This window comes from Anomaloglossus baeobatrachus, chromosome 4 (assembly GCF_048569485.1).
Source record: "Anomaloglossus baeobatrachus isolate aAnoBae1 chromosome 4, aAnoBae1.hap1, whole genome shotgun sequence".
Taxonomy (NCBI): domain Eukaryota; kingdom Metazoa; phylum Chordata; class Amphibia; order Anura; family Aromobatidae; genus Anomaloglossus; species Anomaloglossus baeobatrachus.
Genome location: NC_134356.1, coordinates 143,082,947 through 143,155,035, shown reverse-complemented (window position 1 = coordinate 143,155,035; position 72,089 = coordinate 143,082,947).

The following is a 72,089-nucleotide window of genomic DNA, read 5'->3' as shown; positions in this document are numbered from 1 at the left end:
GTTGGGTATTGTAATATGGGGGGACCCTACACCAATTTTTTTAATTTTTTTATTTATTTATTTTTTACCACGATTGATGCACATAGCGTCTGTGATTGGAAGCAGTCAGCTGACATGCTGCCACTCAGGGTGGGGGTGTATCTGGATGTAACCAATTGCAGACACCTGTGGGTGGTGAAAGCAATGCAAAACCATTTTAAATCACCAGATTCTGGTCTCCATAGACTTATCATCAAGGGAACCGACATTTGGCCAGATATCCAGGATTAATTCTGGGTTGGAAGTGGATTTTTTTTAATCCGGCTAGCTTCACCTGTCCCAGTTATCTGCAAGTCCGCCCATAACTATATAATACTTATTAAATACTTTATTATAATACTTATAATACACTTATACTACTTCCAGACAAATCATTCTTTTCCAGATTTCTGATTTTGCAGTCTGTTCAACTTTTAAAGTCATTTGTTTATGATCTACTGTAGCTCTACATTCAAAATCATATTAGATTTTTTAAAATTTCTCCTTTCGTAAATACACAATTTCTACTATACTTCTCCTTCATTATCATATACCTAACTTATGCCTAAATTCTTGGCTGTCCTTCAGAATTAGAACTATTGCTATATCCAGCATTACACTGATTTAATACCTCTCTCAAATTTAAAAGATAGACTTGACACATCCCATAGATTTGCCATACATAACTGATATGAAGATACCTCATTATGTTTGATTTATTGTATTTTATTGCAATTTTGCGGCGACCCCCTAAAATTTTATTCTGATATTTTGATTTTTTTTAAGCCATTTGTAAATTGGACTCACTTATTTTATATTTTGAATGATCAGACATTCTTGAGTGCAGTGGTAACAAAAATGTGTATTTTTTAATTAATTTATTTTTAATGAGGCAAAAGGGGGGGTTGATTTGAACGTTTGTTTTTTTTAATTTTTTTTTCATATTTTTATTAAACGGGCAGGCATTCATTGTAGGATCATAATGACAGACACGGGGGTCTCCAGCAGATCCATGGTTCTCATGGCAACCCATTGGCATGTCTGGGGCATGCTAATGGGTAGGGGAAATTACGCACTTCCTACCTTTGCATGTTAAATGCCGATGTCAGAGATTGACAACTGGATTTTACTTGTTAACAGCCATGAATGGATCAGAAATATTAAAGGCTCATGATAGCTAATTATATCAGCTTATGTGAATGGAAAGATGCAGGCTCGCATGCTGATCCTGCATCAAAGACAGGGCACAACTTTTGATAAACATATATGTCAACAGTTGTGAAGGGGTTAAACTTTTGCATTGTTCCTGAGCTGCCACATGTGATGATGTGACCTTCAGCTATTTATATCCTGTGATAATCCATTCAAATCACAAGGTACATAAATATCCTGTCTGTGGTATGAAGGGAGTGTAGCTTGTCAGTCAAGCACAGTCCAAACTGCTGGAGGTGGGAAGCAGTCACGACCTCTTATGTGTGCTGATTGCTAATCTCATAGTGGTGTGGCCTGTGATACTTGGCAGGTAGTGAGTGACTGAAGATATGTAAAAGGAGGTGGAGTGTAGTGGTAGTGCAATTATTCTGGTCAACTAATGACTTTAGCCAGAATGGATGAGGAATTCTAAATTAATAATTATTTAATTCATTATATGTCTCATTGCAAACTATAGTGCACTATGCATGAGTGGTGCCAGCAACAGCACTTGTACACAATTCTTGAATACAGGAGAGCTTCTGGATAGATACTAAGTAAAATGAGGGAAGTGACAGTATATGCAGGAAATAATTCAGTTTGATTTTGTATAAAAGTCTCAGGATGATGCTATGCGAGTTTAGTGGTCACAGAGGGTAGAAGTGAGGGAGCTGTGGGACAGCAACAGGTCTAGCAGAGAAGCCAAAATGCACCACCTCCTGGGAAATGTAGTCTAGAGGTGCAATGCGAGGGCTGGCGGAAATTCTGAATGTAAACCATAACAGACTATAAAGATCGTTGTAGGGGCAGAAAGAGAACTAATGAGGGAAAAAGTAACAGAATTTCAGAACTTCATTATATTATTAGCATCAAGATCATTTTATTTTATTTTTTTTGTCCCTGAAAAGCTACCTTATTAACAACTTCACGACCGGCCGATTTTTCGCTTTCCGTTTTTTTTTTCGCCATTCTTTTTCTGAGAGACGTAACTTTTTTTATTTTTCAGTCAATATGGTCATGTGAGGGCTCATTTTTTTGCGGAACGAGCTGTACTTTTAAAGAAACCATCAGTTTTACCATATAGTGTACTGGAAAACGGCAAAAAAAGCCAAATGCAGAAAAATTGCAAAAAAAGTGCGATAGCACTATGGTTTTTGAGATATTTTATTAACTGTGTTCACTATATGGTAAAACTGATATGTGGGTGTGATGCCTCAGGTCAGTGCGAGTTCGTAGACACTAAACATGTATAGGTTTACTTTTATATAAGGGGTTAAAAAAATCGGAAGTTTGTCCGAAAAAAGTGGCGCACGTTTTACGCCATATTCCGTGACCCGTAGCGTTCTAATTTTTCGGGATCTATGGCTCAGTGATGGCTTATTTTTTGCGTCTCGAGCTGACGTTTTTAACGGTACCATATTTGCGCAGATGCAATGTTTTGATCACCTCTTATTGCATTTTGCGCAAAAGTTGTGGCAACAAAAAAACGTCGTTTTGGCGTTTGGAATTTTTTTGCCACTACGCTGTATACTGATCAGATTAATTCATTTTATATTTTGATAGATCGGCCGTTTCTGAACGTGGCAATACCAAATATGTGTATATTTTTTATTTTTTGAACCCTTTAATTTTCAATGGGGCAAATGGGGGGTGATTTGAACTTTTAGGTTTTTTTTTCATTTTTTAAACCTTTTTTTTTACTTTTTTTTTTATTTTACTAGTCCACCTAGTGGACTATTGCAATCAGCAATCCTATCGCTCTACAGTATCTGCTGATCACAGCTACAAGGCTGTAAACAGCAGATACGCTCTCTTTCTCTCTTGCTGTGCCGCTGGCACAGCGAAAGTGAAAGCAAGTCAGGTGTAGTACAGGAGTCATCACATGACCCTGTGCTACCATAACAATGATCGGAAGTCACGTGATCGCGTCACGTGACTTCCGGTATCGGGCGGTAAGTAAAACTTTACCGCGATCGTGCTTATAATGGCGCTGTCACATATTGACAGCAACATATAAGGGGTTAAACGGCACGAGCAGATAACAATTCTGTTTGTGCCTAGCAGGCACACATCTCAGCTGTGAAAATCAGCTGAGATGTGTGCCGATCGCAGCATGATGCTGCCGGCAGACCGCGGGCAGTAACGTTATGACCGCAAGGACGTAATTTTACAGCCCGCAGTCGTTAAGGGGTTAAGCAAGTGAATTTTAAGGAAGATATTTAATATTTAGCAAGCACTGAATTGCCTGCAGATGGGTTAGGGTCTGAGTCCTGTGAGCTTAATAGTCATTGTTTGTTCTTGAATCTATACTACTCTCTGTGTGCACTCTAAAACAGGAACTAAGTGCTCTTCTCCTTTTGTGTGCACTGTTCAGCAGTCTACTATCTGATTATGGGGGTCTCAGGACCCATACTATTACTGATCTTCAGGCATTTAATGTACCTGCCAAGCACACACAACATTGTTGGTTATAAATGACTTAGTGACCAAAGGTAGAACTGGAGGAGGAAGGTTGAACTAGATGGACCTAGGTCTTTTTTCAACCTAAGCAACTATGTAACTATGTAACTGTCGCGGGCGGGGAGGAGGGTGTCAGCACACTACGCTCACCCCTTCTGCTCGGATCCAGCGGCTGCTGCTCAGTGGTGGCTCGAGCGGTGGGCCGGATCCCGGGGGTTTCTCGAGCGGCACTCCTCGCCCGTGAGTGAAAGGGGATTGTTGGGTGTGGGAATTGTTTATTGTCCGTGACGCCACCCACGGTTGTGGTGATTTCACCACCGCTGCTCTATACGGGGCTCCCGGGGATGGTGATGCGGAACAGCCAGGTGTTGTGTTGCCCCTCCGTGGGTAGGGGTTGGTGATCCCAGGGCCCGGTGATGGTTTGGGAGATGCAGGGCCTGGTGGGTGCAGGGACGCGGGGGCAGCTCTGTGCCTTGCGGCACTGTGGTACTCACTCAGCCAGTAAACACGACACAGTTCTCGGTAAACAAACGGCTGGTTGGACGGGTCCCTCGGACGGTCCACGGTGCTGCGGTTCCCTGCAGTTAGCGGTGACGGTCTCTTCCCTGCACCTTTGAAATGTCTGTTTGGTAGCGATGGGTTCCCACCGGTTACCCGCTCCTCGACTACAATCTGTGCCAGAGGAGCTCCACACTTTGCCCGCAGGCGCCGGCCCTGGGAAACTGGTGCCTTGGCGGTGGCGGTGTTTCCCCGTTGTGGTTGGACCTTTGCCGTCAATCAGGACTTGCTTGTTGGGGGATCTACGTCCCCTTCACTAACGGATTCGGCAAATTATGGCGACTCCTAGCCTTGCCGGGGTCCGAGAGGCCCCTGCCCTGGTGCTGACTGCCCTTTGTATACTGCTCCAAACCCCCGGGCACACAGCCTCCGTGGTCCTTCCAGCAACCTCCAGACAGTCCCACTGCAGACCTTCACCACCGTCTGCTGACCTTGCTGACTCCGTCTGGGCACACAGCCACAGACCAACTTCAGGCTTTCTGTCACTTCCACTGATGTTTCACTTCACTCTAGCTCCCTCCTGAGCTACACTCTGTTTACCTCCTACTCCTTCCTCCTCCACTTAACTCCTCACCCTAGCTCTTCCCTGAGCTTTCTGCCTGGTTTTCTCCCGCCTCCAGAGCTGTGAACTCCTCGGTGGGCGGAGCCAACCGCCTGGCCCACCCCCTGGTGTGAATCATCAGCCTCTGGAGGAAGGCAACAAGGATTTGTGGGTTAGCTGGTGTACCTGCAGGGAATGTGGGGTGCGTGTGGTGTTGTGACCTGTGTCCCCTGGCTTGCCCAGGGCGACACATAACTATGTAACTAAATATGGAAAAAACGTCCGGAAAGTTTAAATTTAACTAGACTTTTATGCAACCAAGTACCCTTTGGGTTGATTTAGGTATAAGGCATAAAAGGGAGCTATCATGTCTAACATATCTACATATAACATCATATGTTTTTATTATTTACTCATATTTACTCACTCGTATATAAAGCTGATTTCACTCCTCTTTTATTAGCAGCTTAATACATATCACTCACGCTCATGTGGTTGCTTTGAAAGCTAAATATCTTCATATCTCATATTCGTGAATTATACTGATTGGACTATTAAACCAGAGGTCAATAAAGACCTGTAAGTACAGAATTTGATTCTATGCGTCTTTACAATTACATACAGCATTACTGATAGATTTGAATAGCTGACATGAAGGGTCCCTAAGAATGACGTCAATATATAACATTATTTCATATTCCTAGTGACTGCAAGATATAAATTATTAATATTTAATTTGCTGATGCCCAAACATAGCTTTGGAATATACATTATTGAAAGGTACTGAATAATATAATAATATATAATTGATATTACAAAGATTGTGGATGTCAAATATAAATGGATATATAATAAGTAACACAAGTTACTGAATGATCCTTGCTATTGAAAGATTACTAGAGTTGAGCGCGGTTCGCGGTTCGAGGTTCTCCAGTTCGCGGCTCGAGTGATTTTGGGGGCTGTTCTAGATCGAACTAGAACTCGAGCTTTTTGCTAAAGCTCGATAGTTCTAGATACGTTCGAGAACGGTTCTAGCAGCAAAAAGACAAGCTAATTACTAGCTGGCTTTCCGCTGTAATAGTGTAAGTCACTCTGTGACTCACACTATTATGAAATTTCAGTGTATAGTGTGCGGGAAAAGCGCATTCAGATCATTGCTGTATGGATAATGGCGATCGCCATTTTTTTTTTCTCCTTGTCTTCCTTCCCTAAGCGCGCGCGTGTTGTGGGGCGGGCCAGCATGTCAGCCAATCCCAGACACACACACAGCTAAGTGGACTTTTAGCCAGAGAAGCAACGGCATGTGTAATAGGATGTCCATGACACATGTCCCTGCATTATAAAAACGAGCATCTGCCCGTCCGGACGCCATTATCTCTTCTGCGTCTGGATGTCAGTCATCGCTGGCGTAGCTCCTGTCTCCGATACTGCTGTGTACGCTCTATACACAGCGCTATACAGAATAGGGATAGAAGTTTCTATTAGTTCTTTTAAGGGCTAATACCGGCAGGGTCAGAGCCATAGGTGACAGTCAGGGCCGTGAAAACAGATTTTAACAGCTACACAAGATGACAGCGTCTGTGTAGCTAAGGTCAGGGATTTCCTCGCTGCATTTCCCCATAAGGAGGGATAGAAAGGGAGGCTTCCTTTCCTGTACCCAGACCCACAACCCTGCCACTGTACCCTCCTGCCCTTTGCACACTCAAACTCATTGTTACTAAGCCATTATACTAGCAAACACTGAGGAAACTTAGTGGCATCCTAAACGTGGCTGTTGGACTTCTGTATTGTCCCACTAGTGCAAAGATATTTGCAGCACGTCTGCCTGCATTGCACACTCAAACTCATTGTTACTAAGCCATTATACTAGCAAACACTGAGGAAACTTAGTGGCATCCTAAAAGTGGCTGTTGGACTTCCATTAGTGCCCCACTGGTGCCAAGCTATTTCTAGCACCTCTGCATGACACCCTCCTGCTCTGTTTTTAATAAGCTATAATGATAGCAAAAATGCTGTCATTTAGTGGCATACAAGAAGTGGCTGTTGTACTCCATTAGTGCCTCACTGGTGCAAATCTATGTGCAACACCTCTGCATGACACCCTCCTGCTCTGTTTTTAATAAGCTATAATGATAGCAAAAAATGCTGCCATTTAGTGGCTTACAAGAAGTGGCTGTTGTACTCCATTAGTGCCCCACTGGTGCAAATCTATGTGCAGCACCTCTGCATGACACCCTCCTGCTCTGTTTTCAATAAGCTATAATGATAGCAAAAAATGCTGCCATTTAGTGGCATACAAGAAGTGGCTGTTGTACTCCATTAGTGCCCCACTGGTGCAAATCTATGTGCAGCACCTCTGCATGACACCCTCCTGCTCTGTTTTCAATAAGCTATAATGATAGCAAAAAATGCTGCCATTTAGTGGCATACAAGAAGTGGCTGTTGTACTCCATTAGTGCCCCACTGGTGCAAATCTATGTGCAGCACCTCTGCATGACACCCTCCTGCTCTGTTTTTAATAGGCTATAATGATAGCAAAAAGTGCTGCCATTTAGTGGCATACAAGAACTGGCTGTTGTACTCCATTAGTGCCCCACTGGTGCAAATCTATGTGCAGCACCTCTGCATGACACCCTCCTGCTCTGTTTTTAATAAGCTATAATCATATATATATAACATATCCTATTATGCAACCTGTTTGTGCTCCCTGATATATGTGGGTCTCACCTCATGTGAGCTACGCGTATGAGTCAGTGAGCACGTTAGGTATATTGCCGCAGGCGGCTCAATGGAGAATTTCACCCTGCTGAAGACGCTTCCCCACCATTTCAGGGTGCATCATAGATGCAACCCTTAATCCCTGATGGATCGCGGCATTGACGTGATCCATGGTGGTGTTCGGGGAGGGCAATCTACACAAGACTCTCGCACAACGGGAGTCGAGGTGGATTGTTTCCTTGAATTCCCTAGTCCTACTCTCCCTTTTTATAAGGTTTACATTTCTCTTCTTTTCCACCTTTTTTGCAATTGCACATACAGATATACATGTATGCACATGCATGTTCATGGGTGTATTTTTGCAATTACAGGTGTTTCTCTCTGTGATTGTTGTTTTTTCGCAATGGTGATGTCTCTTGATGGTAAATTACCAGGGTGGTTTCCAATTATATCTTGGGACTTGCGTTATATGTATTATTTTTAATTTGTTTGTTGTATGTAGTTTTAATCTTCTTTCTATTCTTTTTTTGTCCATTTTTTACATATGTGAATTATTATTACATCCTGTACTGGACAGACGTTTGCAATGTACCCAATATCTTCTATCATGATTCTACGTTCAAGTGCCTATTTTATCTGATGATTGTAATGAAGCATTCCCCTAATTGACATATCTAGTGATTATATGTATAGGTTTTTCTTATGTGGGACTGCTCAGTAACTCTATGGGATTCAATTGTTTACACTGACTGTCTGTTCTTGCGGCTGTGCGCGTCTTCCGGTCAGCCGACAGCCGAGCAGTGGTGTGTGATGGCGCGCATTTGGGTACACATGCGCAGGAGCCATGGTGATGCGTCCTATTCTCCCGCAAATGCGTCGTTTAGGGGCGGTGCGCCTGGTCTCCCCCACTTCTCGGGCTCAGTTTCCATCGCATGCACTGTAGCCAACTGCAATTAGAAACGATCTAATTCACTTGTGTAGGCTCAATACAAGTAGCTGGTATTACACATACTCTACAAGTTGGGGGCACAGCCCTCCTGATACTGAGGCTGAACAACTACTTGCTTCTCACTTTTGCTGTCTATTTAATCTGGGACCCAGCTGACCACTTTACCATTCATATTGAAGTTTTGACATGTTACAAGTCAGGTACAGAATATGTTTTTAACTTTAGTAGGTTAGGGACTGTAAAACCAAAAGAAAAAAACACTCCTAAAATAATTATTTTATTAATATTAGTATTAAAATCATTCTGTATAAAAGCTAAATTGCTTCTAGTATCTGAATTATATAGATCAGTCACGTAAGGTGAGTGTGGAAGGTAGAGACGACTGAAGGGGTGAGTGATGGTAGTCTCTTAGCTATAGGTAAGTCAACTAGATAGTTGTAGTTTAGAGGTAGTCATCCTATAATTAGGGAGTAGGGGGTTATCTTTCCCTCCCTTATTTCCTACCTACCAGCGGAGGTGCACCATGAAGTTTTGGGTACCCCCCGCTCCTCGTCGTCTCCCCCTGATCTCTCCCTGCAACCTAACAGTTGCCAAGGAGGCACCCACCACCAAAAAGAGATAGTTAGTGCCAGTTATCACAGGTCAGGTATATTTGTTTTACTTGGATTGCCATAAATATGACAGCCAAAGAGAACTGCACATGAAAATAGGTCTGCACAGTCATATACAATGTTACTAAATACGTATAATCACAAAGTCTAAAGAGAGAAAATAAAATATCTATCTAGATAAGGTGCTACGTACTTTCGTGAACACACAACCCTCCTTTATAAGGGATACATCGGACCTACTCAGGAAATTGGACGGGATACATGTTGACAATGACACCATCCTTACATCTATTGATGTTGAACAGCTGTATAGCTGCATACCACACGATAATAGCATCCAAGCGGTAAGATACTACCTTGAGACTAGAGGGGTACAATACAAATAACATAATTGTTTTGTACTAGAGCTCCTTACCTTTATACTCACTCATAACTATTTCATCTTCCACAACAAATTCTACCACCAGCTCAGGGGTACAGCGATGGGGAGCCCATGTGCTCCCACGTACGCTAACATGTACCTGGGCTGGTGGGAGGATGTTGTGGTATTTGGGGATGAGATTGGGGTCGTTACATAGATGACATTCTTGTCCTGTGGAAAGGGGGAGCAAAATCATTTCTGGACTTTGTGGCATACTTATATGACAACAATCTTGGACTTAAATTTACATGTGAAGTGGGGGGTGACAGGTTGCCATTTTTGGATATTCTCCTGATAAAAAATAATGATGGCACCCTAGATACAACAATATATCGGAAACTGACAGCGACAAACAGCTTGTTAAGATGGGAGAGCTACCACCCTGTGACCTTGCGGAGGGGTATTCCTAAGGGGCAGTTTCTCCGTCTTAGGAGAAACTGTTCCTCCCTCTATGATTTCCAACAGAAGTCAAGGAGTCTCAGGGATAACTTTAGAAATAGGGGATATCCTGAACCTATTATTAAGACAGCCTTTGAGTCTGCGCGTGACCAAAGAAGGGCAACATTGTTGACAAATAAACCCGGACCTGAACAAGAACAGATCACCAGACTGATTGGGTCATATGATGACCAAAATACTAAGATCATGCACATCTTGAGATGGCACTGGGGAATACTGAGATCTGACCCAGATATAAGTGAACATATTACCCCCTATCCTAGCATTACCTATAGGAGGGGGAAGACAATAAAAGACTATGTGGTACATAGCCATTTCATGCCAAAAAAATCATCAGGAACTTGGCTTGATAGGAAGCCCTGCAGCACTTTTAGATGTGGCTCCTGCAAATTCTGCCCCTACATAGACCAGAGTAAAACATTTATGAATCTTAGTTCTGGAAGAATTTTTTACATCAGAGACTTTATAAACTGTCGGACTGAAGGTCTGGTGTATAGGCGCACATGTACATGTCCACTTAGCTACATTGGGAAAACAAGACGTCAATTACGTGTACGCATAGGTGAACATCTAGGCGACATTACTCATAAACGCGACACACCTATAGCCAGACACGTCAATATGTGCCATCAGGGAAACCCTGGATGTATACGCTTCAAGGGAATTGAGGTGGTTCCAATTCCAATAAGGAAAGGGAACTGGGATAATAAAATCCTCCAGAGGGAAGCACGATGGATATTCCTACTGGACACTGTCAATCCAAGAGGGCTTAATGAGGTTTTAAGTTATGCTAGCTTTATCTAGTTTTTCTCCAGCCTTAGATTGCTATACCTGAGAGGGATTCCTTTAAAAAGTGTAGCCAGTAATTTAAATGATTGTATTTGTTGCTGACAGAGCATTTGCTCTGGTTGAGATGGATCACTGTGCTCTGTTATAGTCACATTAGCTCTTTATAGAGACAGTCTGCTCTGGATAAAACGGTATAACCATGAATAGAGGGGAGGCCTCTCGTCAGCATACTAAACTATAAACTTTGAATGATGTCTAGGGAGTATTTGCCCTTCATATGTGCTGATATTGTAAGCTCAGCCTTTTTAATATTCCTAATCCCTCCCCCCCTACTTGACAGACTTGGCACATTTGTGCCTAAACTGGTTGTTCCTATGCTAAAGATCATGCATGCACAGTAGGGTGGTTCACTGCCACCTATGCCTCACTTCACCTAGTGGTACTAAGGTGGTGGATGGCGGATGTCTGTACTGGGTCTATCTAATAGATCCGAATACTGGGTCTATACGGCGCAGGTGCGCTCTGAAAATTGAATGTGGCATGGCTACCCCTGGAAGAATGAACGCATTTGCGTTCTGTAAACTCTTTTTCCTATAACCATGTTACGTCAGTGGCGCATGCGCAGTGGGACCGGCACCTTGGAAATGAATTGCAGTGTCCCAGCGTCACGATATATGATGTCGCCGCGCATGCGCAGATGTGCTGGTACGTCGGGACTGAAACAAGTCCGGCCCAGCACTTCCTTGCAAAATAGAGGAGGAGTTAAAAATCACGTCCCGGGCATGGTAACTGCGCATGAGCGGCGGTGTCATCATGGCACAATGATGTATTTCCGGCGCAGCGTCACTTACTGACGCACTGTTTTTAGCGGGAAATACCGGTATATTTAAAAGACTGAGCCTGCCATGGGAGGCTGTACCTCGCACATATAGACGGCACTGCGGGTATTTACATAACCTGTAGCCGCATGGAAGATGACTTGCCCTGCACCATAGGCCACTGCTGTCGCTCTGATAAAAAATTACAAGTTTATTAGAACGCCTAAGGTATGTGAACCTTATCTGTCCGGATTCTAACAGCTGTCCTTGCTGAGAATGTGCACTGGTTGTGGATATCACACTGTATTTTGACTTCAAAACTATATTTATATTTAGAGGAAAAACTTTTGGATTAGATATGAAACCTTTGAATTCCCCTGCTGAACCCCTAAGTGAACCTAAATAGGGGGGAAACGTGTCGGGATATGTCATTGGATGGTCCCAGCAGATAAGTCATCCCTGCTGGGGTTCTTTATTTTATTTTCTCTCTTTAGACTTTGTGATTATACGTATTTAGTAACATTGTATATGACTGTGCAGACCTATTTTCATGTGCAGTTCTCTTTGGCTGTCATATTTATGGCAATCCAAGTAAAACAAATATACCTGACCTGTGATAACTGGCACTAACTATCTCTTTTTGGTGGTGGGTGCCTCCTTGGCAACTGTTAGGTTGCAGGGAGAGATCAGGGGGAGACGACGAGGAGCGGAGGGTACCCAAAACTTCATGGTGCACCTCCGCTGCTAGGTAGGAAATAAGGGAGGGAAAGATAACCCCCTACTCCCTAATTATAGGACGACTACCTCTAAACTACAACTATCTAGTTGACTTACCTATAGCTAAGAGACTACCATCACTCACCCCTTCAGTCGTCTCTACCTTCCACACTCACCTTACGTCACTGATCTATATAATTCAGATACTAGAAGCGATTTAGCTTTTATACAGAATGATTTTAATACTAATATTAATAAAATAATTATTTTAGGAGTGTTTTTTTCTTTTGGTTTTTCTTTTATAATACTCCTGTCTACTTAAATTGGTTATAAATAGGTTAGGGACTGTCTCAGATGGGTACACCGTGACGAGGTGAGACAGCTTCTTACCTTTTTGCAAAAATGTATATACTAAGTACCCTGTTATTAAGCACTTGCAATTTATTTATTTATAGTCAGGGTATTTTTCCTACAATTTTTCTCCTTTTTTTTTTCCACATACTCTACACCCCCTGGAAAAAGGTCCTAGCGAAACGGACGTTGGGGCCACCACCCGTTACCCCACCTAACTTATTTCAGTCCCTAAAAGATAATAGGTTTCTTTTGTATGATGTGTGTGCCTGACACACTCTTTTCCCATATTGACCTTAATGGTCAGCTCAGCTATCTACTTCCACCGTGCCTGTATTTCTATCATATGGCCTTATAATTACATATAGCTGAGTGCAAACACGCATATCATCTCCACTTTTCTCCGGTTAGCCCCTGTTGGGTGCAGATTTTAAATACCTCAGATAGACTCTATTGAGTGCTTTCTGCCCACATTGGGATATATATTCTTCATTATACCTGTATTGTGTACCTTATATGTATAGTGACTGTAACAATTGTTTACACTGCCCCCTATGGGGGATTTTTTCACCATTAATCTTGGTTTTGGAGCTATTTATCTAGTATAATTTCCTCTTTTTATAATCTGGGGCAAATATATATTGTATAAATCCTCATGATATCACAATGGTATACAATTGATTAGATTTATGCTAATTCACATTATATAGGTTTATTCTGTGGTAGGGGATTATATTTTACATGTACTGTGTTTCTATCTTTTACCTCCTCATTTAGTCCACACCTCTGGTGATCCTTTCACTTTTGTAATTTTTTTAATTCTGTTTTTACAATTGTGTATTTATCTACATTAATAAAATGTAGATAAATGTAGCTTTGCTTAGTTACCTGATATTTACCCTGGTTACAAGTGTACGCTGCTTACACAGAGTCGGTGCTTGTTGGTCTCCCACAGTCAAACACGCCGATGCGTGTTGCACAGCTGGAGATTAATGAGCAAAAAATGAACCAGAACAGTGTGTAACAATCAGCGATTTCACAGCAGGGGTCAGTTGCTGCTTAGTGTCATACAAAGCGACATCACTGATGAGGTCACTGGTACGTCACAAAACCTGTGACTCAGCAGCGATCTCGCTAGTGATCTCGCTACAGGAGAAGTACCCATAAGTCTGGTTCAGAAGACTGCTGACTTGACACATGTCCAGAAGGCATTCATTGACAGACTCCACAAGGAGGGTATGCCACAAAATGTCATTGCTAAAGAAACTGGCTGTTCACAGAGTGCTGTATCCAAGCATATTAATGGAAAGTTGAGTGAAAGAAAAAAGTGTGGTAGAAAAAGGTGCACAATCAATGAGATAACCACAGCCTTGATAGGATTGTTAAGAAAAGACCATTCAAAAATTTGGGGGAGATTCACAAGGAATGGACTGTTGCTGGAGTCAGTGCTTCAAGAGCCACCACACACAGACGTATCCAGGACATGGGCTATAAGTGTCGCATTCCTTGTGTCAAGTCACTCATGACCAATAGACAATTCCAGAAGCGACTTACCTGGGCCAAGGAGAAAAAGAACTGAACTGTTGCTCAATGGTCCAAGGTGATGTTTTTAGATGAAAATAAGTTTTGAATTTCATTTGATAATCAGGGTCCCAGAGTCTGGAGGAAGAGTGGAGAGGCACACAATCCAAGCTGCTTGAGGTCTATCGTGAAGGTTCCACAATCAGTGATGGTTTGGGGAGCCATGTTATCTGTTGGTGTAGGTCCACTGTGTTTTAGCAAGACCAAAGTCAGCGCAGCCATCTACCAGGAAATTTTAGTGTACTTCATGCCTCCCTTTGTCGACAAGCTTTTTGGAGATGGAAATTTCATTTTCCAGCAGGATTTGACACCTTTCCACACTGCCAAAAGTACCAATACCTGTTTAATAACAAAAGTATCACTGTGCTTGATTGGCCAGCAAACTCTCCTGACCTAAACCCCATAGAGAATCAATGAAGTATTCTCTCAAGAGGAAGATGAGAGACACCAGACCTATCAAAGCAACGTGGGCTTCCATAGCACCTCAGCAATGCTACAGGCTGTTTGCCTACATACCACGCCATATTAATGCAGTAAGTCATGCAAAAGCAGCCCTGACCAAGTATTGAGTGCATTTACTGTTAGTGATGGGCGATCCCCTGATAGTCGGGATCAGGGAGACTCGCCCAATCATTTTGTAAAGATCTGGATTGGGATTGGGATACCACGATCTTGCATCGGATCATTGATTTTGGACTTTACATTTATGGGATAGGGCAGGGGGCTGTAAAATAAAGAATATAGTTAATAATAAACATTGTCAGTATACTTACAGGTCGTACGATGCGTACTGCAGACTCTATCTCCCGCCACTTCTACTTCTGAGTCCAATTATTGCTGTGCCATTCCTGTAACCACCGCTGACTAAAAGGCGTCATAGCCATGTGACCAGTCAGTTGTGAATTTTGTATTACCTCGTTGGTTACGGACTGGTCACATGGCTATGACATCATGCAAGGTCCTGCAGTGCCAGTAGATAGGGATGGGTGAGCATGCCCGCCGGTACTCAGTGATAGCCCAGCATCTCAGTACTCGAGATACTTGGTGAGTGCCGAGTACCAGTGAGATGCTCGAGCACATGCTTGGCTCCCCCTCCCTGCATGTTGGTGCTCTTTACAGAGTCAGCCCACATGCAGGGATTGGCTGCCACACACTGTAATACCACAGCCAGTGAATAGTGGCGCCGGGAATCAGGTGATCGGAGATCACCGTTGCTATAGTAACTCGCTCGTTAGGTTGCTATAGAAATGGTGGCAGCGGTGACATCACCGCTTACCAACCTGCAGTCTCTGCTCACTCATTGAGTAATTAGACAGCACGGGAAGCAGAAGCATCTTTCTCCCCCCCCCCGTGCTTTTTGATATAGCAGAGCTAGATCGGTGACAGGAGACAGAAGACCAGGAGCGTGGAGGGCTGTGAGGGGGAGTAGTAAAGATGGAGTCCCTAAGTGTGTCTGTGTATTTATTTCTAATAAAGTATTTTTTCTCTGTGTGGTGTCTTTTTTTAACCCTTTCTTGGAGATTCTTAATTGCCAGGTCAAACTTGGCCTGACATTAAGAAACTCAGGATTAATACCAGTTGTTAAAGCAAAGCTGGCATTAACCCTTTATTACCCAGCAAGCGACCCGTCACCAGGGCCATTGGAAGAGTTGGATACAGCGCCATGAGATGGTAAAGGTAAAGCCAGGCAGATGGGAGTGGCAGCCCCTAGCCATCTGCTTTATGTGCGCTGAGAGTCAAAAATACAGTGGAGTGCTACGTCATTTTTTTAAGTTATTTTTATACAACTATATATTGTGTAAAGTATATAAATATATATATATATATATATATACAGCTCTGGCAAAAATGAAGAGACCACAGCAAAATTTTCAGTTTTTCTGATTTTTCTCTTTGTACGTATATTTTTGAGTGAAATGTAGATTGTTCTTTTATTCTATAAACTACTGACAACACGTCTCCGAATTCCCATGTAAAAAAATTTGTATTTATTTTCTGAAATACTAGTTGATAGAATTAAAGAGCAATTTACATTTTACTCAAAAAGATACCTATAATGAGAAAACTCAGAAAAACAGAACATTTTGCAGTGGTCTCTTAATTTTTTGCCAGAGCTGTATATATATATATATATATATATATATATATGCAAAACTATTCGGCCCCATTGCATTTTTCAACCTTTTCACGCATTTCAGGCTTCAAATATAAAGATACAAATTTTAAATTTTCTGGTGAAGAATGAACATCAAGTGGGACACAATTGTGAAGGTGAATAATATTTATTGCTTATTTTAAATTTTTGTAAAAAATAAAAAAAACTGAAAAGTGAGGCGTGCAATATTGTTCGGCCCCTTTAAGTTAATACTTTGTAGTGCCACCTTTTGTTGTGATTACAGCTGCAAGTCGCTTGGGGTATCTTTCTCTATCAGTTTTGCACATTGAGAGACAGAAATTCTTGCCCATTCTTCCATTGCAAATAACTTGAGCTGAGTGAGGTTAGATGGAGAGCGTTTGTGAACAGCAGTTTTCAGCTCTTTTTCACAGATTCTCGATTGGATTCAGGTCTAGACTTTGACTTGGCCATTCTAACTCCTGGATACGTTTATTTGTGAACCATTCCATTGTAGATTTTGCTTTATGTTTTGGATCATTGTCTTGTTGAAAGACAAATCCCCATCTCAGTCTCAGGTCTTTTGCAGACTCTAAAAGGTTTTCTTCAAGAATGGTCCTGAATTTGGCTCCATCCGTCTTCCCATCAATTTTAACCATCTTCCCTGTCCCTGCTGAAGAAAAGCAGGCCCAAACCATGATGCTGTCACCACCATGTTTGACAGTGGGGATGGTGTGTTCAGGGTGATGAGCTGTGTTACTTTTATGCAAAACATATCATTTGGGAATCTGCCCAGAAAGTTACATTTTGGTTTCATCTGACCAGAGCACCTTCTTCCACATGTTTGGTGTGTCTCCCAGGTGGCCTGTGGCAAATTTTAAACAACACTACTTTTTATGGATATCTTTGAGAAATGGCTGTCTTTTTGCCACTCTTCCATAAAGGCCAGATTTTTCCAGTGTACGACTATTTGTTGTCCTATGGACAGACTCTCCCACCTCAGCTGTAGATCTCTGCAGTTCATCCAGAGTGATCATGGGCCTCTTGGCTGCATCTCTGATCAGTCTTCTCCTTTGTTTGACATGACATTTTTGAGAGACGGCCGGGTCATGGTAGATTTGCAGTGGTATGATACTCCTTCCATTTCAATATGATCGCTTGCACAGTGCTTCTTGGGATGTTTAAAGTTTTGGAACTCTTTTTGCAACCAAATCAGGATTTGAACTTCTCCACAACAGTATCATGGACCTGCCTGTTGTGTTCCTTGGTCTTCATAATGCTCTCTGTTCTTTATATAGAACACTGAGACTATCACAGAACAGGTGCATTTATACGGAGACTTCATTACACACAGGTGGATTATATTTATCATCATCAGTCATTTAGGACAACATTGGATCATAAAGAGGTCCTCAAAGAACTTCTGGAGTGAGTTTGCTGCACTGAAAGTAAAGGGGCCGAATAATATTGCACTCCCCAATTTTCAGTTTTTTAGTTTTTACAAAAATTGTTTAAAAGAACAGAGAGTCCTCAGTGGTTTATACCTTTTAATGGCTAACTGAAAAGATGGTAATAATTGCAAGCTTTCGAGACTACTCAGGTCTCTTCATCAGGTATGGTATAACACAAAATCTGAAGAGACACATATTTATACACAACAGGACTTAGAATAGTGCAGTAAAAAAAAAAAAAGAACAAACAAGTTATATGAAACAGAACTATCACTATGGCAGGGGGGCAAACTGTTGTGGCCATAAATACTGCTGCAGTTCAGTGTGAAAGTTTTATTGTCCTCTGATAAGGGTCTGGCCCGGGCTGTGACACGCTCGGATGGTCAGAGGAGCACATCTTTTAACTGATGTAAAAAGACATGAATCCATGAGACACATTCATTCCTTCTCTGAATGTGTCAAAGGTTATCATAAGTTTGTACTCCCATAGTCTCCTATCTCTGGGACTTGAAGTTTCCTTTCAATACCAGCAATTTCATGTCCATGATGCTGTGATCTGAGTTACAAAAATGTTTGGCCACAGGTAGATCCATCCTTTTTTCTCTAATTGTGTGGCGGTGAGAATTCATCCTTGTCCTGAGCTGTTGTCCGGTCTCCCCTACATACAGACCCCCAGTTGGACATTTGGTATATATAATTAAGTACACCACATTGGTTGTAGTGCAGCTGAAGGTACCTGGGATATTGTAGTCCTGATGTGATCTGGGAATCTTTATCTTGTCCGTTTTCAATATTAATGGACAGGTCTTACATTTTTTCTGGTTGCAGGGAAATGTTCCCGTTGGTGTTGGAGAGGACAGGGAGCTTCTGACAATGATGCTTCTTAGATTTGGGGGCTGTCTGAAACACAAAAGTGGGGGGTCTGGAAAAATAGATTTTAACCGGGCATCTTTTTGCAGTAATGGTTGTAGTTTCCGTGCAGCTCCTCTAAACACCTCCAGATGTGGATTGTAGGTGACTACAAGAGGGACCCGGTTGTTTTCTTCTTTAGTTTTATAATGTAGAAGATGGTTTCTTGATATTCTGGTGGCTCTTATAATCTGGTTTTCAATTGTTCTTGGGTGGTAGCCTTGATTCAGAAAGGTTTTTCTGAGGCCCTCAAGGTGATTGTCTCTATCTGTACTGTTGGAACATATCCAATTGTACCTGATAGCCTGGCTGTATACAATAGAGTTTTTTATGTGTTTTGGATGAAAACTGTCCCATTTCAGGTATGTTGGACGGTCAATTGGCTTCTTGTACAGGGATGTCTGTATTTCATTGTTCCGTAGTTTAATGATGGTGTCCAAGAAGTTGATTTCCGTGCAGGAGTAGTTGAGTGTTAGGTTGATCGTGGGACGAAACTGATTAAATTGTTCATGGCAGGTCTTCAGCTGCTGCTCAGACTCTGTCCAGATAATTAAAATATCATCAATGTAACGGTAGTAGGCTAGAGGCCTGATAGGACAAAAGGATAAAAAGTCACTCTCAAGCTTGGCCATGAAAAGATTTGCATATTGTGGTGCCATTTTGCTTCCCATTGCAGTCCCAGTCTCCTGTAGATATATGTCTTTGTCAAATGCAAAGTAATTATGGGTGAGGATGAATTTTGTAAGCTTCACCACAGAATTGGCATCAGTTCCTGTATTTTCCAGGAAAAGTTTGCAAGCATTTAATCCATCCTGGTGTGGAATATTCGAGTACAAGAATTCCACATCCATGGTAGCAAGGATGGTTCCCTCTGGAAGAGGACCTATTGCTGATAGTTTTTTCAATAGGTCAGTAGTGTCCTGGATGTTAGCTGGTTGTATCTTAGTATATTATTGTATATTAGTTTTTACAAGAATTTAAAATAAGCAATATTTATTGTTCACCTTCAAAATTGTGTCCCACTTGTTGTTGATTCTTCACTATAAAATTCAATTTATTTATCTTTAAGTTTGAAGCCTGAAAGGTGGGAGAAGGTTGAAAAATTGAAGGGGACTGAATACTTTGGCAAGGCACTGTATATATACTGCACACAATATACACTACAGTTCAAAAGTTTGGGGTCACCCAGACAATTTTGACTTTTCCGTGAAAAATCATATTTTTATTTATCAAATGAGTTGCATAATCAATAGAAAAGATAATCCAGACATTGACTAGGTTAGAAATAATGATTTTTACTTGAAATAATAATTTTTTCCTTCAAACTTTTGCTTTCGTCACAAATTGCTCCCTTTGCAGCAATTACAGCTTTGCAGACCTTTGACATTCTAGCTGTTAATTTGATGAGGTAATTGGAGATATTTCACCCCATGCTTCCAGAAGCCCCTCCCACAAGTTGGATTGGCTTGGCACTTTTTGGGTACCATATGGTCAAGCTGCTACCACAACAGCTCAATAGGATTGAGATCTGGTGACCGGGCTGGCCACTCCATTACATATAGAATACCAGCTGCCTGCTTCTTCCCTAAATAGTTAATTCATAATTTGTAGGTGTGCTTTGGGTCATTGTCCTGTTGTAGGATGAAATTGCCCCCAATAAAGCGCTGTCCACAGGGCATGGCATGGCATTGCAAAATGGAGTGATAGCCTTGCTTATTCAAAATCCCTTTTACATTGTACAAATCTCCCACTTTACCAGCACCAAAGCAACCCCAGACCATCATATTACCTCTACCATGCTTGACAGATGGCTTCAGGCACTCTTCCAGAATCTTTTCAGTAGTTGTGCATCTCATAAATGTTCTTCTGTGTGATCCAAACACGTCAAACTTTGATTCGTCTGTCCATAACACTTTTTTCCAATTTTCTTCTGTCCAATATCTGTGTTCTTTTCCTTTTATTATCCAGTCTCAGATATGGCTATTTCTTTGCCACTCTGCCCTAAGGCCAGCACTCGGAGTCGCCTCTTCACTGTAGATGTTGACACTGGCATTTTGCGGGTACTATTTAAAGAAGCTGCCTGTTGAGGACCTATGAGGCATTGATTTCCCAAACCAGAGACTGTAATATACTTGTCTTGTTGCTCAGTTGTGCAGTGGGGCCTCCCACTTCTCTTTCTACTCTGGTTTGAGCCTGTTTCTGCTCTCCTCTGAAGGGAGCAGTACACACTGTTATAGAAAATTTTCAGTTTCTTGGCAATTTCTCACATGGAATATCCTTCATTTCTAAGAACAAGAATAGACTGTCGAGTTTCACATGAAAGTTCTCTTTTTCTGGCCATTTTGAGAGTTTAATGGAACCAACAAATGTAATGCTCCAGATTCTCAACTAGCTCAAAGGAATGTCCATTTTATAGCTTCTCTAATCAGCAAAACTGTTTTCAGCTGTGATAACATACTTGCACAAAGGTTTTCAAGGAATTTCTAAAAATCCATTAGCCTTCTAACACAGTTAGCAAACACAATGTACAATTAGAACACTGGAGTGGTGGTTGTTGGAAATGGGCCTCTATACACCTATGTAGATATTGCATTCAAAACCCAGATGTTTATAGCTAGAATAGTCACTTATCACATTAACAATGTATAGAGTGTATATCTGTTTAATTGAATGTTAGCTTCATTGAAAAAAAATGTGCTTTTCTTTCATAAATAAGTAAATAGCTAAGTGACCCTAATCTTTTGAACTGTAGTGAATGTAAGTCTGCAAGGGCAGGGCCCTCTTCCCTCTGTACTAGTCTGTCTACTGTAACCTGTATATGTGTTCTGTATGTAACCCCCTTCTCATGTACAGCACCATGGAATCAATGGTGCTCTATAAATAAATAATAATAATAATAATAATAGTGTATAGTTGTATAAAAATAAATAAATAATTTAAAAAAATGACGTAGCACTCCGTGGTATTTTTGATTCTCAGTGCAGATGTAATGGATAGCTACAGGCTGCCACACCCACCCCCAGCTGCATGGCTTTACCTGATTGGCGATCAAAATACAGGGAAGCCCATTATTTTTTTTTAATTATTTAAAATAATAATAATAAAAAAAAAATGCATGGACTCCCACCGTAATTTGATTGCCTGTCAGGTAAAGCCAGGCAGCTGGGGGCTGGGATTCTCCACAGCCCGCAGCCTCCCCTGGAAATAGCGCATTGTTTCTTAGCTCCATTTCAAGGCGCTTTACCTTGCTCCTCCAGCGGCCCTGGTGCTGGGTGGCAAGCTGGGTAATAAAGGGGTAATACCAGATTTGTATTTTCAGATGGTACCAATCTCGAAATTCATGGTGTCATGCCAAATTAGACATAGCCAGCATGAATTCCTAGTAAACAGTAAAAACAAAACACAACACAGAGAATTTTTTTTTTATTAGAACTAAAACAAAAAAAAAAATTAGAGACTCCATTTTTATTATAAAAACAATCCTTAGTCCGACGTAATTTACAGGTACAGCAATGTCAACTCTGCTTCATCACTCTGTACAGACACAGTCTATACACAGTGAGAAGCAGAGAGCATTGTCAGCTCTGCTACATCGCTATGTACAGAGGAAAAAGCAGGCTGACAGTGAGGGCATAATTGCACTTGCGTCTCGCATTGCATCACCCCGCACCTGATGCTCTCCGGCCAGGAGCGCATCAGCTGCATGGAAATACAGTACATGCAGATGACCCGCTCCTGTCGGGAGATTGTGCGCCATGATCCGATGCGACAGTCGCACAGTGACAATGAAAGTTCAGTTACCAGGACCTTTGATGACATCATAGTCATGTGACCAGTCTGTAGCCAATGAAGTAATATAACATTCACACTTGACTGGTCACATGGCTATGACGTCACGGAAGGTCCCTTTAGTCAGCAGTGATTACCGGGGGGCACAGCAATGATTGAATGGATGCCGAAGCAGTAGCGTCCGAGAGTCAGAGTCTGCAGGATGCATTGCGGGACCTGTAGGTATGACCATAATGTTTTTATTAATGTGCGCTTTTTTAAAGCCCCTGGACTTGATCTGGATCCAATCTATAACACAAGCTTCCCAGGAAAGCTCATGATCGGGATCGTGTACATGACCACTATGTTACTATACATACTTTTCAGTAAGCCAATATTTCTTAGTTTAAATAAGTTTTTCAGTTGGTCTTATAAAATATTCTAATTTTCTGTGATAATGACTATGGAATTTTTATGGCAGTATGCCATAATCATCAACATTAACAGAAACAAACACTTGAAATAGATTACTCTGTAATGACTCTGTATAATATATGTGTTTCCCTATTTGTATTGAATTACTGAAATAAATTAACTTTTTGATGATATTCTAATTTATTGAGATGCACCTGTATACAAGTGTGGTCATGAACATTTATATATTAAGCAATATATTCACTGCAATACCACTTTTATCACTTATTTAATCTTATACAGAGAACGCCTAATTCAATATTTGAATTGTACCACCTGTCCATTAAAAATGCTAATTACAAGGCACCTTTTGGATGTTACCCATTCTAGAAACTGTGACATCTCTGCTATTTACTTCCACTGTGCTTTAGTATATCTTGGTCAATCCCCTTTTGTGCAATGTATTGAAAAGGTTAATACACCTTTGTGGTAAGTCAAACATAAACGTATGATTCTCAATAGATTATTGGATATTCTCTCTTATATAACACATAGAAAGCAAATTTTACATTACATTATTAGTTGCATGTTTTTTCTATAGTCTTGATTCTTTGTTTTTAATTTATCTCTACATTGTATTTTATCTTTTGTCATTATTTGTATTGTGCTTATATGCATCCGTGATGGAATTATTCATGACATTGTTTCAACACTATTATCACTGTACGTTTTATGCTATTAAGAAGAATCATAAGTAGGGATTGGCAAACTGTCAGATTCCCGGGATTGGCGGGATTGGTGCAACGTAGTTTAAAAAAAAACAAAAAAAAAACAGTTTGGGTCCAGAATTGATTCCAGATATTTGGCCAGACTTCACGATTGCCCTGGTGCAGTGACAATCAGAGTAATAAGTGGTAAATCACAACACACAGCTGCCACTAAGCCCTAGATTTGTAATGGGAGGTGTCTATGAGAACTACTAACCTGTAAGTGAAAAGCAATAAACACAAACACCTACAAAAATCCTTAATTTGAAATAAAATACACACACACCTTCTTTCACCCTTTTATTTACCCTCAAAACACCCAGGTCCAACGTAATCCACTTGAGATCCCATGATGATTCCAGCTCTGCTACATTTTTAGTGACAGTAAGCAGGCATAGAACATGACTGCCCACTGTGGGCTTCAGGCAAAGAATTACTGAGCTACAGCAATGAGCGGTGACATTACTCAGGTTAGTTGTGGTCCCAGCTGGAGGTTCCTGCGGTTGTCCACCTGTGACTGCAGGTAAGGTGACCTCATTGAACTGAGTGACCTTACCTCAGGGTAAGTCACTGGGCTCACAGACCTGCATTCATTTCCTGACAGAAAAAAAATTGATTTTTGTCTACAACATTTTCTTGCTCCCGCGCTAAACCTCCTAGCAAAATAAATTCATGAAAACACCATGCGATTTTGATGTAAGAGTGATGCATTTTTTTGCCAGGAGGTGTAGATTGGGTACAGGAATATGGTATAAAAATTTCAGGACCAAAGTAACCAAAAAATACACAAAAATGGTTTTAACACTGATTTGGCTTGGTTTTCTGCCAGGATGTGCAAATTTGGGTAGAAATGTGGTGCAGACATTTCCGGACCACATTTGCACCTTATGGCAGAAAACCACACCAAAACAGCGTCAAAAACATTTTCTTTTGCGTTTTTTGGGCCAAAAAATGTAAATTTGGTGCTGAATCTTTTACACAATATTCATTCACTCAATCTACACCTCTTTACAAAAAATGCATAAAAACCACAAGCAATATAATGCAGCTGGGATGCGATATTTTTTTTTGCCAGGAGGTGTACATTGGTTGGAGGAATATGGTGTAAAATTTTCAACACCAAATCTGCATCTCTTGGTAAAAAAAACACCGTTTTCTACAGGAAGATGCAGGTCTGTAAACACAGTGACATTATCTCAGGCTACCTGCGGGATGTCACCATTCACCACGTTGCTCAGACATTCTCTGCCTGAAGCTCACAGCGGGTGGTCATGTTCTATGACTGCCCGCTGTTACTTCAGATGTAGCAGACTTGGAATTGTCCTGGGTGTTTTGGGGGTTAAAAAAAGGAATGAAAGAGGGTTTTTTTGTATTTTATTTCAATTAAGGGATTTATTGGTATTTGTGTTTATTTCTTTTCACTTATAGATAAGTAATGGGGATCCCATAGATGACTCCCCTTACTAATCAAGAGGAAACAGCTACTTGTGTATAATTTTTCTGTTTTGTTTTGTTTTTTTATACCATTTACCATGCTGTAAAAGTGATGACAGTTTTATTTTTTGGGTCAGTACGATTACAGTTATACCACATTTATATTATTTTTTTGTGTTGCCTTTGTGTACCACAAAAACTATTTTATTGAAAATAAAAACAGTTTTTGTATTTCTGTATTCTGAGAGCTTTAGGTTTTTTATTTTTTCACTGATGGAGCTGTAATGCAGCTTGTTTTTTGCGGGACAAGATGCTGTTTTCACCTGTACAATTTTTATTTATATATGACTTTTTGATCGTATTTTATTACACTTTTTTGTTACCTGTATGATGAAAAGAGTTTTTGAAACTTGTTGTATTTATTATTTTTACAGTGTTCACTGAAGAGATTATCTAGTGTGACAATTTTATAGAACAGATTGCTGCGGACGTAGCAATGCCTAATATGTGTACTTTTTTTGTTTATTTTTTTAAAACAAATATAACTATTGGAATAATTAACTTTTGTTCTTTATTTTGTGATTCTTTTTTCAATATTTATACATTTTTTTTTACTTTTTAATTCGTTTTTTTTATCGGACATTACCATTCAGTACTTGGATAGCAGTTGCAATGTTCTCCAGGCATGATCACTCACTCTCTCCACAGTTAGGTGACCCGGAGGACGTCATGACGACTTCAGGTCACCATAACTATGATCTTTTTCTCCAAATATATATATATAAAAAAACTGACCCCGACATTCAACAAGTGTGAATAGGTGGTAGCTGAAAACACATTAGAACTACAAAACACCTACAGCTGCACACTAAAATGCTAACAATGAATAAGGGAACTCTGGTATTGCATTACTGCTATATAAATATTTTATAAAAAGAGATATTTAGCTTATGTATGGGCCAATGCATTTGAGCCCGATCACCATGGCAAGGTATATCTCTATTTACCAGGAACCTAATTTGAAATGCCACTATCTGTGTTAAAAACCTCACTCCATGTCTGGGCAGGTAGACTCCAGTTATAAAGGGGAATGAACACAACCTCGTTACAGGGTGAAATGCTCAATTAGAAACAGATGCACTACAAATATATCAAAAAGACTTAACCGTACATCCAACAGGTGTGAACAGGTGCTAGCTGAAAACATATAACTACAAAACACCCACAGCTTTCTTTAAAAAACAAGCAACATTTTAGCCAATGCAGGGCTTTTTTCAAGCCAATAAAAGGATATAGATCCCAAACAGTCTATATACATTGAACATAAGGCTTTAATTTCCAGTAACCCAGATCCCACACAGTACATCATAGGTAAACTCATTACATCATGTTACAGAACACTAAAGTCTGTCCCGGCTGGGCACTAACTAATTAAACTTATCTCTAACTATTTGCACCGCTGTGTGGCTGTGTTCACCCATCTCAGGGCACATCATTGCCTTAATGTCGTCTTACTTCCTCTGATGGTGTCTTCTGGAGGCATAGGCACCTCCACACACTGTCCCCACTCAGTGCACATACCTTCTCTCTCTCCTGTGCTTTTGATGTTGGCGTAGCTTCCTCCAGGCTGGGAGCCTGAAGCATGGGTGTGCACTCTGCAAAAACCCTGTGGGCGACGTCTCCCACAACCAAAACCAGAGAGATACACAGTTTCTGAAAATAAAAATGTCCCTTGTAATGTATTGTAATTTCAACAAATCAGAGCATATCTCCCATATTGTAACATGTTATGCAAGTGAGGGGAACGGCTACAGAGCTCAGATGAAAGACCAAGTAGGCCCATGTGTGCTCAACCTGCTGTTCCAATTTGTGTAAGGCCTGCCCCAAAAATTACCCCTGGGGGCTTTGACTGCCACATCTGCAACCAGGTAGACGTACAGCTTCTCAAAATAAAAAAGTAGAATATGACCTTTTCAGCTTATTCTACATTTATCAAATCAGAGTATTTCTCCTATCAAAATATCTAGACACTAACTCTGCGGAGCGTATTATGAAATTGAAGGGAACTGCTACAAGTATCAGGTGAAGGACCAACCAGGCCCAGTGTGCCAAATCCACAGTTCAAATATGTTTAAGGGCTGCCCCCAAATGTTACCCTAGTGGGTCTCTGATCAAGAATGGAAGAGACAGTGAGAAGAACCTCATAAAATATTTTGTCACCATTGGGAAGGATTGGCACTCCTGGAGTGGTAGAGCCAATGCACTTATGTGCAAGGGTGGAAAAAAAAATGTACCCCTAGGGGTATAAATTTATAATTCATGAGCATGAATTTATCATAAAAAAAGTAGAAGTAGGATATGAGAAAATTACCAAAAACATGACTTGGAAGCGATGCACGTCAATACAACTTACAAAATTGAAATTTTTGTGTGACTTCAGGTTTCCTTGGTGTCATCTGGTTTGCAGATAAGATCGGGGGAAATCCAGGGCTGGTTCAATTTTAAACACCAACATTTCAGCCTATGTGCTGAGTAAGGAGGTGGCCAGTGGGAATCATGTGATTCTTGTATGAGAATTATGCTGGAAGGAATTTGATCCAGTAACTATGGTGCTCGTTGATGAAGTACTGCAGGAAGTTAATCCGGGTCTGGTTCACTCATTTTATTTGGCCATTGGACTACTGACAGTAGGCTGACGAGATGTCCAAGGTGACATCTAATAACTTGCAGGTGGTCCTCCAGAACTGGGATGTAAACTGGAGAACTCTGTCAGACGTGATGTGGAGCAGGAGACCGTGGAGCCGAAAGATGTGCTGGATTAACTGCTCTGCGAGCAGAGGTGCAGAGGGCAATCCAGTTAGCAGCATAAAATGGGCCATTTTAGAAAACCTGTGTACCACCACCAAGATGGCGGTAAAACCAGAGGACTTCGACCAGTCGGTGATAAAGTCCATCCCAATATGCTGACAAGGGGCATATGGCACTGGAAAAGGAAGCACTTGCACCGCAGAAAGTTTCTTCTGAGTTTTGTTATGATCACATTAGGGACAGGCCGAAAAAAAACTCCAGGGCAACTTGTCACAATGTTGGCCTCCGGTAATGCTGAAAGATCAACTGCAGAGGCTTCTGTCCAGCATGACCAGGCAGTTTGGAGGAATAACCCCACTGAAGAACTTGCTTCCTTTCTGCTGCAGGAACGAATGTCTTACCGGGAGAAACTTGTGACACGTATATAGGAACCACTGTCACCATCCTGGAGGGCTCAATAATGTATTGAGGCTCCTCCTCATGATCGGACAACAGACAAGACCGTGACAGCCCATTGGCCTAGATGCTCTTCTCAGCCAGGTGGAGATGCAGAACTAGGTCAAAGTAGATGAAAAACAGCGACCATTGGGCTTAGCTCAGATTCAACCTCTGAACTAACTGGAGATAGGCAAGGTTTTTGTGGTCAGTGAAGGTGATGACTGGATGCACCACTCTCTCCAAAAGGTATCACCTCTCCTCCAAACCTAATTTGATCACCAGCAATTCTCAGCCGCCAATCGAGTAGTTGCATTCAGCCGCAAAGAAGGCCCTGGAACAGAATCCGCAAGTTACAGTCTTACCCATAGCCGACTTCTGCGTGAGGAGCACCCTAGCACCAGAGTATGAAGCATTTCCTTCCAGAATAAACTAATTGCTAGTCTCCGACGTCTTTTGCTTGTGGGTCCATACTTTTAGATTAATCTTTTTGCAGGACAAGGTCAAGATGGGAAGAACTAGGGATGTGAAGAACTGTCTATAATAATTGGCGAAACTGAGGAACCACTGGATCGCTTTCAGACCTTCGGGACGAGGCTCTTTCATTACCGCTGACAGCTTGTCTGGATCCATCCTTAGATCGTTATCTGAGATAATGTAGCTTAGGAAAGGCCGAAATGACTGCTCTTTTAGTCTCTGTAGCACCTGACAAACATTCCTCCTGTGTGTAAGTGTGACGCCCTGGCAAAGCCAGGTTGTCACAGAAAGAGTTAATCCTCCTTGGTAACCTGATCCCACGCCAGTGCAGCAGGACAAACCACCTCCCCCAGTGTGAGAGCAAAACAGAGCAGGAGGGGAGTGGCTGGAGCAGAGTGTGTGGAGAGAGGGAGAGGAGAGGAGCCCGGAGTTGTAGCTCCTGGGCTGCTACAGAAGCGTGCTCCAAAAGGGCCGGGACAGGCTGTTAGTGAGGAAGGGGCCAGAGGTAGCCGGGGCAGGGTAGCGGCCCGCCGGTACCAAGGGTGACCCGGATCACTGCAGGGGAGTGGACTCCCCGTTCCCGGCTGAGGAGAAAGAGAGAGTGGAGAAAGAGGCACCTGGCTGCAGGGAAAGAACAGGGGCTGCTGCACCGTGTGTGGGACACTAACACCCTCCGTACCGAAGGATGCGGACTCCGGCAGTTTCTGGTTAATTCCTGACTCTGTGTGAATTTTCTTGCAAAGTGAACTATGAGTAACAACATCCCCGGTCCAACCGGACGCACAGCTCTCAGACCGTCCCCATCTTCTCCCTGCACCACCTCACCAACACCCTACCCGTGAAGGGAAATCACCACCTTGCTGCCCACCACCATCCCCGGGATCCATTAACCGGCAGCGGCGGTGCTCCGTTACCTCACCGCACACCACGGGTGGCGTCACGGACAATCTCCCTTACCTAATCCCCTTCTTACTGAGGAGTCTGGGATCACAGACCGGGTCACGCCACCGTGATACCCACAGAAGTGACCCCGTGGCCCGGATCTGAGTACCCCTTGTCCCCGGGCGACACATAAGCAGGTCTTGTGAGAACATGAGAATGTCGTCCAGGTATACCACCACACATGTGTAGAGCAGATCTCAGAAAATATCGTTGACAAATTCCGGGAAGACTGCCGGGGCATTACTAAGCCCGAATGGCATTCACCAATACTCATAGTGGCCGTCACAGATCTTGAAGGTCGTCTTGCATTCATCGCCTGACCATATCTGGACCAAATTGTATGCACCACGAATATCAAGCTTGGAGAAAATCCTGGAACCTCGGAGTCGGTTGAAAAATTCTGGTATAAGTGATAGCAGGTATTTGTTCTTGACCATAATTTGATTAAGACCATTTTTCTTGACAAAGAAGAAACCAGCTCAGTCTGATGTGGATGACTTTTAAATGAAACCTCTTACCAGATTCTCCTTTATGTACTCGAACATAGCTTAGGACTCAGCCTGAGACAGAAGATAAACATAACCGCGGGTAGTAGTAGACCCATGAATTAGGTCAACAGGGCAGTTGTACACTCTGTGTGGCAGCAAAGTCTCAGCCTCTTTCTCAAAGACGTCCTGGTAGACTTAGTAGGCAGACCCAGGGGATTAGAGGGTCTAAAAGATGGCCAAGCAGGTTGCAAAACACAAGACAGCTTTTGTGACAGGAGTGACCCCCCTGAGCAGTTCCTAAAATCTCCAGTCCAGAACTGCTTCATGCAAGATTCCCGGTAAAATGTGGAAGGCAATTTTCTCTGTATGCAGCATTCCCACCTGTATGACAAGTTCCTCAGTGACGAACTGGATGGGCTCGGTCAGAGACTTTCTATTCACCGACAGCACTGTAATGAGAGTTTGCAGCTAACAAACAGAAAGCTGGTAATGACAGCCTGCTGTATTAAATTCCCATTAGCACGAGAGTCCAGAAAGGTTTTTACGGAGAAGCAGGAATTGCCACTGGTAATACACAGTCATATATAGAAATAAGGAGGAATTCCTCTCACCTAGGGTAGCCACTCCTATTGACCCTATTCAGGGCGGTTTCCCAGCCTCCTTTGACAGAAACAGTGCATAGGCTCTATGATTGTGACTTGCTGAATGCACTTCATCTACCTCCATGTGGTCAGAGGAAGCTATGGAAGCTGTCCGAAGTGGCATGATGTGCCCCTGGAATGAAGGAGCCACACACAACTACCTTGTCTCCCAGATAAACTCTCGATTGTTCTTGGAATCAAACATTTATGCAGATAGCCAGTGATATTAGGTCGTCCAGAGAATATGGCATATCTCGAGCCACCAGTTCTTCATTTATTCTTCCAGACAAACCTACCCAAAATGTAGCCACGTGTGCTTCATTCTGCCAGCCCATTTCAGAGGAAAGGGTGCAGAACTGGACAGCATATTGGCCTATGGTAAGAATCCCTTGGCAGAGTCTGATCAGTGAGGATGTGGTTAAAGAGACCCAACCCGGCTCATCTAACACCTTGCAGAAGTTCCCCAGAAAGACCTGTAAGTTGGAGGAAACTGGATAGTCTCTCTCTCATAACTAGAGTTGAGCGATATTCGATTCGAACGGTTTGCCAATTTCAAATTAGAGTGATTTTGACCAGTGTTCGAGTCGTTCAACGAACTTGAACGATTTGCCTCAAGTTCGGCAGTTCGAGTTACGTTCGATAACGGTTCGATCACCAAAAAGCGTAGCTAGTTACTATCTGGCTTTTCACTGTAATACTGTGAGTCACTGTGAATCATGATATTATCAAAATTCAGCATATAGTGTGCGGAAGGGAACAGAGTTTAGATCAGTGCTGCTGCTGAGTGCTGAAAGAATGGCGATTGCCATTTTTTTTTTCCTAACCGCGCGTACAGTGGGGCGGGCCAGGCTGTCATCCAATCACAGACACACACACAGCAAAGTGGATTTTTGCCAAACAAACAAGGGCATGTGTCAATGGCTGTGCATGTCACATGTCTTTTCCCTATAAGACCCGGCCATTTTCCCCGTCGCCGCCATTATCTCTCTGCTGCGGGGTGGTGACCATCACCGCTCCCCCTCCCACTGCTGCTGCTGCTGTGTGCGCTATAGACATACAGTGCAATCTACACATCGCTTTAGGGATTAGGGACTACTTGTAATTTCAGCCCATTTCAGGGCTACATTACAGCCATTCATAGCCATTTTTGCTAGGCAGGCCAGTGCCAACGCTGTGCAGGGGTTTATATCACAGCGTCTGGCTAAATCAGGTCAGGCAATTCCTTGGGGCATTGTTTCATTGGCAGGGATAGAAAGTTAGGCTTACTTTGCTGACAAGCTAGCTACGGCACTTGTACATTCTACACACCTCTCCATTTTTGCTTTGCAATTTTAATTGCAAAAAGTGCTGCCACTTTTAGGGGTATAGTAAAATTTTCTGGGATACTAACTTAGGGTTCTTCTGCTGTCAAGCAAGGTACACCAACTGTGCATTCTACACACCTGTCCATTTTTGCTACGCAATTTTAATTGCAAGAAGTGCTGCCACTTTTAGGGGCATACTAAAATTGTCAGGGATACTAACATAGGGTTCCTGTTATGATCCGGAACCATGGAAGACCACCCTAAATCATTGGTAAAAGATGACATGAGCATTGGCAACTAATCTGGCCACCATCCCCTTACTAACCATCAACACTAGAAGTAGCCGAGGGGTGAACTAACATCCTGTGCACCGCGAACCCAGCCGGAGAACTAGCTATCCTAAAGGAAGGAAAGATGAATAACTCTTTGCCTCAGAAAATAGATAAAGAATAGCAAGCCCCCCACATTCAAAGACTGCAGTGATATAGGAAAACTCAATACACAAATAGATGATAGGATTAGCAAAAGGTGAGGCCCTACTGACTAAATATGACAGGATAGGAAAGGGACTGATGGTGGCCAGAGAAAAACCCTGCAAAAATCCAAAAACCTGATAGTACAAAAAGCCCTCAGATCGCTAGATCTGAACTCCGTCCTATACCAGGAGCTCTTGTCATACCAATGAACAGAAAGCAGGAACCATTACAAATTCAAGAAGCAACAAATACATGGACTAATAGGAGCAATACTCCAAACATAGCTGCAGGGAGCTTCCAATTATTGATCCAATCATTGATCCAATGATTCCCTGATGTATGACTGAATGGCATCATGTTCGGGCACAGACAAGTTGAAAATCCGCCCCTTGGAAAATTTACAACCCAGCACCAGCTCAATGGCACAGTCACAGTCCCGGTGTGGGGGCAGAGAATCAGATTCCTGGTCATTAAATACATCACGGAAATCAGACAAGAAGGCCGGAACATCAACTGCCTGAGCAGACGTGGACGACACAGAAAGGTCCTGATGCACACCTTGACAGCCCCAACTAGCTACCGACAAGTATCTCCAGTCAAGAACTGGATTATGGGTCTGCAACCACGGAAATCCCAGTACAAAGGTATCCTGTAGATTATGCAATACTAAAAATTTACAAGTTCCCTGATGCGCTGGTGCAACTCTCATAGCCACCTGGGTCCAAAATTGGGGCTTATTTTCAGCCAAAGGGGTAGCATCAATGCCCCTTAAAGGAATAGGAGTTTGCAAAGGAACCATGGGGAAACCACAATCCCTAACAAACACAAAATCTATCAAATTGACCGCTGCCCCTGAGTCCACAAAGGCCAGTGCAGAAAATGAAGACAATGAGCAAATCAATGTGACAGACAAAATAAACTTTGGTTGCAAAGAACCCACAGTAACAGAAGTAGCCAATCTCCTTTCATGTTTAGGGTAGACAGAGATATTATGAGAAGCGTCTCCACAATAGAAGCACAGTCTATTCTTCCGTCTGAACCCCTGCCGACTAGCATTAGAAGAAACCCTATCACACTCCATAGGCTCCAAAGGCTGTTCCACAGGTACAAAACCAGCAGGTATTTTCCTGCGCTCACGTAACCGCCTATCAATCTGTATGGCTAAGGTCATAGAGGCATCAAGACCAGAAGGGACGGGACGGAGCATCCCACCATTACATCCTTCAAAGTATCAGCAATATCCTTCCGAAAAAGAGCCACAAGCGCGTCATCATTCCATTTGGTAAGGACCGCCCACTTTCGAAATTTCTGACAAAAAGTTTCTGCAGAATCCAGACCCTGAGTTAAGGACAACAAGGCCTTTTCTGCTTGGTCCGTAATATTGGGTTCGTCATATAATAAACCCAAGCCCTGAAAAAAGGAGTCCACATCTCTGAGAATTGGATCATCAGACGCCAAAGAGAAGGCCCAGTCCTGAGGGTCACTACGCAGCAGGGAGATGACAATCTTGACCTGCTGTATGGGATTCCCTGAGGACTTAGGGCGCAGGTCAAAAAATAATTAACAATTATTTTTGAAGCTCAAAAATCTCGACCTATCTCCTGAAAAAAATTCAGGAACGGGAATCTTAGGCTCTGCAAGGGAGTCTGTGCAAGATAAGACTCTATACGATGAATCTTAGCATCAAGATGAGGAACACGCTCACCCAATTCATCCATGCTAGAAAAAATAAATCTTCCACAGAATCCAAAGAGAAAGAGGAAAAACACCAAAAAAAAAATCTTTCAGCAGACTTTTTTTTTTCCCCTTCTTAAGAGTACCCTTTAAATTTGTTGGCCGGATGTACTGTTATGATCTGGAACCATGGAAGACCAACATAAATCATTGGTAAAAGGTGACAAGAGCATTGGCAATTAATCTGGCCGCCATCCCCTTACTAACTATCAACACTAGAAGTAGCCGAGGGGTGAACTCACATCCTGTGCACTGCGAACCCAGCCAGAGAACTAGCTATCCTAAAGGAAGGAAAGATGAATAACTCTCTGCCTCAGAAAATAGATAAAGAATAGCAAGCCCCCCACATTCAAAAACTGCTGTGATATAGGAAAACACAGTACACAGATAGATGATAGGATTAGCAAAAGGTGAGGCCCTACTGACTAAATAGGACAGGATAAGAAAGGGACTGATGGTGGCCAGAGAAAAACCCTGCAAAAATCCAAAAACCTGATAGTACAAAAAGCCCTCAGATCGCTAGATCTGAACTCCATCCTTTACGAGACGCTCTTGTCATATCAATGAACAGTAAGCAGGAACCATTACAAATTCAAGAAGCAACAAACACATGGACTTTTAGGAGCAATACTCCAAATATAGCTGCAGGGAGCTTCCCAGCCAAGCAACCGAGAGGGAAGATCCCTGCATGCAAATAAACTGACAAGAACCGCAGCAAATGACAAACTCAGATAAGTGCAAAAAGAACCAAACAGCAAATAAAGAGCCAATCACTTATCTGGGGGAGATGTGGTCTGGAGCAGGATGAAGCAGGCTTGTGAACAAAGAACAACTGACATCCGGCATAGCCTGCCAGCAGACCAGGGCTTAAATAGGCAGAGAGTTAGCAAAGGAAACGCCCATTGCTCAATACACCTGGTCTCTGTCCAAACCATTCCTGGCCACAAGAGGGAGCCTGACAGCAGCAAAAGCATAACTGACATTCACAACAGGTTCCTCTGCTGTTAAGCAAGGTACACCAACTGTGCATTCTACCCACCTGTCCATTTTTTTTACGCAATTTTAATTGCAAAAAGTGCTGCCACTTTTAGGGGCATACTATAATTGTCTGGGATACTAACTTAGGGTTCCTCTGCTGTCAAGCAAGGTACACCAACTGTGTATTCTGCACACCTGTCCATTTTTGCTACGCAATTTTAATTGTAGGAAGTGCTGCCACTTTTAGGGGCATACTAAAATTGTCTGGGATACTAACTTAGGGTTTCTCTGCTGTCAAGCAAGGTACACCAAATGTGAATTCTACACACCTCTCCATTTTTGCCACGCAATTTTAATTTCAAAAAGTGCTGCCACTTTTAGAGGCATACTAAAATTATCTGGGATATAACTTAGGGTTCCTCTGCTGTCAAGCAAGATACACCAACTGTGCATTCTACACACCTGTCCATTTTTGCTACGCAATTTTAATTGCAAAAAGTGCTGCCACTTTTAGGGGCATACTAAAATTGTCTGGAATACTAACTTAGGGTTCCTCTGCTGTCAAGGAAGGTACACCAACTGTGCTTTCTACACACCTGTCCATTTTTGCTACGCAATTTTAATTGCAAAAAGTGCTGCCACTTTTAGAGGCATACTAGAATTATCTGGGATATAACTTAGGGTTCCTCTGCTGTCAAGCAAGATACACCAACTGTGCATTCTACACACCTGTCCATTTTTTCTACGCAATTTTAATTGCAAAAAGTACTGCCACTTTTAGGGGCATACTAAAATTGTCTGGGATACTAACTTAGGGATCCTCTGCTGTCAAGCAAGGTATACCAAATGTGCATAGTACATCACCTGTCCATTTTTGCTATGCAATTTTAATTGCAAAAAGTTCTGCCATTTTTAGGGCCATATTTTCATTGTCTGGGATAGTCAGTGTTGGTTCTTCAGCTGTCAATAAAGCTAGACCACCTCTGCAATCTACACCACTGTCCATTTTTGCTATGAGATTTTAAGTGTCCAATTTGGTCACAAACAAAATGAGTGACAAAAGACAGATGCTGGTGGAAAGGGGAACAGGCGTGTTGGAAAGGGAACAACGTTTGTTTCCGTGTGGTAGGTGGTAAAGCTACAGTAACATCTGCTGAAGAAAGGCCATCTTCCAGCAAAAGTAAGATGTCTACTACTTTTCATGGACAATTTGATGTGATCCCTTTTTTACAGAACAACTCTAACAAAGGTAGATGATGCACAAGCAAAGCACATGCTTGAATGGATCTCAAGTGCTCCATCAAGTGGCCTCTCCTCCACCTCAACTTCAACATCCCAAAAACTCCAGTCCTCTGAGTTGTCAACTCAATCGCACTTGCTTTCTACCAGCTCTCAAGTCTCCACCAGCCCTGCAGACTATGGGGAGATGAGTGAGTCTGCAGAGCTGTTCAGTCACACTATAGCCTGTGAATCTGAGGTCTGCTCCAAAGCTACAGTGAGTCCAGACCAAGAAATGATCTGCAGTGATGCCCAGAAACTTTGTGAGTCAGATTCAGGCCCTGATGAAGAAGTTTCTGAGCATAATGTAAACCCTCATTCCCAAACTGTTACTCCTCTTGGTGGAGACAATGAGGAACATATTGATGATGAAGAGACTCAGATACCTGATTGGAATGACAACTTAACTATTCAGTCATGGCCGGTAGAGGTTAAGTCTGAGGACGAGGGGAGTGCAAACACACAGGTTGATGATGAGGTTGTAGATCCCATTTACTGTCAACCCACAGTCAGGCACTCGAGGAGGTCATCAGAGGCGGTGGAGGAGGATGCGACTGTCGACGAGGTTGGCTTGCACCTTCCTGGACAGAAACGGAGTACTGGAAGCACGTGAACAACTGCATCCTCAGCCACAACTCTGCGTCTGAGCACAAGTTGTAGTGGCTCTGCAGGTCGGATGGGCTCTAAGCCTTGCCTAGCCTGGTCCTTTTTTGACATCGCAAAGGATCTCCCAACTTATGTCATCTGTAAGATTTGTCACCAATCTATAAGTAGAGGCCAAAAACTCACTAGTTTGACCAGTTCGTCCATGAACCGTCACATGGATAACAAGTAAAAGTCCCAGTGGGAATCTCACTGTGCTGCAATGCGGCCTAGCGAAGTGGGCCAACCACCGTCTGCCCCTTCTAGTGCATCCGCGCGCTCTTCATCTTCTATGACTGTGGGTACAGCAGTCACACATGCTTTGCAACGCAGATCTTCCACCTCTTTAACCACAACAGGCAGTATGATTGGCAGGTCGTCAGTTGTTTTGGAAGTAGAAACAGTTGCTGGTGTAGAGCTGTCTCAGACATCGAGAGCACCACCTTTGGATGAAGGCAACATTATGTCTCCACCTGCACTTTCCTCACAGACGAGCAGTTTTCATGGGACACCCTACTAAACGCCATCTCAGCACAGCAGCCAGCCCTCGGTCCCTCTGATGTGGACAAATAAAAGGCCATTTCCTCCTAGCCATGACAAAGCTAAGAGGTTGACTTTCACCCTCTGCAAGCTGTTGGCTACAGAAATGCTGCCTTTCTGCCTGGAGGACAGAGGATTTTCGAGACCTTATGTCCGTTGCAGTGCCCCAGTACCAGATGCCCAGTTGCCACTGCTTCACCAAGAAAGGTGTGCCTGCGCTACATCAGCATGTCACACACAACATCCCCACTTCCTTGAGAAACTCTGTGTGTGACAGGGTGCATTTCACCACCGATACTTGGACCAGTAAGCATGGACAGGGGCGTTACATGTCGCTGACTGGGCACTGGGTAACTATGGTGAGAGATGGAGAAGGGTCTGCTGTACAAGTCTTGCCGTCCCCACAAGTTCTACGTCAATCCACTGTATGTAGACGTTCCTCCACTGCTTCTGCCTCCTCAACCTCGTCTGGGTCCTTCACCTCCGCCCAAAGCCTGTCTGGTCAGGCCACCCACGTTGTAAGTGTGCACAAGGAATCCCGCACACCTTCTTACTATGCTGGCAGCAGAGCTCAACGGCATCAGGCGGTCTTTACGTTGAAATATCTTGGAAATAAGAGTCACACAGCTGAGAAGTTGTGGTCAGCTCTGGAGACCGAGTTTCGTAAATGGTTGTCTCCACTCAACCTGCAGCCAGGGAAGGCTGTTTGTGACAATGCTGTAAACCTGGGTGCGGCCCTTCACTGGGGCAAGGTGACACATGTGCCTTGTATGGCTCACGTGTTGAATCTTGTTGTCCAGCAATTTTTAACCCACTATCCCGGCCTAGATGGGCTTCTGCACAGGGCACGGTCACTATCTACTCACTTCCGCCGTTCAAACTGCGCAGCTGACCGACTTGCATCGCTCCAGAAGTCTTTTGGCCTGCCGGTTCACCGCCTGAAATGTGATGTGGCGACACGCTGGAATTCGACTCTCCACACGTTGCAGCGACTGTGGCAGCACCGTAGAGCCCTGGTGCAATACGTTATGACATATAGCCTGGGCCATCGAAATGCAGAGGTGCGTTAGATCACGCTGATGGAGTGGTCTCAGATCAAGGACCTATGCAGCCTTCTGCATAGTTTCGACATGGCGACGAATATGTTTAGTGCTGACAATGCCATTATCAGCATGACAATTCCTGTCATTTACATGCTAGAGCACACTCTAAATAGTATTCGGAGTCAGGTGGTGGGACAAGAGGAAGAGGAGGAAGTACGGGAGGATTCATATGCGGAAGGGATACCAAGATCTACAAGGTCCAGACGTTCAGCATCACCAAGGCGGCAGGCATGGGACTGTGGTAAAGAGGGATTAACAAGGGCGCATGGTAATAGCCAAACTGTTGAGGAAGGTGCAGGAGCCCAGGAAGAAATGGAGGACGAACTGGCAATGGGCATGGAAGACTCAGCAGATGAGGGAGACTTTGGTCAAATTTCGGTTGGACAAGGTTGGAGGGAGATGTCAGAGGAAGGAAGCACGGTTATCACCTCGCCGACACAAACACAGCAAGGACTTGGTCCGCATGGATACGCAAGACACATGAGCGCCTTCTTGCTGCACTACCTACAACATGACCCTCGGATTGTCCGAATTAGAAGTGATGATGACTACTGGGTTGCCACACTCTTAGATCCCCGGTACAAGTCAAAATTTGCTGAAATAATTCCAGCCATAGAAAGGGACGCACATATGCAGGAGTATCAGCAGAAGCTGTTATGCATTCTTAGCTCGACTTTTCCACTAAACACCAGTGGTGCACAGAGTGAATTTCACAGTTGTAACTTACCAACCATGGGACTGTCGAGTCATCATCAGTCAAACCGTACCAGCAACACCGTATGTGGTGGTAACAGCAATTTTATGGAATCGTTTCATGATTTTTTTTAGACCATCCTTTGCAAGGCCAAAAGAGACAAGAAGTCTGACACATAATCAACGGCTGGAGAGGATGATACAGGAATATCTCCAAGTGAATATAGATGCCATGACTCTGCAATTCGAGCCTTGCTCATTTTGGGCTTCCAATCTGGAAAAATGGCCTGAGCTCGCCACTTACGCCTTGGAGATCTTGTCGTGTCCCGCAGCCAGCGTTCTCTCAGAACGTGTCTTCAGTGCTGCTGGGTGTGTGCTGACAGATAAGCGCATGCGTCTGTCCAGTGACAATGTGGACAGACTAACGTTCATCAAGATGAACAAGTCATAGATTTGCAAGGACTTTTCTACTCCTGTGTTATCCTGTGGAGAGTAAAGGCTGGCGTATTTTTGAATGTACTTCATGCAAATCAACAGGTCAAGTTTGCAACTGGGGGACAAGTGATGCCACTGAAGTGGTGTCTGTGGCCCAATTTTTGGAAAAAAGGGAGACTCTGCTTGGAGTCCCCTTGCTGTTTTTTTTAAAAATGTTCCAAAATGAACAAGTCATGGATCAGCAAGAACTTTGCTACCCCTGTGTCATCATAGGGAGAGTAAATGCTTGTGGATTTTTGAATGTGCTTCATGCAAATCAACAGGTAAAGTTTGCAACTGGGGGACAAGTGATGCTACTTAAGTGGTGTCTGTGGCCCAATTTTTGGAAAAAAGGAGACTCTGGTTGGAGTCCCTTTGCTGTGTTTTACATGATTTTAGAAAGACATGACATGCCTATATCTGTGTCTCTTCCTCCTTTTACTCCTCCAGCTCTTTTGTTTTCGCATGAGTATATGTACTTGGCACTTTTCCACGTGTTTGTGGTGTCTTGTGAGTTGTTTGTCACCTTTTGGACACCTTAGAAGGTGTTTTCTATGTGTTTGTATGTGTTTGTGTTTGCCTCCCATTGTTTTCAATGAGGTTCGAAGGTGTTCATTGAACGTTCATAGAACGTTCGCCGAACTGAGCCGCCGTTCGACGAACCGAGCCGAACGAGAACACTAGGGGGGTGGCTCAACACTACTCATAACATTCATGCAGGCAAAAGCCTCTCCTTCTAGGTGGAACATGAGGAAGGCCACATTGACTTGATCCGAGGCAAAGTGGTGAGGGAGACGCTTAAAATGGAGCAAGCATTGATTTAGGAACCTTCTGCATAACTTCGGATCACCACTAAACTGAGGTGCTGCAAGATGGAGTCAGGAGGCCGAGGTGGGACTGACCACGAGACATGGAACTACTCCCTGAATCGGAGCCAGAGAGATTGTGGCATGCAGACTGTTCATGCGGTTATCCACTGATGTCATAAAGGCCTGCATCTGGGTCTGTGTCTCACATTGGTGGACAAGCTCCTTTTGTACTCTGGCAAATTGGGCAGCAGTGGAGCCAGCGGGGTCCATGGCCTGGGCAAACTGTTATGCTCACAAGGCAATCAAAGGATTTGCGGATGCACTGGGCCACAGCACACAGAAAACCCAGAGGGTTTTTCCTCAGAGCCTCTAATGGTGATGGTGTTTTGCTGCAGGTGTGAGACCAAGTTGTAAGCTAAGTAGCGAGAGCCACAGATTGGACTTTTTTTGACCTTCAACAGGTCTATTGCAGTGTGTGGTTTATCACCTAAAGAGGTGAGTTTCAGCAGAGCCTGTTGCCACTTCGCTAAGGCAGTGTTGCAGTGCTTCCAGCTTTCGACTGATAAGGAGGGTAATTCTGCCAAGAATGAGGAGCAGGAGGAGAAGGAGGAGGAGGGTGCACAGGAACTGGCATACAAAGAAAGGGAAGCTCTGCTGCAAGTTGGCCCCGCTATTCTATCCAACAGAAACTTGTGTTGGGTTCTAGGGTGCGACTCCATCCCAAATTCCATCAGGTTTACCCAGTGTGTAGTCAGGGAAATGTAGTGTCCCTGTCCACAATCATTTGTCCATATGTATGTGGTTAAGTGGATTTTCCCAGTAACTGCATTGGTTAGAGCACACTGATATTATTGGACATGTGCTTGTGTAAGGTGGGGATGGCACATCAGGAGAAATAGTGGTGGTTTGGAATTGAATACTGAGGGATGGTAAGTGGAGAGACTCAGTCTCCATAACCCAAAACGGCAACATTTCCAGGTCGAGCCAATGTGGCGGCTAAGTGTTTGGGCCTGTGGGTGGATGCTGCACTGGAACAAGGAAGTGGACATAGTTGCTGATGTTAGTTGTGTATGTGAAACAATAGGCTCAAGGGAGAAGGCATCTGCACCTATTCCTTGGACAGAGCATTTGGAAGCACTTTGCCTAGGTAAAGTGATAGTGGGTTTCACCCTCAGACACTGGTTTTCTAACCAGATGTTCAAACCACCTTGTGGGATATGTGGCTGACATGTGTTTGAGCATGCTGGTGGTTCACAGGTTGCTAGTGCTCTTGCCTCTGCTCAGCTTGGTAAGGCAGATGTTGCAAATAACTGTCCTTTTGTCTTCAGAACTTGCATAAAAAAATAGCTAGAGTGGGGAACACTGAACCTTTGGCCTATGATCTTGCAATATGGGGATGCTTTGGGAACAGTTCACTGCCTTCTCCCTCTAGTCAACTCACTGCCTATTCATACCTGTTGCAGTCCTATGGATGACCCCCTCTCTGCAATGCTGTGAAAACTACTATTATGGTTGCTACCTTGCCAGGTTGGATCAGTAGCTTCATCACCCATCACCTCATCTTCCACTTACTCATTCTGATCCTTCTCCAGTAATTACCAATCTGTCTGTGGCTGTTGAAATATTTGTGAATCATTGCAACGTGAATGGTGAGAGGCAAGAATCAGACATCAATGGAAAGATAAAGAGTTCCTTGGAGTGTCCAAGTGTGGGGTCACTTGACTCTTGTGACTCGTCATGGTGTAAGGAAGGAGGATCAGGTTCATGATTATGTGCTCCAGCATTTTGTCTAGTGAGACTAGACCGTGTGGAGGACTAGGTGGTGCCGGTAAAAAGACTAGAAGCATTACCTGCCATCCAGCCCACAATTTGCTTGCACTGTTCTGGCTTTAACAGTGGGGCACCACGCACCTCAACATTTTGGGACAGGAAACCAGATCGAGATGAGGTTTGAGGTGCTCTTGCAGAAATAGGCACAGTTTGCTCTGTCACACAACCACAACCACGGCAACCACCAACATCAGCATCGCATCTACTTTCCCACCCCTTAACACAGGACTTGCAAATTTTTTATTAAGTAAGCAAAATCTGATTACAAAATAGAATCTATTGGAATTATCCCTCCCAGGGACTGTTTGATCTTGAATCAGATAGGAGCAATTTTAGAAATCTCCATAGCATTTTGTTTGGGACAGCACCCATTAATGAAAGGCAATCAAGCCTGCCTAAATAGATTTTATTTAACAAACTGCAGACCTTACTAGATTAACTTCAATAGGCAGTATAAAGGAACGATATTAGCAGTTTCCCAATTCTCCCTTTTAAAAGGCATGTTGGTAACTGACTGCAATCAAGCCTGCCTAAATGGATGATTGAAACACACTACCGACATTAACGGATTAAACTCTATAAGCAGTAACAAGGAACTATAGAGTTGGTTTTGAAATTCTCCCTTTTAAATGGCTTTTACGTGGGTACAGCACCAGGCGATTGATCGCAATCAAGCCTGCCTAAATGGATTTGTGGAACACACAGTAGACCTTACTCGATTAAACTCTATTTGCAGTAATTAGGGACAATAAAAATGGTTTTACAATTCTCCCTTTAAATTGGCGTTTAGCTAAGGGCTTCACCAGGTAATTTTGCGCATTATTAAATGAACCTAAAACTGCATTGGCTGGTCTGATATAGACCCGATGATGCTATCCAGCCAGCCAATCACAGTATTACCAGTAGTAAAGATGGCTAAGGCATTACTGTGATTGGCAAGCAAACTCAGTGTAGTTTTTGGCTGAAAATCAGGCACCTAATATGCTGAGAGAGAATTCATACCTCAAGAGGCGAAGAGCAAAATGATCGAGTAATGGATATCATGAATACTGTACTATTTGTGCGAGTAACGAATAGAACTGAGAATATTTGCTCATTGCCAGTCACTGCATTTTTTGTTTTATTTGTTTATTATTCTAATGTTAGATAAAAATAAACTATTGAGATAGGAAAATGTTTGTTTTTCATTTACATTTTTTAAAAAATTGCCAAGAGAAAAACTAGTAATAATGCAGCATAAAATGTATATATTGGCCTGTAAATGTAATTCTTCATGCATATACAGCTGACAGCTTACCCGAAAACATACTTGAAAGTGTGTTTACACTTTAAACTTCAGTTTTTCTTATTTTTAGGGAATGTTTTGCGACCTTTGGTCTTATTACAATAGCCGACACTGTAAAGAAGTTTTTCCGTCATAAAAAGGAAAACAAGTTCCTCCATTTTTCTGGTGTGTGGTTTTGAACTCCCTGGAGTACGTTGGTTTGTAGACTTGCTTAATGTTAAGTACATTTTTCATGTTTTTATCTGTATATTTTTTATCACATTTATTTTCAAATAATGTTTGTTTTTGCATTGAAACATTGTTGTTTCTAACCTTTCTCCGTCAAAACATTTCATAGGTCAACTGCTGTCATCTGCAGTAAAATTGTCACTTTCAGAGTGTGCCATGCAGTTAATTTGATAAATGTCAATCATGTGTCAACAAGTAAACAAGACAAAGCAGAGTCTCAATGACTGATTGTATATACCGTACATTATGTCCCTCTGTAGCCCCTTTTTATGTTAGGAACAAATATGTTAGTATAGGAAGTGATATATTTTACTTTACAACTCAGAATACTTTTACCATTAAAGGTGTATCTTTTTTCAGCCCTTAGATATGTGTGAGACGACGGAATTACACAAAGTCACACAGTGAAACCCATTCACACAGTCACTCAGTTGCACATTTATAAAATGTTATGAACTATTATTTTTCAAAATGCAAAATATTATTATTTACTGCATCTTGAAGTTAGAAAACAGATTCTGCAATGTATAATAATAAGATTATTTTGAGATTCAAATGTGCTTGATTTGATACATTTTTCAGGAAATTCAATTGGAGGTGAATCAAATTGTTACAAAGCACAAATACTCCAAAGCTTCCAATAGCCTTGAAAAACAAGTATAACACAATTCTCTGTACCTCACAATCTGATATACACATTGCTTCAACTTCAAAAGGAGGCTGATAAACAGAATGTACTACAGTGGATTGCAAGAGCTGCATCAAGTGGCCTCTCCTCCTCTTCCTGCACCTCAACATCACACACAGTTCATTCTTCAGAGGTGCCACCCTGATTACACTTGTTTATGCCAGCGCTACAAATCTCCCTCCGGCAAATTGACTGTGGTGAACCGCGCATGGGCGAGTCTGTAGAGCTGTTCACACATTCTTTTGCATGAGCATCAGAGGTCTGTTCCAAAGATTCCCAGACTCAAGAAGAGGAGGAAAGCATTTGCACCGATGCTCAAAATATTTGTGAGCTGTATTCTGGCCTGGACTAAGTAGGGTCCAAGCAGCAAACTAACCCTCATAAACTGATGTTAACCCTCAGGGCTGGAAGTGATGGGATAAGACTCAGATACCTGATGCACATGTGTACTGTCCTGTGATGTCAAGTCATGAAAAGATGGAGTGGGACAGCATAGAGCATGACAATGAAGTTCGAGATCCCACTTTCTGTGAACTCAGAGGTACGCAGCTGAGAAGCTAGCAGGTATGAAGGAGGAAGATGACAATGTTACATTGGCGATGCAACCATGAGAAGCACTGCATACTTAGCCACAACTCTGACTGTGGTCAGCAGCAGTCGCAATTTGCAAGAAGGGTTGCCTAACCTCTGCCTTTTTTGAGACCACAATGAATGACCCAACTTTCGTTATCTTCCAACATTTTAAACAACGACTCAGTAAAGGCAAAACTTCAAATTATTTGACTACTATATTCATAAACCAGCACATGTGCAACCACCGTGCATTACTGCGGGAACCTTACTGCTATAAAATGTGGACTACTGAGCAAACCCAACCAAGTCAACCAGGTCTGCTGCTTCTTCCTTTTCCTGCATCACCGTCAAAACTATTCTCACATAGGTCTCCGATCGCAGAACCTCCACTTGTTTACCTGCTACAGTTGTGGTGAATAAGAGCCCATCAGCTGTTACAGAAGTGACCACAGCTGGTGTTTTTGACCCATTTGATACACCAAGGTCCCATCCTGCATATTGCATGGAACACACCTGCCTGCTGTGCAACAAAACTATAGGGAAATGGCGAGGGACAATTGATGCCACCATCCTGCTGTCTGCCTGGAATGTTTTTAAATACCAAGACTGCAAGATGCATCTCCAAGTTATGCCTTGTCTGAACTGGCAAAGCTGTGGGAGCAAGAGGCCTTATCCTATCACTCATCCCACTTTTTAGTTTTAAAAATTTAAATGCCAAGCCACATTCTGTGTGTTGCATGGACCAAACCTCCCTGATGTGCAAAGACACTATGGGGAAATGGGGGGCCAATAGGTGCCACTTTCCTGCTGTCTGCCTGAAAGGTTTTTTAATCTCAAGACTCCAAGATGGGTCTCCAAGTTATGTCTTGTCTGCACTGGCAGGGGTTTGGGAGTAAGAGGCCTAATCCTGTCACTCATCCCTTTTGATTTTTAAAATTTTAAAATGGAAATACCAGGCCACATCCTGTATGTTGTAGGGACCCTACATCCCTGCTGTGCAAAGACATTATGGGGAAATGGGGGGGGGGGACAATGGATGCCACTGTTCAGCTGTCTGCCTGCAATGTTTTTAAATATCAAGACATAAGATGGGGCTTCAAGTTGTATCTTGTCTGTACAGGAAGAGGTGTAGGAACAAGAGGCCTAATTCTGTTACTCATCCCACTTTTTATTTATAAAAATTTAAATGCCAGGCCACATCCTGTGTGTTGCATGGACCATACCTCCCTGCTGTGCAAAGACACCATGAGGAAAAGGTAGGGGGGCAATTTATGCCACTTTCCTGCTTTCCGCCTGAAAGGTTTTTAAATCTCAAGACTCCAAGATAGGTTTCCAAGTAGTGTCTTGTCTGTAGTGCCAGCATTCTGGGAGCAAGAGGACTACATATTTCTGCCATCTTGCTGACTCTGGTGAAGGTAGAAATGCAGGTTCAGGACTTGATACAGGGTCAGTCCCAAGCATCCATGTTGTGGCCCTAGGAGCAAGAGGCCTACACCTGTCACTCATTCATCTTTTCATTTTTAAAATAAAAATGCCAGTCCACATTCTGTGTGTAAGTCAATGCCATCAGGCAGTGCTTAAATTACTATGCATTGGAGAACACAGTCACACAGCTGCACAGTTGTGGACCACTATCCAGGCCCAGTTTGATAAATGGGTGTCTCCACTGAATCTAGAACCGGGGAAGGCTGTGTGCAATAATGGTGCAAACCTGGTGGTGGCACTAGGCCTGGGCAACATCACATGTGCATTGTATTGTTCACATACTCAACCTGGTTGTACAGAAATTTCTTGGGTACTATTCTGGCCTGGATGCACTGCTGCAAAAGGCGCAGTCACTCTACGCTCACTTTTTAAAATGAAAATGCAAGGCTACATCCTGTGTGTTACATGGACAATAACTCCTTACTGTGCAAAGAAAGTATGGGGAAATGAGCGAGGGGCAATTGATGTCACTGTCCTGCTGTGTGCCTAAAGTGCTTTTAAATATCAAGGCTCCAAGACAGATCTCCAAGTTGTGTTTTGCTTGTACTGACAGGGGTATGGGAGCATCAGCCCTACGCCTGTCTCTCATCCACCTCTATATTTCTTATGTCAATAGTCTAGGAAGCTCATGGCTGTGACAAAACAGTGAGGCTACACTGTAAAACATATTTTTTTCTGTTTTGGAAGCTTTTTGATACCATGAAAGGTGTTTTCTCTGCCTTAGGTTTGGCCTCCCATTGAATCCAATAAGTTTCAAAGGTTTTTTTACCACATATGGAGTATCCCTGCAATGACTATTTGATTGCTTTATTCAAACTTTTTGTCTTCGGTATGATGAAAATACGTAGTTTTTACAATGTTTGGAGGGGGGGTTATGGTGAATAGTGTGACAGTTATGTAGATTTGGTAGTTCCAGAGGCGGCGATAACATATATGTATACTTTTTTTGTAGTTGTTTTTTACATAAATATACGCATCTATTTTTAGAATATTTATTTTTTTACTTTTTTGTTCTATAATTTCCGAGGATTTTTAAAATATTTTTTACAATTTTTTTGACATTTTTGTAACTTTTTTACTTGATTCCTATATGGTTCAATAATGTTTATTAGTCTGATTGCTAGTATAATGTATTGCAGTGCACCTGCATCACAATACATTATACCTGTCAGTGAGACACTGACACAAGCGACTTAGACACTGTTTCTGGTATGGTCTAAGATGCTTCCCCTAGCTGTCTGATCTGGAGGTCATCATGATGTCATCATGATGACCTCTAGTTGTCATGGCATGATCAGGCCCTCCAGGATTATGTTGCAGAGGTCCCAATTGCATAGCAGAAGGAGCGCACTCCCTCTGCCAGCCTCTAAATGCTGTGCTAGCTATTGATTGAAGCATTAAGGAACTTAAACATCATAAGTTGATACGGTGACCAGCTGTCATGTGAACCAGGCTCCCTGCGGCAATCAGGCGTGCACAGCCACTCTGCCCCATGCAATTGCCATAACTTACCCATACTTCATAGGTCAGGAACCCCTTCTCAACCATGTCATATGGGTATGTCGTAGAGCATGAAGAGGTTAAAGGACTACTTCTTTTTGTAGCAACTCCACAATTTAACATGCTACTTGTGAATTTTAAGAGACCCTTAAATCTTATCGTACTTTTCTCAGCAAGTCCACATTCTTACAAAACGAGGACACATTCATGTAATTTCTTACAAGGTTGCTCAATTTTTCCCAATATTCAGCCTGATTGCTGATGTTCAGTGCTGAAGATTTCTTCAATAGTCCAATATGTCATTAATATGGCTTTACACTAGGTTGATGGTTCCTCACAGCTCACAGAATATCACTGGTTCAATTCTCCTTAGGGTCAGGGTAAAGTTCATTAGTTAGGCAACACTCGCTCTAAAAAAAATTTCCATTCAGCTCTGAAGTGTAGCTCAGTTCAAAATTAAACAGGAAATATATTATTACCCAATCATTCTATGTGATATTGCTAAGGTCTTGCTGTGCCTCTCAGACACTTGTTCATCTCTTGGTGCATGCTATAACTTCAATTGACCCACCATGTGGCTGCTGCTGGACAATACTGTAACATCTTATCATGGTATTTCAGCCCATCAATTCGGTCTTTGGGGGACAATGACCCTAGGCATACCTAACGGTCCAATATGTGTTCAGAAAATGTCCTGGAAGATGTTAGTGTAATTGTCTCAGTATCTGACTGAATCCCTAAATCAAATTAATGGTGGGAGGGGCGGCACGGTGGCTCAGTGGTTAGCACTGCAGTCTTGCAGCGCTGGGGTCCTGGGTTCAAATCCCACCAAGGACACTATCTGCAAGGAGTTTGTATGTTCTCCCCGTGTTTGCGTGGGTTTCCTCCGGGTACTCCGGTTTCCTCCCACACTCCAAAGACATACAGATAGGGACTCTAGATTGTGAGCCCCAATGGGGACAGTGTTGCCAATGTATGTAAAGCGCTGTGGAATTAATAGCGCTATATAAATGAATAAAATTATTATTATTATTATTATTTGAGGAAGGCAGTTACAGCACACAAACCTAATAATATGCATTAACTTGAGGCTATTGTTCATGATCAATGTAGCACCAGAGTCTCTGTTCTGCCTCTCCCCAGCAGGTATGTCGACTCACCGCAGCAGCCAAAGTGCACCCTGCCTCGCCTCCCAGCAGTCCTACAAGTATGTCTCTCCAGCCTTCTGCTCCTGGGGCCTTTGCATGCTGCCCAGGTCTCCCGGGAGTACGCTTAGGGTACACATGTGCACAAGCTTGCTCCTTTAAAGGTACAGCACACCTATTTACAGAAGTGCCTAGGCACTATGTGCTTAAGGCATCTTCCCACTAGGGACTGTGCCTGAACAACATGGTCAGTTAGTCAGGTATTGCCCATCTAGGTAGCTAGTTTTCAGGTTCCATCTGTACACTGTCCGTTATCTTCACCCATACCCACTAATCTGTGCCTTTCCTTACCTGTCACTATCTGCCGAGCCATCCGTATCTGCCCACATTCGCCATCCTGTCTGCCTCAGGCATCCCACCTGCATCTGTCAGCACTAGAGACTCTGCCTTTCCATATCTGAGCTCATTCCTGCCCTTGAAGTCAGCTGACACAGTCCTGAACACTGCCCTGGGAGATGCACCTGGGGTCTACCCGGTAATTGCTTAGCCAAGCCCCTCCCAAGTCAGGGTAAGGCCAGGTCCCCCCTAGGATCTAATGGGTCTTCTCCCGAATGTCACCTCAACACCAGCATTCGTTACAAGGAATGGGCCAATATTCCTCAGGAATGCTGCCATAAACTGATACCCAACTACAGTTAGGTCCAGAAATATTTGGACAGTGACACAATTTTCGCGAGTTGGGCTCTGCATGCCACCACATTGGATTTGAAATGAAACCTCTACAACAGAATTCAAGTGCAGATTGTAACGTTTAATTTGAAGGTTTGAAAAAAAATATCTGATAGAAATTGTAGGAATTGTACACATTTCTTTACAAACACTCCACATTTTAGGAGGTCAAAAGTAATTGGACAAATAAACCAAACCCAAAAAAAAATTTTTTATTTTCAATATTTTGTTGCGAATCCTTTGGAGGCAATCACTGCCTTAAGTCTGGAACCCATGGACATCACCAAACGCTGGGTTTCCTCCTTCTTAATGCTTTGCCAGGCCTTTACAGCCGCAGCCTTCAGGTCTTGCTTGTTTGTGGGTCTTTCCGTCTTAAGTCTGGATGTGAGCAAGTGAAATGCATGCTCAATTGGGTTAAGATCTGGTGATTGACTTGGCCATTGCAGAATGTTCCACTTTTTTGCACTCATGAACTCTTGGGTAGCTTTGGCTGTATGCTTGGGGTCATTGTGGCTATGAAGCACCGTCCGATCAACTTTGTGGCATTTGGCTGAATCTGGGCTGAAAGTATATCCCGGTACACTTCAGAATTCATCCGGCTACTCTTGTCTGCTGTTATGTCATCAATAAACACAAGTGACCCAGTGCCATTGAAAGCCATGCATGCCCATGCCATCACGTTGCCTCCACCATGTTTTACAGAGGATGTGGTGTGCCTTGGATCATGTGCCGTTCCCTTTCTTCTCCAAACTTTTTTCTTCCCATCATTCTGGTACAGGTTGATCTTGGTCTCATCTGTCCATAGAATACTTTTCCAGAACTGAGCTGGCTTCATGAGGTGTTTTTCAGCAAATTTAACTCTGGCCTGTCTATTTTTGGAATTGATGAATGGTTTGCATCTAGATGTGAACCCTTTGTATTTACTTTCATGGAGTCTTCTCTTTACTGTTGACTTAGAGACAGATACACCTACTTCACTGAGAGTGTTCTGGACTTCAGTTGATGCTGTGAATGGGTTCTTCTTCACCAAAGAAAGTATGCGGCGATCATCCACCACTGTTGTCATCCGTGGACGCCCAGGCCTTTTTGAGTTCCCAAGCTCACCAGTCAATTCCTTTTTTCTCAGAATGTACCCGACTGTTGATTTTGCTACTCCAAGCATGTCTGCTATCTCTCTGATGGATTTTTTCTTTTTTTTCAGCCTCAGGATGTTCTGCTTCACCTCAATTGAGAGTTCCTTAGACCGCATGTTGTCTGGTCACAGCAACAGCTTCCAAATGCAAAACCACACACCTGTAATCAACCCCAGACCTTTTAACTACTTCATTGATTACAGGTTAATGAGGGAGACGTCTTCAGAGTTAATTGCAGCCCTTAGAGTCCCTTGTCCAATTACTTTTGGTCCCTTGAAAAAGAGGAGGCTATGCATTACAGAGCTATGATTCCTAAACCCTTTCTCCGATTTGGATGTGAAAACTCTCATATTGCAGCTGGGAGTGTGCACTTTCAGCCCATATTATATATATAATTGTATTTCTGAACATGTTTTTGTAAACAGCTAAAATAACAAAACTTGTGTCACTGTCCAAATATTTCTGGACCTAACTGTATGTATCATAATTGTGCCAGATCATAGAAGCCAAAGGATGCACTACAAAGTACTTGGGGTGCTTGATATGTATGTTATTATAACACTTAATTAGCCATTAGAAATAAAACTTTCTGTTGAATTTGGAGAAACCACTTTTATTAGAATTGTTGATCTATTGAAATTGTTCTTATTTCATTAATTCTTTACTAGCAGCAGAAAGTTTATACATTTTGCTATTAAACCCAACTTGCAATGGGGGTTGATTAATATTATTTTTGCGTTTCTAGTATTACAAATTATTTTCCAGACAAATTTTATAAAACTAGAGCATTTAAAATATCTAGAGCATTGGAAGTATGCATCACTGCACAATTACCCTTTGCATTGCATATAAATTGCTGACTTACATTTTTCTTTACTTTCTTGCTGATGGCAGCTCAGACTTCATATGACAAAAGACCTATTTCTGGTTTGTGGTGATGCTTGACCTATTGTCATGGTTGTCTAAACCTGTATGCTCATCATATTCAGCCTATTAACCTATTTGTTGCCCGAAGCTTAAAGGCCACCTAAGGGATATCATTGTCTTGTAAGTCCTTGATATTCTCATTGAAGTGTGTAGTAAATGTGTTGTACACTTAAGTATGTTTTGAATTTATTCCATATGCTATTGATTAAGGAATGAGTTGATAAAACCTGATTTATTTTCTTAGAAAATATACAATATTTAATTTGTTAATGTAGGCTCGCCTAATAAGGAGGATTCTCGGAGTTATAGATCAGGGTTAGCAAACTGGATCGAAAGCAATGGCACAGTGGGCAGGGCTTGCCAGATGCCATCATTGAGGAACAAAACAAGATTTACAGGTTGACAAGACAAGCAAGAAACACCAGAAAACAAACCCAGGGGTGTAATCACATAAAGGAATTGTCAATGTGTAATTATTCCAAGGTATTCAACAAACAAATAGTAAAAGATAGAGTTGTATGCTATTAACAAATGCATGGCCTTTGTCAGGGTTTGTAGTGTCAAGAACATCGTTACACCTCCGCATGTGCATAATTTAGACTTTGCCTCACGTCTCCCTTCTATTTCACAGTGTTTGATTCCTAGATCGAACACTAACTGAATGCTGCCTGTATGTGTGTGTATGTACCCTGCCTGTGCCCAGCCGCATGTGCACACAGTGGCCTGGCTCAATCTCCTCCCTATCTTCGTTCTGCTGATACTGCTTGCTACACAAATGTAAATGGAAGTGTAGAGAGTGCAACTCCTCTCTGAAGCCAGTCACTACACTTATTGGTGAATTAGTGTAATTTTCATAATCTGAAGAACGGAGAGAGAAGATTGAGCCCGGTCACTGGGTTCTTGTGCGGCCAGGGAAGGCAATATCATTCCACATGTGTGCACACACCTGAAGCATTCAGTAGGTGCTTATTCTGCTAAGCAAGCAAGCACTGCTAATCAGAAGCAGAGGAAAGCCCCCTGTAACATCACTGACAGTTAGGTAGCAGGTTATAGTAAAATGTTCACCGCACTCTCCAGGAAATTTTCATGCAAAATGTGAATTTATTCAAATAGACAGATGGTGGACAGTAGAAGGCAAGGGGATTAACGACAACAAAACGTGTCGACCTGAATGGTTTTTATCAGAAAATATCGCTGAGCAGAGACCCTGATTACAGTGATGTGCCACCAACTAGGCTACTTCAATACAATCAATGTTTTATCAGCAGGAGATTTAGGGTATTGTGCTTGCTGCAGAAAATGCATATTCTGGCCAAAAAATGCAACAAAAAATGCATGTATTTGTTGGTGCATTTTGGTTTGTTTTTGGTGCATTTTTTGGTGAATTTTTGTGCCAACCATTTGTTAACAAAAATGCACAAAGAATTGACATTCTGCTTCTTTTTTCTGCACCCAAAACTGCAAGGAAAAAAGAAGCAATGTACGCACAGCATTTTTTAATTCTCATAGACTTGCTGGGAGAAAGAAACATGCAGGTTCGGGCAACAAAGTGCCACAAAAATGCTGCAAAAATGCAGCTTGCACACAAGGCCAACTCTACAAGATAAACTGGCTACATGCTTTCTGGCCCAATCAAGCCCCCAGAACTGATTAGCAGCTGTCTGTCAATATACAATGTACACAGAAAGTTGTCAATCAATGGTTTAGGCTGGGATATACATAGTTCAACATTCCAAGCTCTGCTAGATCATCAGCAGAGATTCTGTCATTGTTTTCTCTTTTTCACCTAGTAAGGTACATAGCTGGAATCATAGTCTCTACCCATACATCAGGCTTCTGTCAGATTACATAACAAAACCTGCTGACAGGTACTCTTTCAAACTAATGCTCAATTACAACATTATGGAGATTAACAAGTTCAACGCCTGTCAATTTTCTCCAGTTCACAACAAGGCAGGATCTGTTCATTCCCCTTTATAGGTGGATCCTAGCTGCCCATTTGAGTTAGGGACCCAGTATAATTAGATATACTTTATCACTGCTTACCGGGCTCACATGCATTGGCCAATACATATGCTAAATATCTCTTTTTTCATGCAATACCAGAGTTCCCTTATTCATTGTTAGCATTTTAGAGTACAGCTGTAGGTGTTTTGTAGTTATATTGTGCACCTGTTCACACCTGTTGGATGTGTGAGCGAGTCTTTTTGATATATTTGTAGTGCATTTCTTTGTGATTGGGCACTCTGACTTGTAACCGGGCTGTGTTTATTCCCCTTTATAGCTGGATCCTAGATGCCCAGACATGGAGATTTTGAACCCGGATAGAGGTATTTAAGTTAGGGTCCCAGTATATTGAGATATACTTTTTCACTGGTTATCGGGCTCACATGCATTGGTTAATACATATTCTAAATATCTCTTTTTTCAAATATTCCTATAGCAGTAATGCAATACCAGAGTTCCCTTGTTCATTGTCAGCATTTGAGAGTGCAGCTGTATGTTTTGTAAAGAATTTTTGTGCGTTTGTGTTTATCTCTTTTTACTTACACAGTTAGTAATGGGGGGTGTCATAGACTCCTTCCCATTACTAACCTTGGGCCTGATAACAGCTGTGATTTTTTTGACAAGTCACAGGTGTCATTAACATCGTATATAACCCTGATTTCCACTGCACCATGGCAAATGGGGATGAGCTGTGTACAGCGCTGGAATTATCACATCTAATAAATGCGACAATTCTGGGACAGATGTGTGTTGCTATTTTTAGGCTGGTTAGGGCCCACTAATCATGTGTCTCTCCAGCCTGAGAATATCAGCCCTCAGCTGTCTGTTTTATCTTGGCTAGGTATCAATATTGTGGCAGACCGCATGCTGTTTTTTAAAATTATTTATTTAAATAATTTTTTAAAAAAGCTGCATAAGGGTCCTTGTATTTTGGTACACAGCCAAGATAATGTGCACATCTGGGGGCTGCAGTCTGTATCCTTCTGCTTTATCTGTGCTGACTATCAACATTTGGGGGACTCAACATCATTTATTCAAATTATTTATTTATTTTTACACTTCATGTCATGCTCAAGACAGCTACTGTGAGTACAATCAATCACAGACGCCGGCATGCAGCCATCTGACTGCAGCCAATCGCAGACGCTATCACAGATGGTGGGTAGCGGAAGCAGTGAATATGCATGAAATCTTATGATTGGACCAGGAAGCAGAGTGACAGCCATGGGAATCTCAATAACTGTAATATTCCTGCTTTAATTCACGTAATACTCTGATAACATTATTCTCAGAAACCAAATGTGAGTTTGAGATGCATTCAGGAATCTTTCCAATGCTTTTCCCATTCAGTTTCAGCACTTTTTCATCAATTTCACAATTTTACAGCCCTCCCAGACCTTTTTTCATTTTTCAAGTTTCCTATTGACTTGCATTATGTTCATGTTCATGTTATGTTCATTATTCGGTGCGGATACATGAATAATAGAAATTATTTAGCTTTTATACTCTGAAGCCGATATTTGACTATTCGCTAGAGATGAGCGAACTGGCCGTGGTTCGGCTCGAGTTCGGTTCGTCGAACGGAGGTCTCGTTCGAGTTCAGTTCGGCGAACGTTCGACGAACCGAACTCGAACCAATAGGATATAATGGGAGGCAATCACAAACACATAAAAACGCATTATAAATGTACACATACAGTTAATAAACATTGCCATAACACTTACCGGTCCCCGCGATCCCTCCTGCACTCTGTCTCCTGCCACTATTCCATCCGATGATTGCTGAATCCTCCCGGTGACCAGCACTGCCAGCAGTGATGCAGGACCTATCGTGACGTCAAAATAGCCATGTGCCCAGTCATGTGGCTATTATCTCATTGGCCACAGACTGGTCACATGACTATGATGGGTCATGTAGGACCTGTCATTGCACTCTCCGGTACACGGTGCACATATGTGTATCGCCGTGTACCGGCGACATGCTCTAGCACACGGTCGACTCCCCGTTCCGTTAGGGACCGGCTGACACAGCCGGTCATTAACGGAGATCACCGTTGCCATAGCAACGAAGTTAGCGGTGACGTCACCGCTAACCGCGGCTCCGGGAATCACATGATCGGAGCCCTGTTGCTATGGTAACGCGTCTGTCACCGCCAGCAGCACTGATTTCTCACGGAGTGAAAGCTGCACGCTGCTTCCCGTGCAGCCTTCACGGAGTGAAATCTGCACGGGAAGCAGCGTCTTCCCCCATGCAGCAGTGATGGAGCAGAGCTGCATTTGTTGAACGAGAAAGACAGAAGACCATGGATCGTGGAGGGCTGACAGGGGGTAATAAAGATGGAGTTTCTAATGTGTCTGTGTATTTATTTCTATTAAAGTATTTTTTGTCTGTGTGGTGTTTTTTTTTAACCCTTTATTGGAGATTCTTAATGGCCGGGTCAAACGTGCCTGACATTCAGAATCTCTGGCTTAATACTGGCTAGTAAAACAAAGCCAGTATTAACTCATGATTACCCAACAAGCCACCCGGCTCCAGGGCTGTTGGAAGAGTTGGATACAGCGCCAGATGATGGCGCTTCTATGAGAGCGCCATTTTCTAGGGCGGCTGCGGACTGCAATTTGCAGCAGAGGCGCCCAGAAACCTCGGGCTAACCTGTGTTGTGGATTCCAATCCCCAGCTGCCTAGTTGTACCTGGCTGGACACAAAAATGGGGTGAAGCCCACGTCATTTGTTTTTTAATTATTTCATGAAATAAGTGAAATAATTAAAAAAAATTACTTCCCTATATTTTTGGTTCCCAGCCGGGTACAAATAGGCAACTGGGGGTTGGAGGCAGCCCGTGGCTGCCTGCTGTACCTGGCTAGCATACAAAAATATGGCGAAGCCCAAGTCATTTTTTTGGTGGGCAAAAAACTTCTGCATACAGTCCTGGATGGAGTATGCTGAGCCTTGTAGTTCTGCAGCTGCTGTCTGCTCTTCTCCATACAGACAGAAAGCAGCTGCAGAACTACAAGGTTCAGCATACTCCATCCAGGACTAAGTTTTGAAAAATTCCAGCAACAAATCCACGGAAAAAAATCTTCATTTAAAATTTCTTGTTTTATTTATAAAACCAAGTTCTTAATCCGTCTCTAATTCTTTTGAGAAAAAAAATGGACTCATTAAAAAGGGGCTGAAACCCTGACATGAGAATCATTAACCAGTGAAAGTTCAGAAAAGTGCAGCAAAAACCAAACCCCCCATTAACCCTACATATCCACTGCCCTGGAAAGAACTACAATAATTCTCCCAAGGTTTTAATCCATATACATATATCTATCCCAAGGATTTATTTATCACTTTATCCCTTATCACAGGAAAATAAGAGGAAGTCATCCCTACTTAAAAAATGATGATTCTTCCCATGAAATTTCGCATTTTGATTTTAATACTTATAATAATTTTATTTTAATGAAATCCCTCTTTCCTTTCACAATTAGAAAAAGAGACCAAAGAACTGATCCATACAGTACCAATATTCATATTATATATACATACCATAATATGGAAAAACCACCAAAACCATCACAGATCTAGACCAAACTCCCAAATTTAATATGCATATAATATATCATTTCTCCTGTTCAGGCCCATCGGGGATCTAGTTCCCATCAAAAAAATCCACTTGATCTCTCTGTGTAACAACAGCCTCTTCAAATCACCCCCCCTCTTCGGCAGCTTTACTTTCTTTATCGCATTCACCTTCATATCCCTCAGATCTCCTGCATGTACATCCCGAAAATGCTGGGACACTCCAGATAAACTTCTGGTTGTCACATTATTTGCGTCATACGCATGTTCTGAAATTCTTTTCCTTAAAGTACGCGATGTGCTGCCAATATATTGTAATCGGCATGCTACACAGGAGACCAAGTAGACTACGTGATCCATACCACAATTTATCATGGAATTAATCTCATACTTTTTTCCTTGGCTAAAAGAAGAAAAATTCTTAGTGTTCTGCATAAAGGCACATAAACCACATGATTTGCGTCCACATCTATAAGATCCCTTCGTTGGAAGCCAATTCTCTGTAGCCTTCTCCACCCCATCCACACTGGATCTGTTCGTGTGATCACTAGGTGATAATAACGCACTCAAAGCCGTATTTCGTTTAGACACAAACTTAACCCCTTCCTTCAAGATCTTAAACAACGTTTCATCAGTTGATAACACCGGCAAATACTTTTTGATCACATATACAACTTCATGGTAATTCTTACTAAATCTCGTGCAGAAAACTACAGGCAATTTGACATTAGACTCCCTATTTACTAAGGCCATATACCTTAGGTATATAGACGATATATTGATCATATGGCAGGGGGAAAAGGATAGAGTGAGGGATTTTTTTGATGGGAACTAGATCCCCGATGGGCCTGAACAGGAGAAATGATATATTATATGCATATTAAATTTGGGAGTTTGTGGTCTAGATCTGTGATGGTTTTGGTGGTTTTTCCATATTATGGTATGTATATATAATATGAATATTGGTACTGTATGGATCAGTTCTTTGGTCTCTTTTTCTAATTGTGAAAGGAAAGAGGGATTTCATTAAAATAAAATTATTATAAGTATTAAAATCAAAATGCGAAATTTCATGGGAAGAATCATCATTTTTTAAGTAGGGATGACTTCCTCTTATTTTCCTGTGATAAGGGATAAAGTGATAAATAAATCCTTGGGATAGATATATGTATATGGATTAAAACCTTGGGAGAATTATTGTAGTTCTTTCCAGGGCAGTGGATATGTAGGGTTAATGGGGGGTTTGGTTTTTGCTGCACTTTTCTGAACTTTCACTGGTTAATGATTCTCATGTCAGGGTTTCAGCCCCTTTTTAATGAGTCCATTTTTTTTCTCAAAAGAATTAGAGACGGATTAAGAACTTGGTCGTTCGAAACGCGTCCTCTAATGGGGCAGTTTGAAATATGACATGGACTGTTTTAATGATGATTTATAAATAAAACAAGAAATTTTAAATGAAGATTTTTTCCGTGGATTTGTTGCTGGAATTTTTCAAAACTTATGCTACGAGTTCTGCTACCTTCCTTTTCCTTGCACGGTCCTGGATAAGCGGTCTCCGATGAGAAGCAGATGAGCTGGACAAAAGTTTGGTTTGTTTCCATCCAGGACTGTATGCAGAAGTTTTTTGCCCCCTGAAAAAATTATGTGGGCGTCGCCATATTTTTGTATGCTAGCCAGGTACAGCAGGCAGGTACGGCTGCCCCCAACCCCCAGTTGCCTATTTGTACCCGGCTGGGAACCAAAAATAAAGGGAAGCCCTTTTTTTATTATTTCATGAATTTCATGAAATAATTAGAAAACAAATGACGTAGGCTTCGCCCCATTTTTGTGTCCAGCCAGGTACAACTAGGCAGCTGGGGATTGGAATCCGCAGCACAGGTTGGCCTGAGCTTTCTGGGCCCCACTGCTGCGAATTGCAGTCTGCAGCCGCCTCAAAAAATGGCACTTTCATAGAAGCACTATCTTCTGGCGCTGTATCCAACTCTTCCAGCACCTGCCTGCTATACCTGGCTAGCATACAAAAATATGGCGAAGCTCACGTCCTTTTTTTGTAGTTTTTTGGCAAAAAAAATAAAAATTGCTTCCCTGGATTTTCCATTGCCAGTGAAGGTAACACCATGCAGTGGGGGTTAGCAGCCAGTAGCTGCTTGGATTACCCTTAGCTAGCAATACAAAAAATGCAGCGGGAGCCCATATATATTTTTTTAATTATTTATTTAAATAACTAAAAACAAAATGGGCTTCCCTGTATTTTGATTGCTGGACATCACAGTGCTGTAAAAATAAATCTTTAAAAAAAATGACGTAGCGCTCCGCGGTATCTTTGATTCTCAGCGCAGATAAAGCAGACAGCTATGGGTTGCCACCCCCATCTGCCTGCTGTTACCTTGGTTGGCAATCAAAATACAGGGAAGCCCATTAATTTTTTCTATTTAAAAACTAGTTAAAAAAAATGACGTTGGGTCCCCCCATTTTTGATAGCCAGCTAGGGTAAAGCAGACGGCTGTAGCCTGAAAACCACAGCTGGCAGCTTTACCGTGGTTGGGGATCCAATGTAAAGGTCCCCCCAGGCTCTTTTTTTATAATTATTTTATAAATATTAATAATTACACAAAAAAAGTAGGGTCCCCCCCAAATTGGATCACCAGCCAAGGTAAAGCGGACAGCTGTGGTCTGGTATTCTCAGGGTGGGAAGGTCCATAGTTATTGGGCCTTCACAGCCTAAAAATAGAAGGCCGCAGGCACACCAGACGTGGCACATCCACTAGATGCGCCAATCCTGGCGCTTCACCGCAGCTCATCCCGTGCCCTGGTGCAGTGGCAAACGGGGTAATAAATTGGGTTGATGCTAGCTGTAAAGTCACCTGAGATCAAGCCCAGGAGTTTGTGATGTCATGGCGTCTATTAGATACCCAACATCATAAACTGTCAGTACAAAAAAAAATCGACAAAAGAAATTTATTTGAAAAAACAGTCCCCAAAACATTTCCTCTTTCACCAATTTATTGTAAGAAAAAAAATAAAAGGGTCACACGACGACTCTGGACCGTCTAGAATATGGGGGGAGACACTCAGAGAATGTATCCCCCATTTTCTAGGAGTGCAGACCCTTCATGTGAGCAGTGTGGGTGCAATGAATCTGCACTCACTCTCCCTGGGTCCACAGCAGCAGAGTCCATGTCGTAATGGTTGCTACCAAAGCTGCAATGCCCTGCTAATGAGGTAAGGGCATGCCTAATCAGGAGAACTATTCTACATTTCCAAATATTGGTATTTGCTGATATTTTTGCTATTCCACCTACTATATATTGGGGATAGGATCTTGGAGATGGAATACCCCTTTAAGTCCAGTTATCCAGCTGAATGAATACTTAACAACAGAGCTCGCTATTTAGATATGTTTTCTTGTGGCGTATAATGGACTCTCATGTTTGGTAGTCATTCAGCAGGGAAACTATAAAAGCAAATCCCTCCATTTGGAAATGTAGTATATAGCTCTCCTGATCAATTATGTTCCTTACCTCATGAGCAGGGCATTGCAGTAATAATAATAATTTATTCATTTATATAGCATTATTAATTCCATAGCGCTGTATGCCTTTGGAGTGTGGGAGGAAACCAGAGTATGCGGAGGAAACCCACGCAAACACGGGGAGAACATACAAACTCCTTGCAGATTATGTCCTTGGTGAGAATTGAACCCAGGACCTCAGCGCTGCAAGACTGCAGTGCTAACCTCTGAGCCACCGTGCCACCCATTTAGCTTACAGATGCATAACCACCACTCACTGTGTCTGAACACAGGAAGCTGAGCTGACAGCCGCTCTGTGCATGCGGCAGCGTCTATTGTGAAGGAGAGGGCCGTGGGGGGATCAACGCTGCACAGGTACCGTGGGACACCGGGGAACACCGGTGGGGTTATAGGGGGTGACCTGGCAGGGCCTGGGGAGGAGTTTTCTGTCGCATGTGTCATGGCACATGCGACAGAAATCAGAGGAGTAGGGTGATTGCGGCCGGCGCGCTGCTGTGCGGGCGGCCATCTTGGATTTCTGGGAGGGCATCAGGGGGGGCACTTTGGCGACACCGGGGGACCGGGAAGGAGATTTATCATGTTTGTTCATGCCAGATGGGAGATAAATAATTTTTTACCGGTGCTGTCATTTACTGTAACGTGATCACCGGTATACGGTGTATACCTGTGATCACGTGAGCAGGGACCGGAAAAACCGTCCTGAATCATGATCTCCAGGGTCTCAGCTAGCCCTGAAACCCCGGAGATTTTCTGACCCTGGGGGGCGTTATTCACTTATTTCTGCCTGCTGTTTATAAACGGCAGATCAGAATAAAGCTACATTCACACGACCGATCCATTTTTGTGGTCTGCAAAAAACAGTCCGTTTTTTTTCACGGGTGCATCCGTGTGGCATCCATTTCCGTTCCGTAGACGGTCCGTATGTCATCTGTTTGTCATCCGTGTGCCTTCCGTTTTTTTTTGTGTACTGCAAAAAAACTGAAGGAGGGAAAATACATAAATTTACCCAGGATCCTTAGCTTCAACCTACATGAGGCGGTCACATGTTCACGCCAGTGCCATTTTCTACTGCTTTTCACAGCGTAGAGCGCTCTGGTGATTTTCCTGTGCTTGTACACTTCATATCAGTCTTTTCTGTCATTATAATGGCAGAAAGACACATAATGTCCCACTCTCCTGCATTTTATAATTTTGCACCCTTTGGTGCCTTTCATGTGGCACTAAGGGGTGCTTAGCTTTGTATTTAGCCAAAAAGATGAAAAAAAAAATGACGTAGGGTTCCCCCTATTTTTGTAGCCAGCTAGGGTAAAGCAGACGGCTGCAGCCTGCAGACCACAGCTGGTAGCTTCACCTTGGCTGGTAATCCAAAACTGAGGGCACCCCACGCTGTTATTTTAAATTAAATAAATAATTAAAAAAAAAAAACACGTAGGGGTCCCCCCAAAATTGGATCACCAGCCAAGGTAAAGCAGACAGCTGGGGTCTGATATTCTCAGACTAGGGAGGTCCATGGTTATTGGACTCTCCCCAGCCTAAAAATAGCAGGCCGCAGCCGCCCCAGAAGTGGCACATCCATTAGATGCGCCAATTCTGGTGCTTCGCCCCAGCTCATCCCGTGCCCTGGTGCGGTGGCAAACGGGGTAATATATGGGGTTAATACCAGATGTGTAATGTCACCTGGCACCAAGCCCTGGGGTTGGTGAGGTCAGGCGTTTATCAGATACCCGACATCACCAACCCAGTCAGTAATAAGAAAAAATAGACGACAAACACATTTTTATTTGAAAAAACACTCCCCAATACATTCCCTTTTTAACCAATCTATTAGAAAGAAAAACAAATCCAGGTCTGGTGTAATCCAAGGGGTTGCCATGACGATCCACACTGTCCCAGTCAATGAAGAGCAGGATGTTCCCCATTGGCTGGGAGAGCAGTGCAGTGACCTGAGCTAACATCAATGGGTCAGCCCAGGTCACTGCAGGGGATGACAAGTGCTGCTGTCAGAAGCGAGGTACATTACCTGCGCTGATCTCCTGCACTGCTGACAGCACCTGTCACTGAGTTCAATGACCACCGCCTTCACAGCCAAGTATCGCGAGAGGCCCGTGACGTCACCGCTAGTCAGTCTCGGGTTGGAAGCGAGAGAAGGTGATGTGACAAGCGGTGGCCATGGAGGACAGTGACAGCGCTGAGGTCAGGTCTTCATCACCGCAGGTAAGCCGAGCGGGACCATGTGTGCAGAGTGCCAGGAGGACGTCAGTGTCGTGGACTGCATGGCTGGGGACGTGTGTGTGTGTGTGTGTGTGTGAGTGTGTGTGTACATGCCGCGTGCAGGAGGGGGCGGAGTGAGCTGAGCGGGGAAGTGTGGGCTTCCTGCACGTAACTAGGATAAACATCGGGTTACTAACCAAAGCGCTTTGCTTGGATACCCGATGTTTATCTTGGTTATCAGCTTCTGGCAGGCTGCCAGCGATGGCTCCTGCACACTGTAGCTGTAAAAAGCCCTGCTTTTTGCTGCTTGAACCGTTCTTGAACTTATCTAGAACTATCGAGCTTTAGCAAAAAGCTCGAGTTCTAGTTCGATCTAGAACAGCCCCCAAAATCACTCGAGCCGCGAACTAGAGAACCTCGAACCGCGAACCGCGCTCAACTCTACTATTCGCCCATCTTTCATTATTATGCCATTTTATGCACTATTTTTGGAATAGTGTGTTGGCATTTCTGTAATGGGAACAGTAATTATTTACCAGTTGTATTTATTTGATCATGAAAATTGCACACTATATTTATATATTAACATGTGCTATTTATAACAAAAAATAATACAATAAAAATGACATTCCACAGTACAGGCATTATTGGTTGATGGGAGATCTGTCAATGAATGAGTAGGTAAGAATATGCTGTCTATTATACTGTAAATAGCTAACAGGTCACATGTAAACAATAGAAATTAGTGATAAACTTACAGCGCAAAGGAAGCACTATGAGGTACTTTTTATTAACACTACCTCACTCTTAGACAGTTCAAACGTAGACTAGACAATCTTAAAATGAGCAGCCACATTTATCAAAGTCATTTATGCTAATTGCTAAATTTTTGGTGCATCTTTGGACTGTTCCATCTAAGTTTTACCATTAGTTGCTTTCCTTGGAAAACTGTGTTTCATTACATCAAAGCCACACAGACAAAATGCAGAAAGGCTATGTGCGCATGTTGCGTTTTTTCCCGCGTTAACGCTGTGTTTTGAACAGAAGCGTTTTCAGTGCCACATTGCATGCGTTCTGCTTCCCCAGCAAAGTCTTTGAGAAGTCCGAAAATTCAATGCACACGCTACGTTTTTAAATGCAGTGTTTTGGATGCCGAAAATCGCTGCGGAAAAAAAAGCAGCATGTCACTTCTTTTGTGTGTTGTAGCTGCGTTCTCCACCCATTAAAATCAATGATGTGGGTCAAAACACAACCAAAATACACTTGGACTGCATTTTTGTTGCGTTACGCATGCTTTTTTGACAAGCGAAATGCAGGTCTTTTCAGTCTCTCTTTGTCGATGTCGGTCAATCTCCCTCTGTCTGTCGGTCGATCGGTCTCTTTCTCTGTCAGTTTGTCGCTCTGTCTCTCTCGCTCTCTCTCTCTGTCCGTCGGTCTCTCTCTCTCTGTCTGTCCCTCTCTCTGTCCGTCCGTCGGTCTCTCCCCCTCTCTCATACTCACCGATCCCCGATCCCCGGCGCGGCGCTGCACGGCTCTCACAAAACTCCGGGGGCTTTTCTTCTTTTGAAAATGCCGGCCGCTCATTATTCAATCTCGTATTCCCTGCTTTCCCTGCTCACCAGCGCCTATGATTGGTTGCAGTCAGACACACCCCCACACTGAGTGACAGCTGTCTCACTGCAACCAATCACAGCCGCCGGTGGGCAAGTCAATATCGTGTAGTAAAATAAATAAATAAATAATTAAAAAAAACGATGTGCGGTCCCCTACAATTTTGATACTAGCCAAAGTAAAGCCACACGGCTGAAGGCTGGTATTCTCAGGATGGGGAGCTCCATGTTATGGGGAGCCCCCCAGCCTAACAATATCAGCCAGCAGCCGCCCGGAATTGCCACATCCATTAGATGCGACAGTCCCGGGACTCTACCCGTCTCATCCCGAATTGTCCTGGTGCGGTGGCAAACAGGGTAATAAGGAGTTAATGGCAGCAGCCCATAGCTGCCACTAAGTCCTAGGTTAATCATGGCAGGTGTCTCCCAGAGATACCTTCCATGATTAACCTGTAAGTTAAAGAAAATAAACACATACCCCCCAAAAATTCCTTTATTTGGAATAAAAGAGAAAAAAACCCACCCTCTTTCACCACTTTATTAACCCCCAAATATCCATTCAGGTTCGGCATAATCCACACGATGTCCCACGATGCTCTCAGCTCTGCTACATGAAGCTGACAGGAGTGGTCACAGACCAGACCACTCTCTGTCAGCTCCACGCAGCAACTGAAGGGAGCCGCACAATCAGCGATGACGTCAGTCAGGTTACCCACGGCCACCGCTGGATCCTCCAACTGTGACAGCAAGTCGCCCGAGTGACTGAAGTGAGCTGTGCGATCAGCGATGACATCACAGGTGAGTTGCGGTTTCGGGTGGAGGACTCCAGCTGGCCGCGGGTAACCTGAGTGACGACAGCGCTGATCGCGCTGCTCACTTCAGTCACTCAGGGGATTTGCGGTAACCGGTGAGTCCTTCCCAGGTGACCGCTAATCAGGACGCGACACGGACAAAGCCGCGGTATGACAATGAAGTCGGGTGAAGCTCATCCGAGTTCATTCTCATCGCCCGACTCTGTCTGCTGTCAGTGGGCATGTAGCAGAGCTCAATTGACGTGGGATAGCACTGCAAAAAATGCATCCAAAATGCATGCAAAATGCATGCAAAGCGCATGCAAAATGCATCCAAAATGCATGCATTTTGGATGCATTTTTTTTTTGACAAACGCAGTGTTTACAGTTTTAGAGGGTGCGTTCTTTTCCGCACTGCACAGAACACAACTTGCGCACATACCCAAAGTGTCAAAGAAATATCCTGTGTGACTTCACATCTAACAGTCTTATCCTCCTGCAACCCATCCTTAATTGTACTACCTATTTAATCTACTTCTACCCTTACTAGTCTTTCCCCTCACTGTCTTTCAGTGGTTCAATATTAAATTACTAACAATGACTAAAAAGGCTGGCCATAATCTGTCTACTACATAAATATCTAAATGTTAAGAGTGAGTGCCGCCCAAGGGAGATCTAGGGTGCGTCTGGAATCATAAGGTCACAGCGCCTTATTGCTTGAAGATCCACTACTGATACTTGATTGACATCTACTTGCTTGTAGTGCTGTAATGCTTAAGCACCCTTTCCTGTTTGGCTGCTCACTGTAGCTTTATTTCCAGGTGCAGCCTTTTTGCTACCACTCCTCTCCCTCTTCACTATATAAAGTCATGTGTCTGGTCAGCTGATGTCAGTGAAAGAAACTGAATCTTAGTTTCTACACGGTCCACTTTGTAAGGAGCCTGGATCTGGAAATAGCTATTTTTCTCGTATCATTTTGCAGCTGTGGCATTCCCTGCATAATAGCTGCCTGGAGTGTTTATCTTTTTTGTGTCTATTTCCAATGTCTATTTTCAAACTCTTGTGTTTCTTTATTGTAGAGCCGAGACTAGCACTCTCGTCGGACTGCTCACTAGCCAGGGTGAGATTAGGGCAATCAAGTGCTTAAGAATGTGCTCGGCAAATGAAGAACCACATAGGAACATCAGGGAGTGCATGGTTCAGCCTCAGGTGAGTGCAGGTGGTTATTCCTCTCCCCTCGTCCTAGCATCAGGGCTCCCCCATGTATTGCAGCATCTGCTGTGGGTGTACCTAGTACATGGTAAAATTCCACTTGTCATTGTGTGACATTATCAAGAGCCCATTTTTCTTTTCTGGAACTTAAATGAATCCTTTAGAGGACATTGCAGAACGGTTGAAGAGCCTGTCCCTTGGTCTGTCAGACCTACAATCCAGGGTTTTGCAAGCACAACAGTGTGCCGTGGGTATGGCAGCCAGCTAAAGTACAGTGGAACCTTGGTTTAACAGTAACTTGGTTTGAGAGCATCTTGCAAGAAAAGCAAAGATTTTTATAAATTCGTAACTTGGTTTAAGAGCAATGATTTGCAATAAGAGCAAATACTTACCGTGCACACTTCTGGTTCTGTCCTTTCACCGCACTCTGACCCGCTTTGGAAGTAGCTTTCTGTACATAAGTACTGTATACAATATAACCTTGTACAGTATACACTACATAGCATGTCTATCAATTTGCATTTGTGGATACAGTATTGTACTTTATTTCTGCTAACCAGTACAGCACAATGCTTGTACTGTAATCTAATTGTCTGTACAGTATTCCTACCCCACATTTTGCTTATTTTGTGGAGAATAGATTTGGGGTGTGTTTTTTGTGTACTGTACTAGAATAAAAGTTGTCATATTTGTACATCATTTTTTCTCTCTATACTGTACCTCCTGCACACTAACAATTCTATTATAAGCTAATGTACAGTTTAATTTGTTTTATATGTTTTTAATATACAGTATTTTGTATTGTAGTGTGATAATTTTATATGAATACAGTACATTATTTTGTATTACTGTAATAAGTTTGTATAAATACAGTAAATATTTTTGGGTTGTGGAACGAATTGTCTGCGTTTCAATTATTTCTTATGGGAAAATTTGCTTTTATATAAGAGTAACTTGGTTTAAGAACACACTCCCGGAACCAATTATGCTTGTAATTCAAGGCTCCACAGTATATCTGAACCCAAGGTGGCCCTCCCAGATAGGTTTTCAGGAGGGTAGGTTCAACTTTTTTTTCTCAGATTCCTGCAAGCTATACTTTAAGCTCTCTTCCTGGAGTAAAAAATAGCAACAGAAAGAGGCATAAATCTCCAAAAATTAACCATTTACGTACAGCAAAAAGGGCAGCAGTTGCACACCGCCCACGCTTTCCTGGAGTGAAGAACAATGGGTGGTTATTGTGATATCCCTCTTTCAGTAACACCCGCAATCCTGGGTTTTCTCTCTTCTGACCAACTTTTTTTCGGTCGATTGATGAGTTTTTTCTTGCACTAGGTCTCCTCAACAATGCAATCGTGTTTCCCTTGCTGAGTCTCAGCTACTCAAGCTACAGCAGGGAGACCGGCCTGGTGAGAAATTTTATTCCAAATTCAGTAGATAGGCCACTGACACTAAGTGGAATGACCCCACTCTTAGGAGTCATTTTTGCAAGGGTCTGTGAGATAGACTTAAAGACGCTTTGGTGTTTTATGAAACACCTGATATATTGGAGGCTGCCATGGGTCTGGCCATTCAAATTGATAAAAGCCTCAGAGAGAGACTTAGGATGACTCCACCCCCTGTAGTGATGCTCACCCCCTAAGACCAAAGTACTCCCCATAAGCTCTGATGAACACATCAAGTTAGGGGAGGGGCCTTCTACTCAGTCAGGGTCACTTGAGGTTCACCGCAAGTGAGGGGTGTGTTGTTTATTTGATCATAGGGGGCATTTTATCGGGGCCTGTCCATCGCGTCCTAAGCTTAAGAAGTCATCAGAAAACTGCTGACTCTAGGTTCTGTAGAGGATTTCAAACTGGACATATATATTTCCTCTGCATGTGTGTCTCAATTTATTCTACCTGTTAAGGGTGTCTTAGGAAGCAAAATTGAGATCATCTCTGTCCTTTTAGATCGTGAGGCAGGAGCCAATATCATGGATTCTTGGTTTGCACTCTCATGGCCTCTCCTGTAATACGCTGGCTAAGTCCATCTCCATATTTGCCATTGACTCAGCTCCCCACGGTCAGGGACATTTTTCACAAATGATGCATAATGCTGACCTGTGCATTAGGGCCCTTCACAAAGAGTTAGGTGGTCTTTGTTTTTTAACAGGTTAAACTTTGTGGTTAGCTATCGCCCTGGAGTGAAAAATGTCCAACTTGGCGCTTTACCTGGGAGTCTTTGTGGTGGAGGTAGCTCAGATGTTAGGTTGTGTTCTATAACTATGGCTTTTCTAATACTTTACTATTACTTTTGCCATTATAGTGGTGCAGTATGATTAGCGGGGGGGTGGGTGTTTGCTGAGGGCAGGGGGTGGAGAGAGAGGAGCTCAGTGGAGCAGTGTACTTTTTTTTTTCTTAATTTTATGTGTGAATTATCTGGCAGCCAATCAGGGCACAGAAAACATCCCCAACATTTAGACACAAGAGTTTTTGTTATTGACTGTCTAAGTCACATGTCCCTCTGTATATAAAATGCAGACATGTGGTATGAGCACCATTTTATGATTGCTAAACCTTAGGGACAGTGCTGCTACACAGTTAGTTTAGCTAGGGGTTTAATCATAGGTAACTGAGATAGTTAGGATGTAGGTTGATAGTGTAGAATAGGGAAATGCAGTGTAAGGAATGTGGTGTGCCACAAATCGGCATTTCATCATCTAGTGATTAGAGATGAGCGAGCCTCTAAAGGCTCGAGTTAGGTTCGATTCGTCGAACGGAGGCAACGTTCGAGTTTGGCTTGACGAACCATTCGACGAACCTCTCGAACCGCTTTGAAAACAATGGGAGGCAAAAACAAATACATAAAAACACATTATAAATGTTCACATACAGTTAATTAACATTGTCATAACACTTACAGGTCCCCGCGATGCGTCCTGCACTTTGTCTCCCACCGCTTTTCCTTCCGATAATCGCTGCATTCTCCCAGTAACCAGCACTTATGATAGGACCTATCGTGACGTCAAAAAAGAATGGGACCATGTGACCAGTTACGTATCTATTATCTCATTGGCTACAGACTGGTCACATGGCTAGACGTCATGCTAGGTCCTGTCAGTGCATCTCTCCGGTACGCGGTGATCGTTTGTGTATCTCCGTGTACCGGTGAGATGCTTTGGCACACGGTCGGCTTCCCCGTTCTGCTTCCCCATTCCGTTATTCACCGGCTGCCACAGCCGGTCAATAACGAAGATCACTGTTGCTATAGAAACGCGCCTATCAGCGGTGACGTCACCGCTTACAGCCTGCAGCCTCTGCTACTCACTGAGTGATATAGACTGCACGGGAAGCAGCAGTGTCTTCTTCCCATGCAGTGCTGTCTGATGTAGCAGAGCTGCATGGGTTGAAGGAGAAAGAAGACAGAAGACCATGAATCATGGAAAGATGCGAGGGAGTAATGAACATAGAGTCTCTAAGTGTGTCTGTGTATTTATTTCTATTAAAGTATTTTTTCTCTGTGTGGTGTCTTTTTTTTAAACCCTTTATTGTAGATTCTTAATGGCCGGGTCAAACTTGCCTGACATTAAGAATCTCTGACTTAATACTAGCTAGTAAAACAAAGCTAGTATTAACTCATTATTACTCAGCAAGCCACCCGGCTTCAGGGCAGCTGAAAGAGTTGGATACAGTACCAGATAATGACGCTTCTATGAAAGCACCATTTTCTCGGACGGCTGTGGACTGCAATTCGTAGAAGAGGGGCCCAGAAGGCTCAGGCTAACCTGTGTTGTGGATTCCAATCCCCAGCTGCCTAGTTGTACCTGGCTGGACACAAAAATGGAGCGAAGCTCATGTCGATTTTTTTTTTAATTATTTCATGAAATTCATGAAATAATTAAAAAAAGGGCTTCCCTATTTTTTTAGTTCCCAGCCGGGTACAAATAGGCAGCTGGGTGTTGGGGGCAGACGTACCTGCCTGCTGTACCTGGCTAGCATACAAAAATATAGCGAAGCCCACGTCATTTTTTTGGTGGGCAAAAAACTCCTGCATACAGTCCTTGATGGAGTATGCTGAGCCTTGTAGTTCTGCAGCTGCTGTCTGCTCTCCTGCATACACTAGTGAATGGAGCATACTGAGCTTTGTCGTTCTGCAGCTGCTGTTTGCGCTCCTCCATACAGACAGACAGCAGCTGCAGAACTACAAGGCTCAGCATACTCCATCCAGGACTGTATGCAGGAGTTTTTAGCCCCCCAAAAAATTATGTGGGCTTTGCCATGTTTTTGTATGCTAGCCAGGTACAGCAGGCAGCTACGGGCTGCCTCCAACCCCTAGCTGCCTATTTGTACCCGGATGAGAACCAAAAATACAGGGATGCCTTTTTTTTAATTATTTCATGAATTTCATGAAATAATTAAAAGAAAAATGACGTGGGCTTCACCCAATTTTTGTGTCCAGCCGGGTACAACTAGGCAGCTGGGGATTGGAAACCGCAGGTAAGGATGCCCAAGCTTTCTGGGCACCCATACTGCAAATTGCTGTCCGCAGCCACCTCAGAAAATAGCGCTTTCATAGAGGCGCCATTTCTAGCGCTGTATCGAACTTTTCCAGCTGTCCTGGTGACGGGTGGCTCACTGGGTAATAATGGGGTTAGGGCTAGCTGTATTATATCAACTGGCCCTAAGCCCGAAATTCACAGTGTCACGCAAATATGAGACATGGCCACCATGAATTTCTAGTACAGATAAAAAAAACAGAACACACAGAAAAATATTTTTATTAGAAATAAAACACAA